The sequence below is a fragment of the Onychomys torridus genome, chromosome 22, assembly GCF_903995425.1.
Source record: "Onychomys torridus chromosome 22, mOncTor1.1, whole genome shotgun sequence".
NCBI lineage: Eukaryota > Metazoa > Chordata > Mammalia > Rodentia > Cricetidae > Onychomys > Onychomys torridus.
In genome coordinates, this window is record NC_050464.1 from 29663916 (window position 1) to 29725040 (window position 61125).

At 48.4% G+C, this 61125-nt stretch overlaps 2 protein-coding genes across 3 annotated transcripts; one reads left to right on the forward strand and one right to left on the reverse strand.

Annotated features, from left to right (window-relative positions):
• Positions 1-210: 210 nt before the first annotated feature.
• On the reverse strand, positions 211-23589 carry Psmd9 (proteasome 26S subunit, non-ATPase 9). 2 transcript variants are annotated; one of them, XR_004943491.1, is made up of 7 exons: positions 23318-23589; positions 16179-16281; positions 11424-11632; positions 9161-9262; positions 2850-2938; positions 2138-2222; positions 211-547 (listed from the first exon to the last, which is right to left on the reverse strand). XR_004943491.1 is itself a non-coding variant. In XM_036172007.1 (6 exons), the coding sequence occupies exons 1-6, from the start codon at positions 23453-23455 to the stop codon at positions 2195-2197; spliced, it is 669 nt and encodes a 222-aa protein (XP_036027900.1). In that variant the 5' UTR covers positions 23456-23588; the 3' UTR covers positions 1982-2194. The 2 variants fall into 2 exon arrangements, 1 of the variants encoding a protein (XP_036027900.1); XM_036172007.1 differs by lacking the exon at positions 211-547 and having other exon boundaries at positions 1982-2222; positions 23318-23588.
• A 22018-nt stretch (positions 23590-45607) lies between these two features.
• Positions 45608-56977, forward strand: Hpd (4-hydroxyphenylpyruvate dioxygenase). Its single transcript, XM_036172661.1, has 15 exons — positions 45608-45661; positions 45768-45794; positions 46258-46320; positions 46638-46742; positions 47220-47262; positions 47394-47476; positions 48664-48753; positions 50005-50108; positions 50718-50795; positions 51469-51631; positions 51734-51805; positions 53326-53448; positions 56466-56582; positions 56657-56805; positions 56846-56977. Exons 1-14 carry the CDS (start codon positions 45659-45661, stop codon positions 56765-56767), a joined length of 1182 nt encoding a protein of 393 aa, XP_036028554.1. The 5' UTR covers positions 45608-45658; the 3' UTR covers positions 56768-56805; positions 56846-56977.
• Positions 56978-61125: the final 4148 nt, after the last annotated feature.

Genomic DNA, 61125 nt, shown 5'->3' on the forward strand with positions numbered 1-61125 from the left:
CCCACCTTGGTGAACTCCTTCAGGGTGACTCCCAGACGAGCCCGAAGGTAGCTGGCCTGAGCTGTCCAGGGAGGGGCCTGCAGGAAACTGGCCAGTGGGCCTGGCTTAGAGCACTCTGTGTCACCACTCTAGAATAGGAAAGACTCTCCCAGCCAGTGCCCACCATGCCCCCGCCTGGTAATCCTATGCAGATCTTAAAAAGGGTGGGACTGGATGGTACAAGCTGTGTTTATTGTAGTGTGGGACTTAACATGAGGCTGGAAAATACTTGGAATTGTAGGCTACAATTCACACACCAAACACTGGTAAACACAGCACGTCTGGCTACAGGAGAGGAATACATGAGGCTGTCTGGCTCGAGCAGTTTGGGGAGGCTTTCAAGTTGAGTGTCAGTTCTCAAGGCAGGAGGCACACGCCAATACTGACTGCCGTCAGAGAACGCTGTCTGCCTCCATCCTGAGCAATCCAATCCAAGGACACCAGCTACCTCTCAGAACGTGCCAGACATCCATCCCAAACAGAAACTGGTAGCAACTGGGGAAAGGAACTGGGACACATGGAGAAAGGAAGAAAAACAGAGTCACTAAGAATCACCCACACCAATTTTATCATCTCAAAAGACAGAAAAGGAAGCAGCATCCGCAAACTCGTCCACCTTGGCAACTTCTAGCACACCTAACTTCCCAAGCTGCTGATCCCAGGGTGTGGCCAGGACTCAATTATAAAAGCCCCATCAGGAGCCACCTGCAGGGTCTTTTATTACAGAAGTAAAGGGAGCTTGTTCTCCAGTAGGTTACTGAGGAGGAAGCCAACATTATATTGGGTAACCTGTGAGGCCTCCTGACCTTGGTTAATCTCTTCATGGAACTATGGTGGATATACAGAGCCAACTTCGGAGGATGCACAGAACTCTAGTACTGCTCCAAGCAGAGACCGGCCTGCTGCTGACAGCTGCTGACATCAGGGTTCCCACGGTGAACACTTGCCCAGAGTATCAGCTCTAGGCTTCAGTTTCCAGCACAAGAATCTTCAGCACAAGAATCAACTTGACTTCAGCCCAGGAACTGGTTTGCTTTGCCCAACTTTCTTTCTGACTCCTTCTGAGCTTGATTTGAAGATTGCAGGAAATTCAGGTGGGATGGTACAATGGTCACCATTACCACTACAAAACCAGGGTGTTTTTTTGTTTGTTTGTTTGTTTTGTTTTGTTTTTTAAGAGAAAACCTATACAAGGAGCCAGGTTTGGTGGCATACACCGTAATGCCAGCCCTTAGGAGACTGAGGCAGGAAGATACCAAGTTGAAGGCCAGTCTGAATTCACAAAGAGACCCTGTCTCCAAACCCCACCCCCCCACAAGAGGAAACTGCCTAGGCAAGTGATATTATGCTTGGAAGTTGAGGTTGAAGGACCCCAAGTTCAAGATCATCCTCCGCTCCATGGCAAATCTGAGGCTGGGCTGGGCTACAGGAGAGCCTGGGCCACTCAAGTCCCTGTGGCTGTTCGAGGTGAGCACCCTGGTAGGTGGACCACACTCATCCAGCGGAAGACCCCACGTCCATAAGTATATGCGCAGCATGGATTGCACTCAGTAGCTTATTTACTTTTAAAAAGGGACATGAGGTTGGGAAGTGGATATGAGGGAGATCTGGGAGGAACTGAGGGCAAAGGAGGAGGGAAATATACTGTATGAAAGTCTCAAAACCTTCAGGAAAAATCACATATGTATAATACCTATCCCTCAGGGGCTAGCCAGCCATGGTGGTGCAAGCCTCTAATCCCAACACTCAGGAGGCAGAGGCAGGAGGATCCTCTGTCAGCTCAAGGCCAGACTGGTCTACACAGTGAGTTCCAGGAGAGCCAGAGCTATACAGGGAGACTCTGTCTCAAAAAGAAAATGAAGTCAGATCATTACCTGCTAGAATCATTCCAACTCAATGTAGAGAATCCCCAGGTAGGGCTACAGCCTAATTTGCACGAGACTTAGCTAGGCACAAATCACGTTTTTAATAATGCCTCAATGCAAAGAGAGTACACCAGGCGGCCAGAGCATTTCCTCCGCCCTCGATGTTCAGGCTTCGCCTGCTCTTTTCCAGATCCTTACACCTCAGAGACCGAAGAGAATGAGGAAATCCCTACCAGGCCCAAGGGCAGGGCCCGGCTGAAGGCAGCTTTCTTGCAGGTCCCTGGGGACAGTCACCTCTGGAGAGGAATAATGTTGCAGCTGTGGAAGGAAACAGAGACACGGTTCAAGCTTGATGGCTCCATCCTGCGGAACCGGTGGTCAAGCAGGGCTTTGCGTCAACACTTTTCTCTTTTTTAAAAATTGTATTTGTCTTTTTTTTTTTATGATTTATTTTATGTGCATCGGTGTTTTTGCCTGCATGCATGTCTGTGTGAGGGTGTCTGGTCCCCTGAAACTGGAGTTACAGACAGCTGTGAGCTGCCATGCAGGTGCTGGGAATTGAACCTGGGTCCTCGGGAAGAGCAGCCAGTGCTCTTAACTGCTGAGCCATCTCTCCAGCCCCAAACTGTATTTTTCAATGTATTCATTGTGTATAGAAGAGAGTTTGTGAGTGTGTGTACCATGAACAACTTGCGGGAGTCCGTGCTCTCCTTCCACCATGTGGACACTGGGGACCAAACTCAGGTCACAGGGTTCGTTCGGCAGGAAGCACCTTTCCCTGCTGAGCCATCTCACCAGCCTTTTCCCTTCTCTCAGAGGCGAAGCTCGGGTAAGAAAGGCAGCAGAGACTCGATGACTTGAGGGCTTGCTGCCTCTGGCCTGAGCCGCCTCATCTAAGAACACCCCCGGTACTGTGCTGGCCCGGATAAAGCAGAGGAGGCATACCCCAGCAGTCCTCTTCCCGCCCAGCGCATTGGAGTCAGTCTGAGCTGCTGCTTCTCTCCTCTGCGGATCACCATCACACTCAGGGGCTTCTGAAAGGCAAAGAGGGTCACTCTGGCCTCAGCTTCCTTAACACTCAAAATGGACTCAAGCAGAACGCTGAGATGCCGCTTCCTGACCGTGAAATTCTAGGGTGCTGGGCTCCGAGCTGGACAGGCTCCCGAAGCGGGTATTAAGGAGTTGTGTACAACTTCAAGGTGGTGGGAGACAAAATACAGTGGTGGGAAGCACAGCGATTTGAGCAAGAATGTCCCCCACAGGTTTATTCATGTATTTAACCACCTGGTCCCTATTTAGGACCCTATTCCGACACAGCCCCAGATGCTGGAAACTGACCCCCAAACCTGCTAACGAGCACCCGTGACATCTTAAGACAAGTTCTTCCCGCTCGTGAGGCACAGCAGCTCCCTCTGCTCCCCAGGAGAAGAAGGCGATTATCATGGTGAGGCACTCCAAGGCTGGTCACCTCCCAGCTCCACCTCCTGCCCTTCTCTATTCTCCCGGTTCTGAGCTCCACCCCTGCGACCTTCGAACCAGCCTGAAGGCTCTCCTCTGGTTGCCGCTCCACTCCATCAACTTCTATACACACCAAGGCTCAGTCCTGAGGAGCCTTCTCCTTCCCAGGAATGAAATCAGGACCCCACTGCTCTCCTCCGGCCCTCCTGCAGAGTCTCCTTTTGTAACCTTGTCAGGGTGTGAAACTGCACGCCTGGATTATGGGATCAATGTGTCGTTCCCTCCCCAAAGTGCTCTCACTGCGTCCCGACCCCAGTCCCCAGTCCAGAAGTGAGCACACACAGGGGAGGGGCTGAGCGGAGAGACACAGGGCCTTGATTTTTAAACGTTTCTGCACTGTGTGATTTTGTTCGTATGATAAATAGGCATTATACCTATTACTGAGACACAATCTGCATATAATAAAGTACACGGCTCAGTGGGTTTCCTGTATTCAGAGAGTTACGGGCCAGCACCACTGTCTAACTGCATCAGCAGCCAGTCCCTGTCCTTGTCCCTCCAGCCCTGGCAACCACCAATCTCCTCCCTATCCTTGTACTCCGCTAATTGCTTTTTAGACAATTTCACCGAGGGGAATCAGATGGCCTTGTGCAAGGTCTCTTTCACTTGAACCATGTTTTCAATATCCACACTGTAATGAAGAACTTATGACATTCCTATGGCTGAGTATGCATTGTTTTATAATAAAACGATGCACATATACATATTTATACTTAAAAAACAAACACACGGTTGTGGCGGTGGTGGCGCACGCCTTTAATACCATCACTCAGAGACAGGTAGATCTCTATGAATTTGAGGCCAGCCTGGTCTACACAGTGAGCTCCAGGACAGTCAGGGCTACACAGGGAAACCCTGTCTCAAAACAACAACACCCTCTCAAAAAACCCAAACCAAACCAAAAACAGTGTTGAAGATCAAATCCAGGACCTGGAACCTCCAAAGAGATCTACCACTGAGCCACACACCCCTAGTCCAAGACAGTAAATTTTTTCAATCAGGATCTCTTTTCCTTTGAAAATATGTGCTTTGACCCAAACACTGCACTTCTGGACGGAGATGTGATGGAACAGTTTGAGCTACAAGGGTGGAATCTCCATAAAACTGGAAACACCAAAATGTTACCAGCACAGCCGAGGAGTGCCCACGCTGACTAGCGCAGGGCTCTGAGGGTCGGCACCAAATGTGCGACCTTCACACTACCCTGCAGCTTGGCTCTTAGATAGCTGACTTGTTGGGAGTCTCCAAAACGTTCTTTTGAAAGAAAGCTTCTAAAAGGAGGATTTATAGTCCGAACAGTGAAGCTGAGACCTGGGGCTGGAAGGATGGTTGGCTCAGGAGCACTGGCTGCTCTTGCAGAGGACCTGGGTTCGATTCTCAGCACCCATAGGACGGCTCACAACTGTCTCCAGTCCCAGGGTGCTGCAAGCCACAGGAAAATATAATGGAATCCAGCTACTACCACAAAGCTACTACTTGGAAAGATCAAGGACTTTTCTGAAGGTCAAGCCATGGCTTAAGAAGTCTTGGTGATATTTTAGCTTTTGTATTAGCTATTATTATACTTATATTATTATATATTAATTACATGTAATATAATATTATAGGATTATATATTAGCCTATTCCTGCAAAGATTTTCTTGTATGCTATGCATGCTTCCAAGAACTCATAACAGTGTATTTTATCTGAAATACCTATCAAGCATCCAAGGCCAAAGGATCTCCTGAATTAATGTATATTAAGCTTAGACCTTTTTTTTTTTTTTTAAGATTTATTTATTTATTATGTATACAGTGGTGTTCTGCCTGCAGGCCAGAAGAGGGCGCCAGATCTCATTACAGATGGTTGTGAGCCACTATATGGTTGCTGGAAATTGAACTCGGGACCTCTGGGAGAACAGCCAGTGCTCTTAACCTCTGAGCCATCTCTCCACCCCAGACCTTCCTTTCTTATATAGCCTTAGTGCTATTATACAACCATTATAGACTCCTAACATTTACCTAACCACCTCTAGGAATGTAGTTTGAGCACATAAATTCCATTTTTCTGATATAAAATTCTGGTTCTCAGCTGACCTCCTCCTTTACCACTCCCCTTCTGGGTTGTAAAAGAAAGCCTGACTGACGGTCACTGCCTGAGGAAAACTCTTGTCTGCCTTTATGACCCTGTAGGAATTCAAGCCTGGTGACCTTGCTTTAGCTAGAGCACTGCTGTTGCATGGATATTATATATATCAGTACTGAGGAGGATCTTGACTGGAGAACTGGAAGAACGAGATGAAGATGAGGAAGAGCCAGGTGGGGAAGAACGAGATGAGAAAGGCCAAGAAGGGGCAGAATTAAGACAAGAGAATTAAGATAGAACTCAGAGGGAACAGCAGGTAAATGCAGAGAGAAATCAGGCAAGAACGGAGCTAGGCACGAGAGCAGAACTGAAGCTCTGTAGATAGGATGTCATCCCAGAGGAATAAAGCAGACGGACTAAGAGCTTGGTGTACTTAAGATTTGTTTCCCAAAAATAATTTGCGATGTTCGTAGCTTCTCTTCTGGCCCCCTGGGAAGAAGATTATTAAGACTGGACCTTAATAATTTTCACGACCAGGGGATCCAATGCCCTCTTCTGACCTCGGTGGGTACTAGGCATGCCTGTGGTATGCATATATAAATGCAGGCAAAACACATATAAAATAATAAGTAAATCTTAAAAAAAGAAGCTGAGACTACATTTATCTAGAAAAATACAGATTAAAATCAAACTGTCAATCATCACCCAAACTAGGAACCACCCAAGGGTCCCTCACTCCTAAGTGGATAAAGTGTGTGACACACATGAACGCACACGCCACCCAAGATCTACCAACCTGTTCTGGACAGTACAAGGAGCCACGCTCAAAAGGCAGTGCTGAGGCCGGGTTTAGTGGTGCACACCTTCAATCCCAGCACTCGGTGTACAGAGGCAGGAGGATTTCTGTGAGTTCAAGGGCAGGCTGCCTGATCTACATGGCAAGTTTGAGGCCAACAAGGGATATCTAGTGAGACCTTGTTGGGGAAAAACAAAACACAAAAAAGCCGAACTATGGTTATACTTCTGTTAACACTCTGGAAAATATAAACTTGTGACAGAGTACTGATCAGTGTTTGAGTGAAGGACTAGTTACCAAGGAAACCGAGTCACTTTGGGGTCCTCAGCTCTGCGTGTTTACTGCGGTGGTAGTGATGTGACTTATAGAGCGATCAATGCTCAATGTGTTGGTCTTGCTACAGGAAACTACACTCTAGAAACAGCCAACGGCACTCTGCTAGGAGATACACAGGCTTCCTGGAAGGTCCCAAGCTAGAAAATGGCCAGGACATTAACTTGGAGACTTTGGTTTTGTTTTGTGCTTTGGTTCTGTTTTCCACACGTATATACATCCTCTTCCAGAATCTAACAAGACATGTTTACAAGCACATCTGTAGCGGGCTTGGTGGCACACACCTTTGATCCCGGTACTCCAGAGGTAGAGCCAGGCGGATCTCTGTGAGTTCGAGGCCAGCCTGGACTACAGAGTGAGTTCCAGGACAGCCAGCGTGACACAGAGAAACTTGGTCTTGAAAAAACAAAAACAAAACAAAAAATAAGGCTAGGAGAAAAACGTGAGAACTGGAGGTGAGTGAAGCTGTTTCCCACTGTCACAGACCTCACAGAAATGACAGAACAGCAGCCTAGCAAGACAGCCACAAAGACAGACAAGGTGGGAAAGAGACAACAAAGATGAGAGCGACCGGTCAGCGGGGGCACGCGCCTTAGTCCCAGCACTTGGGAGGCAGAGCCAGGCGGATCTCTGTGAGTTCGAGGCCAGCCTGGGAGATCCAGGACAGGCGCAAAGCTACACAGAGAAACCCTGTCTCGAAAAACCAAAAAAAAAAAAAAAAAAAGAGGGATGGTAACAGAATAAATTTACGGAAACAGGACAAGGGGGCATGGGGAAGCAGAGAGGATACTTCTTGGCAGTGTAATAACATGCTCAATGCCTTCTCACATGTTTCCCTTCAAGAGGTCCGATTTCCTTCTCCCCATTTATGGGCCGGGCCCAGCAACACACTCCTGACAGGCAAGGAGACATGACTGTGTGTCCTCTGTGATTAGGTTAAAGGGAAAAAGTCTTGTGGCCTCCTCACGGCTCTCTGTCTGAGGTAAGAAGCCACAGGATCAGTATCTGAAGCCTCAGGCCAACCATGGGATGGAGCTGGATTTCCAGCCTCGAGGGAGACTTTGGGTGGCTATGGGCTCTGCTGACATCCTGGCAGGGTTAGGTGGGGATGGCTGACCTTCCATCCATCTAGACCAGCGGTTCTCAATATGTGGGTCTCGATCACTGGGGTGGGGGGGGGGTGGATGACCTTTTCACGGGGGTCATCTAAGACCACTGGGAAACACAGATGGTTACACTACAATTCATAACAGCAGCAAAGTTACGGTCACAAAGTAGCAACAAAAATAATGTTGTGGTTGGGAGTCACCACGACGACGAGGACTATATTAAAGGGTCACAGCGCTAGGACAGTTGAGAACCGCTGCTCTAGAGACACAGCAGTGTCTGTGGTTGTAGCCTGCCAACTTTCCAAACGGTTTTTCACTCACTCTACAGCAGGGTGTTAAAGGAGAGCTGACATGGACAGATGGACAAATAGAAGACTACACACACACAGAGATATCTGATAGCAACAGGGTGATGGTGTAAAGTAAGAGTAGTGAACGCTACTGGGTCAGCCACTATGCCCTTGGGAAAAAAGTGGACTGGCGATGTGTCACACTAATTACAAAAAAATTCCAGAAGAAGCCTATGTGCCAGAGAAGTAAGAACATATGTCCACGGGCTGGAGAGCTGGCTCAGGACTCCATAAAACCAGGCACAGTGGGGTACAGCTGGAATCCCTGTGCTGGGAGACAGAGGCTGTGGAGGGAATACAGTCAGAAGGTCATGCCAGGCTACACAGTAAGTTCCAGGCCAGCCCGGGATACACGGAGACTGTCTCACATAAAAACAGTCTTCGGTGGCACTCTAAGAGCCCGTGACCCTTCTTCATGATTCCCACCTGGAAAACCATGCACACCCACACACAGTCATGCTGCTGTGAAGCCGGAAACATCACAGTCTGGGGAAGGCAGTGTGGACAAGTGGGCCCGTGAGCAGTTGCAGGGGACGGAGCCCGTGGCGAGGTGAAGACACCTCCTCCCAGAAGAGGGACCGCAAACAGGCACTGGACACACAGGAGGGATTTAGACCAGGTGACCGGAAGAGGCACACCAAGGACTCAGCTGTGTAGAGACAAGTGTGGTAAAGGGGTGGAGAAGCTCCCATGCAGGGGTGCAACACAGACTACTTTCGGGAACTGCACTGTCAGCAGCGAAGAACCCACCAACATCTGGACCAAAAAATCCCAGGCAGATGCCCAGTGCTATGGGCTGAATGTTTCTTTCCCTCCAGAAAGCTCTTATGCTGAATCCTAACCCCCGGTGTGATGGCGTAGGAGGCTGGGCTTTAGTGGGGTGTCACTTAGGGGGTAGAGCCCTGGTGATGGAATTAGTGGTCCATCACCTGAGCAAGCTGTGCCATCTACGGACTAGGAAACATCCCTACCAGACTCCCAGTCTGCGGGTCCCTCCTCCTGGATTTCCATCCCACCCCCAACTGTGAGCAACAGGCCTCTGCGGTGTGTGAGGCACCCAGATGCCAGGGCACCCCTCACTCACCCCCTCGCTATGCTGCACCACGCTGCCGACATTCTGCAGCGACTGGAAGTTTTGGGTGTTCACAGAGCCGAACTCCACAATTTCATCATCCACTTGCAGGCCCTAAAGACAGGAGAAAATTAGAAACTGACGAAAAGGTTGAAAGCGTTTCTGGTCATTTTTGCTGCTCAACAGACAACTCAGTGCAAAGGTCAAGCTCTCATTTTCTACGGGGTTAGAATGGCCAACTCAGAGCAAAAAGGCCAAAGGTTAAGAGCCCCCCCCCATCCAGGAAGGGTCAGTGGGTCAGTGGGCCACCTCATCCTGGAGGTTCCCTCTAGGGCAGACCTAGCAAATGGTGTCCAGGTGTGCCCAACGGAGGCTTTGAGGACACAGAAAAGGCTCAAGCTGCCTTCCGGAGTTTCTGAGCCGGGTTCAAGGGCAAGAAGCAGCAGGCAAACATGGGAACTTTTTTGGACAAGACCAGCATTTGCCCTAGAAGTCCCTCAACAGCACTCACCGGCACGAGGCCAGCCAGAAGCAGCACGGCCCTTTACTTCAGATCCTAAGATACAGACACCCAACTTACTCATCCTCTTACAAACACCCGCCTCAGGCTGGCTGCGTGAGTGCTCGATGCTGCAGACCCAGCTGTGACCAGACTAGAGTTGACTGCACTCTCCAGTCTCGTGACTCATTCTGTTTATTTGTTTGTTTGTTTTAAATTATTTATTTATTATGTATACAGTGCACACATATCCCTGCAGGCCAGAAGAGGGCACCAGCTCTCATTACAGGTGGTTGTGAGCCACCGTGTGGGTGCTGGGAACTGAACACAGGTCCTTTGGAAGAGCAGTTAGTGCTCTTAACCTCTGAGCCATCTCTCCAGCCCCCTCATTTTGCTTTTTAAATTGTTTATAGCACTAGGAACCAACCTCGGCAAGAGCTCTTGCAAAGAGCTACATCCTCGGTCTTTCTTCACTTTGAGTTTCAAATAGGATTTTGCTAAGTTGTTCAAATTTGTGACGGGCCTGCCTCGGCCGCCTGAGTAGCTGGGATCATGAACACATGCCACCATGCCCAGCAGTGTTGTGACTTTTAAAGTTCTTTTATTTTTATTATTATTGTCATTATTATTATTATTTAATGAGTATGGGTGTTTTGCCTGCTTGTATGTCTGTCTGCCACTTGTGTGCCAGGTGCCCATGGAGGCCAGAAGAGGGCATTGGATCCCTTTGAACTAGAGTGACAGATGGTTGTGAACCTCCATGTGGGTGCTGGCAATCGAACCTGGGTCCTCTGGAAGAACAGCCTGTGCTCATAACCACTGAACCATCCCTCCAGCCCCCGGTCTTGAGGGTTTAATGGTCATAAGATGACTTGTAGGATCTGGATTCGAATCCAGCTCTGCTTCCCAGGAGCTATGGGTCCCGGCTCAGGTAGCTTCAAGTCTGTGTGGCTTTTCCTCATGGCTCAAATAGAGAGAAGAGCAGTACTACCCTGGAGGATGGCTGCAGTATTCCATGTAAACGCATGCCCACATACAAACTTCTACATGCATATTCACAGAAGCATTATTTGTAATAGCCCCAACGCAGAAGTGATCCAAACCTGCCCTAACTGACAAACAAAACACATTATCACACAATGGGACATTATCTGAGGCCCACATACATGACTAAGCCCTGAATAAACCCCGAAAACAGGACTGAGAGAAAGAAAGCAAACACCACCTATCACGTGGCTGCCTCCCCATGAAATGTACAGAACAGGCAGATCTGTGCTGACAAAGACTGGCGGTCGCCAAGTCCCGGGTGGCTTGTCGGGACCACGGGGCCTCTTTTTAGGTCTATGAAAATATTCGGAGAAAATATTGAAAACATTCAGAGTAGCTCTGACTACTCTGCATCCTGTGGTGAGCAGAAGTCCATCCCCGTGACGCTGCTGAGCTGTCGGCTCAGACTCTCTCCAGACAGACAGAATGCATCTCAGCTCTTCTCACCCTTCTTTCTTCAGTGTCCAGGGGAAAAACGGTCCCGAGAAGGGCACCTCCTTTCTTGAGACACATGTCGACTTCTGCACTGTGTCCCACAACAGCCCTCTCCTGAGTCCAGTGAGCTGACCCTATGGACACTAAGCTCTGGCCAGCGTGTGTTAACGGAATAAAGGAATTCAGAGCCAGAGAATGAGAGAACCAGTTTGACTTCCAGCAAGGATCCACAGCCCAGGGCTCCCTAACTCACAGCACTCCTAGGCGTGGGTTTGGGGGAACAGGCAGAATTACCGCAATACTGGCCGGGGATCCAGGGCTGATGCTGTTCACTTTGGCGAAGGCCTGGGGTAGGACGGGGCTGCTGGAGCCCAGCCTGCGGCTCAGGGCCTCTTCCTGCGCTTCAGCCATGTCCCGGGCCTGCTTCTCCTTGTCCCGAGCGTGGAGTTGGTGCAGGGCCTCCTCCACCTGCTTCATCACTGCCTTGTGATCGTTCTGTAGACCTGCGAAGAGAAAGGCATGTCAGAGGCAAGGGACGTTATCAGGACACCGATGCTCTATCTTGTCAACTTCATGAGACTGAGAATCGCCCAAGATAAGCCTCTGGAAGCATCTCTAAGGGCATTTCTGGAGAAGTTTAACTGAGGAAGGAGGACAGTCCACCCTGAATGTGGACAGCACATCCCATGAGACAGGGTCTCAGACTGAGGACCAGCATCCAACACTTGGCCTCCTGATGCAGGCACACCGTCCCTGGGTGCCTTCTCCACCACGATGGACTACAGCCTCAGACTGGGACCACAACGAACTCTTCCTTCTTAGGTTTTTATAGGCTATTTTGTCACGGCAACCAAAAAAGTAACAACAGGTGAGTTTAATGAGTGCTTATTAGACACTAGACACAGAGCCAGAGCCCATGGGGCAGACAAGCCCATGAACCGGACACAGGGCCGACCTCACGAGCGAGCTGTCTAGTGAGGAAGGCGGCTACATAACAGGCAAGGGCATCAAGAAGCCCCTCAAAAGCAGCACAGCCCCTGCTGAGACCCAGAAATCAGGTACGTCCAGCTGCAACCAGGCCATGACCTCATGTACAGACAGGGACAATTACAGACGTCATATAGGAAGGAGTGAGGTGGCCGGGCAGGATGCAGCATCTGCAATCCCAACACCTGGGGACAGAGGCAGGAGGATCAGGCCAGTGTAGGGTGCATGACACCCCGTCTCCAGGAAAACAAAACAAAAAACACTGAAGCAGAATGGCTGCTGGAAGGATTTCACAGGAGCTAGGGGTGTAGCTCTGATGGTAGAGTGTTTGTGGGCACCCCTGACACCCTGGGGTTCAAGCCCAGCACTGCATAGCCCAAGCGTGGTGGTGCATACCTATAACCCCAGCACTCAGGAAATCAGGAAGTAGAAGCTGAAGGATCACAAGTTCAAGGCCCTGCTCTGCTAAATATTGAGGTTAAGGCTAGTCTCAGGTACATACAAGCCTGTCTCAGATAAACAAAACACCTCTTTTTCTTCTTAAATTCTTTTTTTTTTTTTTTTTAAGATTTATGTACTTTATGTGTATGGGTGTTTTGTCTGTATGTACATTTACACATCAGAAGAGATCCTCGGATCCCATGTGACCACAGTTATAGATGGTTGCAACCTACCATGTGGGTGCTAGGAATTGAACTCAGGACCTCTTAACCACTGAGTCATCCCTTCAGTGCCTTCTCTGAAATTCTTGTATTTAAAAAAAAAAAAAAAAAAAGCCACAAGACCCTTATAACTCACATGTGAGGATACTCAGTGGGGAGCAGGCAACTCCTACTGAGCTCCTGTTTGAGAGACAAATCCAGGTTCTGCCAAACCTTTGATTTTTCTAGAGGGCTTAGGGTGGGGTGTGGGGGGCCTCTAATTTTTCAGTGCTAAAAGCTAATTCATAATGGTGAACCATGGCCTGGAGAGATGGACCAGCAGCTAAGAGTACTGGCTGCCCTTACAAAGGACCCAGGTCCAATCCCAGCAGCCACATAGCTGCTTACAACCTTCCGTAACTCTAGTCCCAGGGGATCTAACGTCCTCTTCTGGCCTTTGCAGGCACCTGGAACATTTGCAAGCACATGAATAGAACACACGCTGTACGCAGGTAAAACACCTATACACAAAAATAAAAATTAGAATTAAATGATGAACCGCCATGCCAGTCCATCAGGTCCTGTCTGGAGGCCAGTCCTGCATGTAGCTGGCATTTAATATCCTTTGTAAACCTAAAAAGTGATTTCCCTACTTCCCTGGATCTCCCTCCTTATTTCAATCCAGGTCACTCATGTAATTCATCTGTAGTCTCAAAGACAGCCTGGTTCTGTGACTCCATTTGCCAACCCACACCTGGCACCCATGGGCCACAGACTCTCCAATTGTGCCAGAGCCTTTGACTGGGGGCTGTTGGGACCTCTCACCTGGTTTGACATTCCTGACACTGTGGAGCAAAGATGAGGCCCTCGGGCATTACAGGACTCAGCCCACAGAGGCAGAGGTCAGAGGCGAGAAAAAACAAAAACTAGAGCCCAGATCAGGAAGGTTTAAAGCAGAGTCAATGTCATATCCGGTCACTATGACTAGAAAAGCCACCTGAATGGTGAGGCCCATATGGAGCCCCAGAACCTCCAGAAATATCTGCACAAACCACATTCACCACACAGCCATGGAGAGAGGAGGGAAAACTTGGCTCCTGATACATTTCAATTCCACATCGGAATTCAAAAGGTTTGCATCGCCTGGGTAAATGCTTCTGCAGCAATTATTTCAAAACCAACTTTAGCTGTCATAAATGTACCATGCTAACACTTGCTGGTTCCTAGAGGACACTGGGGACGAAGCAGATGAGACCTCTTTGCATTACTTCCCAATTTCAATATAAGCCCAGGACCGTTCCTTAAGCAAAGTCCCTGTTTAAGAATACAATAAACTTGTGGGAATACTTTTTTCAAAAGAATGCTAATAAGGGGGGATTGTTCAACCATATTCTTAACATAATAAAGTCACTCAGACGATATGAAATTAACACACAGAGTAGGACAGTATAAAAAGTCCAGAAACAGGCAAAGCTTAACCGAAAACCTACGCTGGAATAGGTATGTGGCTCAATGGTACAGTAAGTGCTCAAGCATGAGGCTCTAGGTCTCACACACACACACACACACACACACACACGCTGATGCATTTCAAATTAATGGGGAAAAAATGGTGTTGAAACATGAAGTTAATCATGTGAATAAAAACCAGCATTCCTCAAGGTCCCGCTAATACTGTGGAAGTGAGCGGGCCACATCCCTGGGGGCTTAGAGGTTTAGAGTAAAGCCTAGACTTGGCCTCACACCTGGCTGTCATGGCATGGTTATCCTTTTCTCAGCATCTCCTCAGCTGTTTCCATGTAAAACTGGAACTTTTTAAGACTAAGATATGCAGGGTAAAGAGGATGCTGTCATCACACTGTGGCTTTAAGGGACCTTACATCTTACTCTGCATCCTTGAGAAGCAGGCCTCATTACCAAAACACTCAGCAGTCAAAGCCAGAGTTGGGGCGCATTCAATGGGAACCATTAAGTGCAAATGGTGGGTGATTAATCGCCCAGTGTAACTGGGATGGAGGGCTGGTTATCTACCAGTGCCAAGTAAAAGATGCTCACATCCTCATCCCGGAAGCTGGTGCTCACGTGACCTCATGAAACAAGACAAACTGTGCAGCTCAGGTGTAATTAAGAATCTTGAGAGGAGGGAGGAGCCTGGATTTTCTAGGAGGGCCTGATATCATCAAAGGGTCTTAACAAGTTAAAGAGGGAGGCGGGAGGACCAGAGAAAAAGAGCCGATAACAGAATCAAAGTCTAGAAAGATGTGATCACTACTTCTAAAGACAAAGGATGGCCAAGGGCCAGGAGACACAGGTGGCCTCAGGAAAGATAAAGAATACACCCTTCCCCCAGCCTAGGGGGAGCCAGCCCTGCCAACACCTTGATTTTGTCAATGAGACCATCTGGACTTCTCACCTCAGAACAGTCAGAGATAACACCCATCTGCAGCTTGCCACGGCAGAAGCACAAACCTACTATCTTCTCCAGGCGCATGCTCTGCTAGTTACTTCAGAGGAACACCCAGAAGGTTCACTCAGGATAGTGATGGGCCTGCAGCAGACAGGCCTGCCCAGCTCTCCCAGCAGGCAGAGGGGCTGGGAGAGGACAATGTTAACTGATACAGTGAGCTGAGGGTAGGGTGGGTGTCAAGGCCTTTTCTCCTGTCACCAGCCTCCTGACTGGAACCCAGCCTGCGGGCCCTGAAGACAGACAGAGGCAGAGCCTGGTTTCTGCTGACCTTTGTACTGCACACTTCCAGGGCCCCTCCTGAGCGCCAGTCCAGGGCTTTTCTGTTTGAATAGAGGCAGTCAGGTCACTACCCTGAGACCCGAATCTACTTCATGGATTTGATGGGTAAGCTGGTAAGCGATACTGGTATGGGTTTCTACTGTTAATTCGATAAAGTTCCCAAAATGAAGTAAAGGTTTTGTTCCTTGCTTTTTACTTCCTAATACAGCCCAGACTGGCTCAAACACCTGATCATTATAGGTGTGTGCCACCATGCCCAGCTGGAAACCAAATGTTTTGTGTGTTTTTGTACTTTTGAGTTTGTTTGGGTTTTTTGGTTTGTTTGTTTGTTTGTTTGTTTGTTTTAGACAGGGTCTCTCTACAGGTGGTTGTCCTGGAACTTGCTCTGTAGACCAGGCTGGCCTCAAACTCACAGAGATCCATCCACCTGCTTCTGCTTCCTGAGTGCTGGGATTAAAGGTGTGTGCCACCCCACCTGACTTTGAAGAAAAGTACTTCAAATAGAAAAAGAAACCCCTCACCATGGAACTCTTCAGTCTCCCCCAGTCCTTTGGCTGTCTGTCCCACAGGGGTAACAAGATATTCTGTCAAAGCTTTGTAATGCTCAACTTTAATCATCCCCCTGTGTCTCCAGCACCCCCACCTCAGGCTAAGCCAGAGCAGAGGGTCACTCACAGATGATGTTGTGCCTTGCTGTTCGGACCTGGTACAGGTCCACATCGGCCCGGGGATAGCCCTCGCAGTCCACCAGAGGTTCATTCATCCCGATCCCTTTTTGCTGGAAGAAAGACATGTGGTTAAGACATCACGATGCAATTCCCTAAACCCTTGTCCTTCCAACTCACGGCAGAAGTGACAGTGAGGGCCACACGGTGATCTCTTTAGCACACACCAGGCTCTTTAACTGTGTCCTTACAGCCACCTTCCCCAGTGGGTACTAATGAAAACAATGTGGCCAGAAGGATGCATCAGTAAGATTAACAACCTGAGTTCAATTCCCGGGGTCCACATAAAGGCAGAAGAGGAACACAAAGTCCACAAAGTTGTCCTCTGACCTCCACACACACTCAGGGCACCAACACGCCCCTCCCCACACTGTACACACATTAATAAAATGAAGTCTTTTAAAAAAAATAATGCGAGCCAAGCATGAGATTAGTGCACACAAAGCCAAAGGTGCCAGGGCTGGACGGACTGTAGCTCAGTGGTGGAACATTCGATTAGTACATGCAAGACCTTGAATTTGATTCTCTGCAGCATTAAAAAACTTTAATACGAGGGATACAGGTTGCAGCTCAGTTGCTATAGTGCGTGCCTAGCATGCATTGAACCTTGGACTCCATCCCCAGCACTGCATTAGCCAGGTGTGGTGGTTAATGATGTGGAGGCAGGAGGATCAGAAGTTCGAGGTCATCCTTGGTTGCACAGTAAGTTCAATATCAGCCTGGGATACATGAGATCTTGTCTCCAAAACCAATTAATTAAAGCAACAACACACCACTCAAAGAGCTTCAGAGGTCCCCCCCAGTCCCACCCCTGACCTGACCCCTGCAACCCCTGCTTCCCAGCTGACACCTGGCTGAAGCCTTAAAGCTGGAGGGGGTAAACTCCAAAGAGAGCCAGCTGTGGCCAGGTTTTGGCTCTTCAAAAAATAAAAACTAAAAAGAGGTAAGAGGCCTACCAAGATCTTGTCATCACTCACTGGATGGTACTGGCTGCCTCCAGGGAAAGAGAGTAAGTGGCTGGGAATTAGGGAAAGGGAGAGCTTTTGCATTTGACAGCCATTAGCAGGTTCTGAATCTGGACATTGGGAATATATTCCCTATTCAAAACAATACATGCATTTTATCATTTTATCTTTAGCCTATGTTTACCCAGGCTGCTCTGAATTTCCCTGGAATTAAATAAGTCTCGTGCCTCCGCCTCCTGAGTCAATGGAACGTACTGCTCTAGGGCCTGTTTTAGCAAGTGTTTATTTTGAAGCAGATTCTCACACTATAGCTCAGTTTGACCTTGTACTCACGGCAATCCTCCTGCTTCCAGCCTACCACGTACTGAAATTACAGACCTAAACCACCACACCTGAAGTTTCCCTACATAAATCAGGGGACAATGCACAAAAGCAATGAGCGTGTGGCACTGTGGTGGGCAGGAGCTGCCCAGCTGCCTAGACTTTGATCTCAATTCTGCCGTACACAAGCCAGCAACAAGCTAAGACACGTTCCCAACCTCAGTGTCCTTGGCTGCACAATGGGAATACAACACGATACAATACAACTGGAAGACAAATACACAGACTTGAATGAACACTTAGTAGAGAGCCAGGCACATTCAGTATGGTGGACTGAAGAGGGGCTCCCAGATATGTCCACTTCCTACTCCCCAGAACCTCTAACTGTGACTTTGTGAGGAAGGATGGGATCGAGCAAAGGATCTCAAGGTAAGCTGAGACAGGGAGACTGTGTCAGTTCTCTAGTAGTCAAGGAGAATACTCCCATTTGGGGCTAGTTGTGACAACAAGCTTAGGTTCCAGGCTAATCTGGGACCCTCCATTTAAAACAGTTGAAATGCAGCAGAATTCATATACAGACAACTGCGCCACTCCAAGTATACGTACGATTCAATGGTTTGTTGTAAGTCCCAGAGTTAATCACCCATCACCACAATCAGTTTTAGGACATTGGCATCAACACCCCCTACAAAAAAACCTTTGAAAGCCCACTCTACAATCCCAGCATTCAGGAGGTTGAGGCAGGAGCATATGGAAATCAAAACCAGCCTGACTGCATCCCAAGACCTTGTCTCAAAAAAGAAAGGCGTTTTTTCTTTTCTTTCTTTCTTTTTTTTTTTTTAAAGATTTATTTATTTATTATGTATACAGCATGTATGACTGCAGGCCAGAAGAGGGCACCAGATCTCATTACAGATGGTTGTGAGCCACCATGTGGTTGCTGGGAATTGAACTCAGGACCTCTGGAAGAACAATCAGTGCTCTTACTTAACCTCTGAGCCATCTGTCAAGCCCCAAGACATTTTTTCTTTTCTTTTCTTTTTTTTTTTTTTTTGTGTGTGTGTGTAAAGATTTATTTATTTATTATGTATACAGAAGAGGACGCCAGATCTCATTGCAGATGGCTGTAAGCCACCCTGTGGTTGCTGGGAATTGAACTCAGGACCTCTGGAAGAACAATCAGTGCTCTTAACCTCTGAGCCATCTCTCCAGCCCCAAGACATTTTTTTTTTCTTAAAGACACAGGAGGGGGAATGCAGAGAAAGCCTGACCAACCTACCCTGGACCCATGAGTAAACACTCGCATGCTTCCATTCCCCAAACCTTTGGCAACCATTAGACAACTGTGCAGAGCTGCCTATCCTGGAGGTGTTCCAAAACTCCAAGAAAAAGTCTGAGTGTCATGACCAACATAGAGAGAAAAGGTTTATTTGGGTTCACGGTTTTGAAGTTTCAGTAGAGAACTGGACAGGCAGATTGTATGTATGTATGTATGTATGTATGTATGTATGTATGTATGTATTTTTGGAGACTTTGTTTTTAGCTTTGTGGAGAGGCAGAACATCCACATGGAAGGATATGGTGGAGGAAGCCACTTCCATCATGATCCTGAGAGCAAGAAAAAAAAAAGAAAAAAAGAAAAGGCCTGTGGCTCTACTACCTCTGTACTCCTCCAATAACCTATAGTAACTACCCCAGCAAGGACACACCTCCAATGATCAACAGGAACTACCCCAGCAAGGGCACACCTCCAGTGACCTATAGTAACTACCCCAGCAAGGGCATATACCTCCAGTGACCTATAGTAATTACCCCAGCAAGGGCACACCTCCAGTGACCTATAGTAACTACCCCAGCAAGGGCACACCTCCAGTAACCTATAGTAACTACCCCAGCAAGGGCATATACCTCCAGTAACCTATAGTAACTACCCCAGCAAGGGCATATACCTCCAGTGACCTATAGTAATTACCCCAGCAAGGGCACACCTCCAGTGACCTATAGTAACTACCCCAGCAAGGGCATATACCTCCAGTGACCTATAGTAATTACCCCAGTAAGGGCATATACCTCCAATGATCAACAGGAACTACCCCAGCAAGGGCACACCTCCAGTAACCTATAGTAACTACCCCAGCAAGGGCATATACCTCCAGTGACCTACAGTAACTACCCCCAGCAAGGGCATATACCTCCAGTGACCTATAGTAACTACCCCAGCAAGGGCATATACCTCCAGTGACCTATAGTAACTACCCCAGCAAGGGCATATACCTCCAATGATCAATAGTAACTACCCCAGCAAGGACACACCTCCAATGATCAACAGTAACTACCCCAGCAAGGGCATATACCTCCAATGATTAATAGTAACTACCCCAGCAAGGGCATATACCTCCAATGATCAACAGTAACTACCCCAGCAAGGGCATATACCTCCAATGATCAACAGTAACTACCCCAGCAAGGGCACACCTCCAATGACCTACAAGCTCCATCTCTTAAAGATTCCACCATGGCCCAAGACCATCACCCTGAAACTTCTAGCATTCAGGTCTTCAGGGAAGACTTTAGAGACTCATATTAGAACAGGACATTTCATGTACATGAAACCATGAAACACCAGGTACACTGACACACACTTTTTTTTTTTTTTTTCAGTTTTTCGGGACAGGGTTTCTCTGTGTAGCTTTGTGCCTTTCCTGGATCTCGCTCTGTAGACCAGGCTGGCCTGGAACTCACAAAGATCCACCTGACTCTGCCTCCTGAGTGCTGGAGACACACACTTATAATGCTAACATTTGGCAGGCCAAGACAGGAAAATCACAAATTTGAGGACAGAGTGAAGTTCAAGGCCAGATTGGATTTTTACTCAGCTGTATGTCAAAAAAACAAGGTAGGTGTAGGTGTTCATCTATAATCCCAGCACTCAGGAGGCTGAAGCAGGAGGATTGCCAAGAGTTCAAGGCTAGCCTAGGCTATAGAGTAAGTACAGGGAACCAGCCAGAGTACGTAGCAAGATAAGAGAGAGAAAGAGAGAATACAATACATACAATACATGGTGTGTTGTAAGTTCCTTATCACAATGTTTTCAAAGCTTATTTACATGATAGCATGAACTACTACTAATTATAGTGTGATTCATTCACTATTCCTTTTATTAATTATTCCAAATAATATCCCACCGTATGGTTAGACTATATTCTGTTACCTGAAGAATATTTGTGTCGTTTCCACTTCCTGGATATTTTAAACAATGTGTACAAGTTTTGGGGTGAATATGTATTTGCAACTATCATAATTATACATGAGAGGAATGGATTTTGTGGGTTATGTAACTTTAATTTTTTTGAGAAACTGCTAAACAGTTTTTGGACATCAGTTACACCATCTTACAGTTGTATGAGGTTTCCAATTTCCCTGTATTCTCCCTAAGATATTACCTACATTTTCCTTTTTTTTAAAGATTTATTGTGTATACAGTGAGTGTTCAGCCTGCAGGCCAGAAGAGGGCGCCAGATCTCATTACAGATGGTTGTGAGCCACCATTTGGTTGCTGGGAATTGAACTCAGGACCTCTGGAAGAGCAGCCGGTGCTCTTAACCTCTGAGCCATCTCTCCAGCCCCTACATTTTCATTATACCCTTCCTACTGAGTATAAAGTAGTATCTCACTATGATGTTAATTACCTTTTCCTAACAGCTATGACTGTCCAGCATGTTTAGTTTTAAGACTTATTTTGTGTATGAGTGTTTTGTCTCCATGTATATATGCGAACCGTGTACAAGAAGTGCCCACAAGGGTCGGAAGAGCCATCTCCCTGCCTCTGCCTCCTAAGTGCTGAGATTGCAAGTACACATCACCGCACCTGGCTAAATAGTAAACAGGAGGCCAATACCAAAAGAACAATAATACATAAAATGTTTGATTCTACTTGACCAACCCTGAGGTCTGAACACAACCCCACTTGTGACTTTAAGCAAGTGACTTTTCCTCTCATACACACACTCATACACACACACACACACACACACACACACACACACACACACACGTTTTTAAAAAGAGATTTGTATTTATTAATGTGTCTGTTTAAATGTGTCCACAAGGGTATGGAGTTACAGGTGTTTATGGGACATGTGGATTGGTACACAGTATCCAAACTCCAGTCCTCCTGATGGTACAGCCAGTGCTCTTAACCACTGAGCTATCTCTCCAGCCCCTGACTTGGCCTCTTTGAGCTTCAGGGGCGCACACCAGCTTGACAGTCCAGCTGTGAGAGTTTCCTGATGCAGCACACATACAAGCCAGCACCTTAGGCATCTGGCCAGCATGTGGTATGTGGTACTGTTGTGGAATACTAGTTTAAGATGTGTTTATATTTGTTTATGCTATGGAATATTTGTTTAATGATGCAAAGACGTGCTGCATTCTTTTATGTTGCATTTGTTTAACTCTGTGAAGCTGTGTGACTGTGCCTGTGTAAAACACCTGATTGGTCTAGTAAAGAGCTGAACAGCCAATAGCAAGGCAGGAGAGGGACAGGTGGGGCTGGCAGGCAGAGAGAACAAATAGGAGAAATCTGGGATGAGAAGACAGAACAAGAGAAGAAGGAGGGGGCCAGCTACACGGCAAGCCACAGAGTAAGATTTACAGAAGTAAGAGAACGGGAAAAGCCCAGAGGCAAAAGGTAAACGGGATAATTTAAGAAAAGTTGACAAGAAACAAGCCAAGCTAAGGCTGGGCATTTATAGTTAAGAATAAGCCTCCGTGTGTGATTTATTTGGGAGGTGGGTGGCAGGCCCCAAAAGAGAGTAAAAACAACCAACAACAGACTTGGCGGGGTTTTGTTTGTTTGTTTGTTTGTTTTATTATGTACACAGAAGAGGGCGCCAGATCCATTACAGATGGTTGTGAGCCACCATGTGGGTGCTGGGAATTAAACTCAGGTCCTCTGGAAGAACAGTAGGTGCTCTTAACCTCTAAGCCATCTCTCCAGCCCCCCAGACCTGACAGTTTTAACAAAAACAACAAACAAACAACCCCCCCCCCCCCAAAAAAAAAACCACGTCTGCTTTGGAGGCAGACAGATCACAGAACCTGACCCACCAACACCACTTCTTAATTTGGCAAGCATTTGCTCCACTCTGGGCCTCAGTTTCCCCCTTTTACAGTCAGGATAATGTCCTTTACCTGTCACTTAAAACAGTCTTTAGCAGCGCAGCTGGGAGTTTTCCAGAAATGCAGTGTCTGTTCCCCACCCCAAAGAGAATCTGCATCTTCTTTTATTTTCAGACAGAGTCCAATATAGCCCAGGCTGGCCTCGAGCTAACTATGTAGCCAAGAATAACCCTGAACTCCAGATCTTCCTGCCTCCACCTTCCAAGAGCCGGGATTAGGAGTGAGGATGCCTCTCCTGGCTACAGCCTGCATTTTAATTCTCGCCGATGACGTTGATGAAGTCCTAATGAGAAGCGGGATGGCAGGGCACGCCAAACCTGGTAATGTTACCCACAGAGGGTGACCGTGGTGATGACCACTATGCCTCAGCAAACATTCTGTCCTTGTGGCCAAGGCAGTTTAACTAATGCTTCAGGCCGGTCACTCCTGCACTCGGAAAGCTGAAGCAAGATCCCGAGTTCGAGGCCAGCTTGGGCTGCATTTTAAAAAAAAAACCCACGAAGTTAATGCTTCAGAAAATGAAAATAAACCCCACGTCAAGGGCTTCTAACGAATGGAACCCCCGGGCCTCGCATCCGCAGGCCTCCCGGTCCTCCCCGCCCGGGGCCCTGGCCACACTCACGCTCTCCAGGACGTCGTAATTAGCTTTAATCTGCGCCTCGATCTCCTCCTTGCGTCGCATCAGCTCCTGGATGTCGCTGACGGCGGCCGCACGGGCCTCGGAGGACTCTGCCCGGCGCCGGGCTTCCTCGCCAGACATCGCGGACCCCAACCTGCAGCGCTGGGCGCCGGGTTTCCCGGTTACGGACGCCGGCAGCGACGGCGGCTACGGGTCCCTCCGAGGGCCAAAACACCCAGCCAACGCTGGCGCCCCGGGGAGTTTGAAAGCGTAGGTCACCGGAAGCCCCAGCTGGGTAGACCACGTGGTTTTCGGATGACTAGGCGTCTCGTGCGCTCTCTCCCCCTCTTCCTCCCCCTCTCCCTCTCTCTCCCTCCTCTTCCGCCCTTTCTCTTTCCTTTCTTTCTTTCGAGACAAGGTTTCTCTGTGCAGCCCTGGCTGTCCTGGAACGCACGCTGTAGACCAGGCTGGCCTCGAACTCACAGAGATCCCCCTGCCTCTGCCTCCCGAGTGCTGGGAGCCACCATGTCCGGTTCACACTTTTATTTTTCATTCACCCAGCCTTTCCTAGGCATCAGCTATATGAATGTGCGAGGATTCTGCCCTGCTGTCCAAGTCAGTTCTTCACATCTACGAAGTTCTGGAGCATTTAAAAAAAAAAAAAGGCTTCTGGGCATTTTGGGTTTTTCAGACAAGGTCGCCTGTATCTCAGGCTAACCTCAAACTCATATAGATGAAGATGATCTTGGAACCTTTTCCAAGTTTTTTAGAATATTCTACAGTTTCATACCTGTATACAGTCATGTGCCTTGGTCACATCCACCGTCAGCACCCCCTCCCATTCCACCGGGGTCCCGTGCCCCACAACACTTCCTCTTCACGCCTTCAAGCCCTCATTTTAAAATCTTGGTTTTTTTCGAGACAGGATTTCTCTGTGTAGCCCTGGCTGTCCTGGATCTCACTCTGTAGACCAGGCTGGCCTCGAACTCACAGAGGTCCACCTGGCTCTGCCTCTCAAGTGCTGGGATGAAAGGCATGCCCGGCAAAATAAATAAATAAATAAATAAATTTTAATAACCTACTGAATCCAATGGCCTGTAGTTGTAATTTTTCTTTGGGTCCTCAACCAGCTCCCAAAAAGGAAACGGAGAAGTTTATTAATTATGAATGCTTCGCCTTGGCTTAGGCTTGTCCCACTAGCTCTTACAACTTAACCTGTTTCTCTTCATCTACATTGTTCCATCCGGGCTTTTTACCTTTCCTTCATTCTGTATGTTGTCCGGTGGCGTTTTCCTGTCCCTGGAGATGCCTCCAAATTACCACACAGAGACTTGTATTAATTTGAAATGCTCGGCCCATAGCTCAGGCTTGTTACTAACTAGCTCTTCCATTTTAAGCTAACCCATGTTCCTTGTTTACACTCTGCCACATGGTAGCACCTTTACTAGCATGGCACGTTCATCTCCTGCTCCCCCTGCATCTGGCTGGCGACTACCAACTCTGCCTTCCTCATCCCTTCATTCTCGGTGTGGCTTTCCTGCCTAACTTTATCCCGTTCAGCTACTGGCCAGTCAGTTTGTGTATTAAATCAATCATAGCGACATGTATTCACAAGGTGTACGGAAAGATTATTCCACAGCAGTATGTCCTACTTTCCTGCTTCCCCATGTGTCTGGCTGGCTGGCTGGCCCCTGGCATCTCTTTTTCTTTCTTCTCCTGAGCCTAAATTTCTCCTCCTCCTTACTCTCCCTGCCCTCAAGTCCCACCTATACCTCCTCGCTTGCAATTGGCAGATCTCTGTGAGTTCAAAGCCTGCCTGGTCCAGGACAGCCAGGACTACACAGAGAAACCTGTCTTGAAAAACCAAAAACAACAACAAGAAAAGAAAGGAAGGAAGGAAAAGAAAGAAAGGAAAGAAAGAAAAAACATTTCAATAACTGTGGGAGCCCGTTTTCAGGTTCCTTGTGGCTTTACCCAGCAGGTCTGCATAGAGGATGATTAGGACCATGGGCCTGAGTGCAGGTGTCTGAGATGGTCTGCACTTGGCTGTGCTGGGGGGAGGTCTTTTGGGCCACCCCTTGGCGTCTCTATAAATACCCTGGGGCAGAGACAGTCAGGGCCTGTTGGAAAAGGTTCCGGGCCCTCTCAAGGCTGTCCTTTATTTTTTATCTGTTTATCTCCACAATCTAAATTCTTCTAACATTTCCTGGTGCTCACACTCAAGAAAACTCTGGGGAACCGTGGGGTTGGTGGGTAAACGCCCCTCAAATAACTGACTTGTCTAGCTGGCAAAATGTGAAAAACCAAAATATCCACCCAGCTCAACCTAGAGATCAAACCCAACATCTTACATACTTAATGTTTTTTACTGAAGATATGTCAACCTACATAGTATTCATACATGTGTTGCCCTGAGTGTAATCATGGGGAAGCAAACAAATTGAGACACATCCTCCAAACAACTGGCCTGAAGTCTTCCAAAGGGTCAGTGTTGTGAAACATACACACTCACCTGAAGATGTAGATAGAAATTGTATAACATCAATGTTAAATTTCTGATTCAGCTCTTGCACCATGGTTATACAGGACAATGTCCTTAAGATGCACCCTGTAGCCAGGCAGTGGTGGCGCATGCCTTTAATCCCAGTGCTTGGGAGGAAGAGCCAGGCGGATCTCTGTGAGTTCGAGGCCAGCCTGGACTACAGAGCAAGATCCAGGACAGCTAGGACTGTTACACAGAGAAACTTGTCTCAAAAAAAAAAAAGATGCACCCTGTATTATTATATACAACAAAGTAGATGAATGTCGTTCAGAAGCTGGGCATGGTGGTGCACACCTGAAATCTTGGAGGCAGGAGGATCTCGAGTTTGAGGGCAGCCCTGGCTGTGTGTAGCATGACCCTGGGTTAATACACAAACTGACACAGATATTGAGCAAAAAGTAAGAGAGGAAGAAAGACACAATGACTAAATACATGATTCCTGCTTAGCTATCGGACGCTCTCAGGGTAAAGTAGCAGCAAAATGAGTTGGGGAGATGGCGCCATGGGTAAAATTATTTGCTGCCAAACCTGAGGACCCAGGTTCAATCCCCAGAACCCACATCAGGTGGAAGGAGAGAACAGACTCCTGCAAGTTGTCCTCTGATCTCACACATTGATAGACAGACAGACAGACAGACAGACCGACAAAAAGCAGTCGTATAGTTTGGGGTTTGGAGAGATGCTCAGCAGTTAAGAACAGTGGCTGCTCTTCCATAGGACCCAGGTTTGTATCCCAGCACCCACATGGTGGCTCACAACTTTCTATAACTCCAGTTCCAGAGGATCTGACTTCCTCTTTTGCCCCCCAAGGCCGCCAAGCACACTTGTGGTCTTACATACATACACACAGGCAAAATACTGGTGCACATAAAAGTAAATAAAATTCCTCTTTTTTTTTTTTTTTTTTTTTTGAGACAGGGTTTCTCTGTGTAGCTTTGGAGCCTGTCCTGGAACTAGCTCTGTAGCCCAGGCTATCCTGAATTCACAGAGATCCTCCTGCCTCTGCCTCCCAAGTGCTGGGATTAAATGAGTGCACCACCACTGACCGGCATTAAAATTCCTCTTTTCAAGTAGCAACTTAAAAGATGCTATTTCATTGCTGGGTGGTGGTGGCACACATCTTTATTCCCAGGACCTGAGAGGCAGAGGCAGGCAGATCTCTATAAATTCGAGGCCAGCCTGATCTACAGAGTGAGTTCCAGGACAGCCAGGGCTACACAGAGAAACCCTGTCTCAAAAAACAAAACATAAACAAACAAACAAACAAAACGATGTTATTTGGAGCCAAGCAAGGTGATACACACACACACACACACACACACACACACACACACACACACACACACACTATATATGTATATATATATATATATATATATATATATATATATATATATATATATAATATATATTGCTATGTAGTGTATATGTCATGGTATATATGATATATTGTTGTAATTATATAAGACAATTTCCTTACTGAAAAGCAATGTCCTAGTATTGAAGGGATCATGATTTCTGCAACCACTTTGCAAGTGGTATTGAGTTTTAAAAGCTACAGGGTGTGGGCTGGGAATTTAGCTCAGTGGTAGAATGTTGCCTAGCAAGCATAAGGCCCTGGGTTCGATCCTCAGCAATCTACAGGGTGGTATGAAGAAGCAAATGTAACAATATGTCAGGAGAAAGGTATGTAGATGTCTATGGAAATTGTCTGGCTAGTCTTCTGAGCTTTGAAATGTATCCAAATAACAAGGTCAAGGAGAAGAGTCCCACCAGAGCCGTGTAAAACCAAGTCTGTTGTCTAAGTGACTGTGTTAGGCTGTTACATCAGTGTGGTTGTGGTCAAGAAACCTATGAATGTCCCATCCCTTCTGGGTAGCTCTCAAACCCACCATTGCCTTCATCCCTACCCCTGTTCACAATCCTCATCTTCCCTGACTGCAGCCTATCGGCTGTCTTCTATTCATTCCCCGCAGCAGCCGGACTAACCTTTCTAAAGGGTACCATTGTCACGTGTTGCTTAAAAGCTTTCAAGGACTTTCTAGTGCTCTTCTTGTGGCCTTTCTGGCCTTTCTGGTCTCTGTTTACCTTCAGACTCTCAGCCTCCCTCCTCCCTTCCGACACACTACTTGAATTCTACTGCTACTGAGAACCTACCAGTCTCTAGCACTCAGGGTCTTATGCCTGCTCATCCCTTTCTCAGAACAGGCCCGGATGATCCCTCTCCCCCCAGAATCTCTGTGCCCAGTTCCCAACGCTGGGCTGTTCTCTGGCCTCTCCGATTGGTGCGGTATGTAAATGTTTGCCCCAAATGTACATGTTTGGCCTGGATTCTCAGAAACTGGACAGAGCCTTGTTCACATTTAGATGTTCGTTAGGTTAGCAGCATATGAGAGGTGGAGGGACCTATCTTTGTTCCTTCACCTGGCTGTTGGGGATACCACCTGCAGTGGCCACACACAGCTTCTTAGGAAGCTGCCAAGATCTGGAGGAGTCTGAATTGCTTGTCTCCTCTATGCAACATGTCTTTATCATGTTCACTTCAGAAGCCGAGAGGCCAGGAGATAGGGAACCAGAGACAGCGACAGAGCCACCCTATCAAGATCCGTGGGTCAGAACTGGCAGTCTGGTGTTATTTCTGTCTTTCACCTCAGCCCTGGTCCAAAAGTCCATCATCTCTTTTCCTGAGTTTCTTTCTTTCTTTCTTTCTTTCTTTCTTTCTTTCTTTCTTTTGTTTGTTGTTTTGTTTTGTTTTGTTTTTTGAGACAGGGTTTCTCTGTAGCTTTGGAGCCTGTCCTGGAATAGCTCTGTAGACCAGGCTGGCCTTGAACTCACAGAGATCCACCTGCCTCTGTCTCCGCCTCCCGAGTGCTGGGATTACAGGCGTGCGCCACCACCGCTCAGCCTCTTTTTTTTTTTTTTTTTTTTTCTGTCTGTTTTGGGTTTGTTTTTTTGTTTTTTGTTTTTTTTTTTTTTTCAAGACAGGTTCTCTTTGTCGCTTTGGAACCTGTCCTGGAACTCCCTCTAAAGACCAGACTGGCCTCAAATTCAGAGATCTGCCTGCCTCTGGCTCTGGAGTGCTTGGATTAAAGATGTGCACCACCACCGACTGGCTTTCCTAGGTTTTTTAACAATAAAAAAGTGAGATTTCAAGAGCCCAAAGGGTGGCAGATTTGTGCAAGTTGGTGCCCAAAGAGTTTTTAAGAAATTAGGAAAAAAAAAAATAAGAAAAAAGAGGACTAGGGAGAAACACATAAGTCTGAGGGCCTGAGCTTGGAGCCCAGGGCCCACGAAGAGCCAGGTGTGGAACATGTACTCATAACCTCAGTGCTGGGAAGGCAGAGGCCTGTGGAGCTCCTGAACTTGACGTCCTGCCAGTCTAACAAAAATCAATGTCCCTTAGGCTCACTGAGGAGATCCTGTCTCAAACAAATATGGTGGAAAGTGATGGAAAAGACAGTGGGTGTCACCCTTTGGCCTACACACACACACACACACACACACACACACACACACACACACACACACACACACACACACACACACATACACACACACACGCACATACACACACACATACACACACACACACACACACACGCACATACACACACACATACACACATACACACACACACACATACACACATACACACACACATACACACACACACACGCACACGCGCACACACACACACGCACACACACACACACACACACACACACACACACACACACACACACACACACTTTGAAAAGATCGGGCAATGGAATTCCTGTGACATGGAAAGATAAAAATAGATTACTCGGGGGAGACAAGCGAGAGTCAGGTAAGATGGGTAATGGGATGATTAAGAACAAAGCAAAACGGCCAAGTATGGTGCCACACGCCTTCCTTCCCAGCACTCAGGAAGCAGAGGCAGGTGGATCTCTGTGAGTTCGAGGCCAGCCTGGGCTACAGAGTGAGTTCCAGGACAGCCAGCGCCACACAGAGAAACCCTGTCTCAAAACAACCTGCCCCCTGGAGGAAAAAAACTGTATTGAAATTTAATTCCCGTTGTGAAGCCTCAGGAAATGTGAGCAGGGCTGGGGAGAGGAAGCAATAGTTAAGACACTTGTCCTGTAAACACGAAGACCAGAGTTGAGTCCCTGAACTCAGGTGAGCCTGGCAGCACACCTGTAATTCCAGCCCTGGAAGGCGGAGACAGGTGATCCCCAGAGCAGACTGTCTTATAAGACTGGCCGTGTTGGTCATCTCTGTGTTTGATTGGAGACCTTGCTGCGATGAAGAAAGGGGAAAACCTAGACTGATTTCCTGACATCAACCTGCGGCTTCTACATGCACACAGGTGTGGACTCTCACATATGTGTGCCCACACATGCAAACATATATACACAGACAGACAGACAGACAGACACACACACACACACACACACACACACACACACATGAAAATGCAGAGAAAAGAAATAAAAAGAGCCAGGAATGGCCCCTCCTGTTATCTAGGACTTTGGAAGTAGAGGCAGGAGGGGGGCTTGGTGCTTTAGGTAATCCTTGACTATACAGTGAGTATGGGCCCAGCCTGGGCTACATAAGTATCTATCTCAATAAACATAGAAGTATATATAAAAAATATATCAAGTAAAGTATAAAGTCTCTCTCTCTTTCTTTATATATACAGATATATTATTAAAAGACTGTAGATAAGACCAAAATGTCTTTCATTATTTATGGATAGAGAATAATAAAAGATTACCAATTTTTCAAACTTCCTTTTCCCCTTTTTTTACTCTTAATTATATATATTTCTTTCATCTCCTAAGTTAACTTTTATTATTTCTGTAATAAACAAACTTCATCTCTCAAAAGAAGAAAATCAACTTCTCTGTGTTGTGACAGTTTGTCTAAAACAGACACATGTGCACACACACACACACACACACACACACACACATGGGGACGTGCCAGAGAGCATGAAGGAGGAAAGGAGGGGAGAGGCACACATTTCCGAGCTGGTTAAGCAGGTATGTTCAGTTTGGGACAATTCAGGGCCACGTGCTAAGATGTGCTTTTCCATATCTAGTCAAAGTTCTGTAGAAAACACTATCCTATTTCCCAGTATTTAAAAATGCGAAGGCCGGGCTGATGCCATTAATCCCAGCACTCAGGAGGCAGAGGCAGGCGGATCTCTGTGAGCTGGAGGCCAGCCTGGTCTACTGGTCTATAGAGCGAGTTTCTGGACAGCCAGGGCTTTATAGTGAGACCCTGTCTCTAAAAAAAATTTAAAAAAAAAAAGAATGAAAGAATAAAGTAAGGAAGTAAGGGCCAGTATACTCACAATGTAGTGCAACCACTGCCTCTCTCTAATTCCAGAACATTTCTTCCCATCAGCCCAGAAGGAGACACTGTACTCCTGGATAAACTCCTCTCCTTAACATTTGGCCTAGGCTCCAGCGAACTGAGTCAGTGGATTTGTCTATCCAGATAGGTTTTTTGTTTTTTTTGTTTTTTGAATGAAGTGCATTAGCTACTTGTCTTGTTGATATGACAACATTCCTAACAGAAGCAGCGAAGCTGTAGTTCACGCTGTCTGTAGTCAGGAAGCAGAGGGCCATGAATGCGGCTGCTCAGCTTGCCTTCTCAGCCCGAGGACCTTCAGGGCAGGTCTTCCCACCTCAGCTAACCGAATCTAGGTAATCCCCCACAGATACACCAGAGGCCAGCATGGTCTAGACAATTCCCCACAGGCATGCCTGAGGCTTGTCTCCTAGGTGACCGTAGACCCTGTCTTATTGACAGCTGTATTGACCACTCCATGGCATTTTGCCAACAGTGTGACTTGTTTTAGCTTAGACAAAGTTTATGCAGCCCAGGGTGGCCTTGAACTCAAGATACTTCTTCCCCAAACTTCCCAAATTCTGGAATTACAGACAACTGCTACCGTGGCTGGATACAATGTAACTTTGTAACTTTTTGTTTTGTTTTTCCAGACAGGCTTTCTCTGTGTAGTTTTGGTGTCTGTCCTGGATCTCACTCTGTAGACCAGGCTGGCCTCAAACTCACAGAGATCCACCTGGCTCTGCCTCTGAGTGCTGGGATTAAAGTGTGTGCCACCCCCCCACCCCCCAGAACCCCCCAACCCCCCCACCTCTCACCCCCACCCCCGGCACAATGTAACTTTTTATCAACAGAGCTCACAGGAACATTCGGATTTCTAACTTCTCTTTGATCTCTGGAGCCAACCTTGGTCCATGTCCCCACAGTTTAGATCTGCTATCATCTTTTTTGGCAGCATGTGGGAAGCGGCTAACTCTTCACAGCCCCAAATGGCTCTGCCCTCTATGTCACCCATTTGGCCCTACAGGCGTTGGAGTTCAAGTGCAGGTTTACTGGCCTTCACATGCCTTTCTGTGTAAAAAGGCAAGAAGACCACCAGAAGGAGGAGAAAATAATATAGAGGGTGTTCTGGCTTTCTGCCAACCTGACACAAGCTAGTCATCAGAGAGGAAGGGCTGAGTTAGAGACAATGCCTTTGAGATCCAGCTCTAGAGCATTTTCATAATTAATGATCAATGGGGAAGGGCCCAGCCCATGCTGGGTGAGGCCATCCCCGGCCTGGTGGTCCTGGATTCTATGAGAAAGCAGGCTGAGCAAGCCATGAGGAACAAGCCAGTAAGCAGCACCCCTCCATGGCCTCTGCCTCAGCTCCTGCCTCCAGGTTCCTGCCCTACTGCCTTCAAAGATGCAGTGTTGCAAAGTGTAAGCCCAAAAAACCCTTCCCTCCTCAAGCTACTTCGGTCATGCAGTTTCGTCACAGCAATGGAGACCCTGACCAGGACAGAGGGTGGGGAGAGATGAGTCCCATCTCTCCCCGTTGGTATAAACCTCTCAGCTGCTGTGAGCCTGTTTCCTCATCTGCCAAACGGAGTTCGGTCTCCAGCACAGAATAAACTGGGTGTGGTTGGCACAGCCTGTAACCCTGACACTTGACAGGTGGGAGAGGGGGAACTTCAGAAGTCCCGGGCTATTCTCAGCCACATAGTGAGTCTGACGCCAGCCTGGGCTACACTCGCCCCTATCCCAGAACGATAATCCAAGGCTATGATGCTGGACGTAAATCACTAGACTCCTGTCCCTGTGGGTGACAGGGACTCCTATCAGCTCTCTTTAAATAATACAAAAGAAGGTTAAGGGAGGTTATGTGGTGTATTAAAATTAACTCAGCAATCAGAGGCCAACGGTGAACTCTCCCATTGCCCTTGACAGAATCAAGTCAGCATTCCAAATGGAACCACACGAGGTTTGTTTTGTTTTGTTTTTTTTTGCAAGCCTGGGGATGCTGGATGGCAGGCAGGGACATGGGTTTAGCCTGGAGGGGGATCAATGTTTGGCCTTGAGTAACTTCACCCTCAGCTTATGCAAGCCGTGGAGCTGCTGATGTCAGAGTAGTTTGGTTCACGTGGAGAGAAGGTTCCTTTGATGTGCCCCAGGCTGGATCAGCTCCCCAGCCAGTTTTCCTACACCTGGTCCCCAGGCACGGGGCTCCCCACCCCCTGAAACCAAAGCAGAGAGAGTTCACTGTTGATTTCTAAGCAAGTTTGTGCATCGATTTCTCAGGTCTTATCGCTTCAACTACTAAAATGGAAAGTCAGCATTTCAAAGGGAACCTTAGGAGATTGTTGTGAGCCTGGGGACCTTGGATGTCAAGGACAAGAGGGGCCAGCAAGGTGGCTCAGTGGGCTGAGTCACTGTCCACAGGCCTGTTCAATCCCCGAGCCCACAAGATAGAAGGAAGGAAGCCATTCCTACAGACTGTCTCCTGACATCCGTGTGCGCACTGTGACACACACATACACACACACACTGTAAAGAATAGAGATTCAGCCGGGCAGTGATGGTGCACACCTTTGATCCCAGCACTCAGGAGGCAGCTCCAGGTGGAGCTCTGTGAGTTCGAGGGCAGCCTGGTCTACAGAGTGAGATCCACTTGGTATGGCTCTCGTATGCCCTCTGTACCCGAGTGTCCTTGCACGTGTCCTTCCCCATCCCTAGTTCAATGACCTCCCACTGGCAGCTGGAAATGGGCCACAGGGAGTGATCACAACCCAGAAATCAGCGTCACAAACCGAGGTTGGGTCACTGTCTTCTTCGTTGTTTAGGCAAGAGTTAGCAAGGGATGTCACTGGTTCAAATCTGGACCCCTGTTTTTGTTTTGTAATTTTAAATTCGTGTACTTTTCCGTTTTTGTTTGGCATTTTCTCTTTGGATCAGGAGCTTGCTTTCAAGCCCAGGCTGGTCTTGAATCTGTGATGCTTCTGGCTCAGCAGCTCCAGTGCTGAGATTATGAGTGTGCGCCACCAGCGCCTTGACATTCTGAAGATGGGAACTAGTTTCACTGAGAGGGCTGAAACGTCGCCCCACCGAGTGTGGTGTGGATCTGAGTCCTGGCACAGAGTGTTATTTTTGTTTTGTTTTTAACTTTTTAAAAACTATGGTGTGAGCCAGGCAGTGGTGGCACACGCCTTTCATCCCAGTACTTGGGAGGCAGAACCAGGCGGATCTCTGTGAGTTCGAGGCCAGCCTGGTCTACAGAGCAAGATCCAGGACAGGCACCAAAACTACACAGAGAAACCCTGTCTCGAGAAAAAAACAAACAAACAAACAAAAAACACAACACACACACACACACACACACACACGCATGCATTCAAACTCCACAGCATGCATGTGGAGACTAGAGGGCAACTTGTAGATCTTCAGGCTTGGCAAAAAGCACCTCTACCTGCTGAACCATGTTGCCACCCACCCCCCTCCAGAGGTTTTGTTTGTCTATTTGGAATGGGATCTCACTAGGCCATCCAGACTCCCCTGTAGCCTCTTTAAGCTAGCTTTCTGAGTAGCTGGGGACCACACGGACAAACTGCCACATATGACCAGACTCAGCATTTTCTAACGGCCATGGACAGACCATTTGAGCATATGCTGTTCTTCCAGAGGACACAAGGGGCACAGTGTTCATCTGTGGCAGGCACACCAAGCAAGGTACTGGGAATTAAACCTGGGTCCTCTGGAAGAGCAGTCAGTGCTCTTACCCGCTGAACCATCTCTCCAGCCCCTCAAGGAAAAATATCTTACAAAATCTTATTAACATGAACTTCCAGGCCAATACTGTGGGAGGCAGAGGCTGGTGGATCTCTGTGAGTTCCAGGACAGCCAGAACTATGTAGAGAGACCATACCTCAAATAAATAAATAATAAAGCCAGATCCAGTGTCAGGCATGTATAATGCCAACTCTCCTACCAGAAATTCCAAGGTGGAAACAGAAAGTCTGGAAGTTCATGATCCAGCTAGTCTGGTGTACACAGTAGCTTACAGGAGACCCTGTCTCAATCAAGGCAGAGGGAAGAAATGAGGCCAGAGCTCTTCCCTAACCTTCATACACACACCATGCCATGAGTGTACCCCCAAAAATGTACACACACATGATTTTTTTTAATACAGAAAAAAGTAAGTAAAAATGCTAATGATATTTACGCTAACACATGAATATTAACAAAACCTGATAAATTCTGGTGGTTTTATCATTATGTGCCAGCAATTTTAAGCAAGCAATGTTGTTCATAAAATTTTATAAGGTATCTTTCCCAGGGCTGGAGGGATGGCTCAATGCTTTTAAGAACACTTGCTGATCTTTCAGAGGACCAGGGCTGTTCCCAGCATCTGCATCAGGTGGCACAAAACTGCCTTTAATTTCAGTTCTTGGAGATCTGAAGCCTTCTGACCTCCAAGAGCACCATGCACAAACACACAAATAAATACATAATCTGAGTGGTTGTGGTACACACCTTTAATCCTAGCTCTCATTAGGCAGAGGCAGGTAGATCTCCAAGTTTGAGGCTAGCCTAGTCTACAGAGCTAGTTCCAAGACAGCCAGGTCTGTTATACAAAGAAACCCTGTCTTGAAAACAAAACAAAACAAATTTTAAAAAAATAAAATAAAATAGCTGGGCGGTGGTGGTGCATGCCTGTAATCCCAGCACTTGGGAGGCAGAGGCCAGCCTGGTCTACAAAGCGAGTTCCAAGACAGCCTCCAAAGCTACAGAGAAACCCTGCCTCAGAATAAATAAATAAATAAATAGATAGATGGATGGATAGATAGATAGATAGATAGATACATAGATAGATACATAGATAAATACATAGATAAATAAATAAATAGATAGATAGATGAATGAATGAATGAATGAATAAAATCTAAAGGAAAAAAATATTTGTCCTTGCTAAATCAAGACTCCCTTTCCCACCCTAGGAAGGTGACGAAACACTTCATGATGCCGCTGTTCTCCTTGTGTTTGTCAGGGCTGTGTTGGGAATGCCAGAAACCCAGCTCAAACTTGAGCCAATGGGAGGACACTGGGTTCAGGGAGAAGCAGACTCGGAGCAAGATCCTAAGACCCTGGAACTCTACCAGCCCCTGCTCGAAACTCTGCTTTCTAAGTGTGGATCTTCCCCCTTGGATCTGGCCACTAGAGCACCATTTGATATGCACAGTGAACCCAGAATTCATTCAGCAACAGGCTTCCTCAAGCTCAGGGCAAATCCTCATCCATCCTGGATCCAGTCACAAGGATTCCCATAGGCGGGTTCTATCCCACGTGACCCATCATCGGACAGAGCTGGTAAAGGGGCTCTACAAAGGAAAAGTGAGAAACTGTTACAGAAATGGGCTGCAGGGGAGTGAGTGATATAGCCAGGGGATTCCTTAGTGTATCCAGCCACGCAGAGGAAAACCTTCAAGCCCGCTGGATTTCGGGGCTCCCTGCCTTATAAGTTAGGGATACTGAGACTCAGAGAGAGGCTGAGAACAGCTCACAGTGACAATCCACAGTGCCTAGAGCCCCTGTCTTCCATGTCACCAAAGGCTCCAGAGAGCCTCTGGACTCTCTAGGTGTTCAATGATGCCTGGAGACACAGTTGCCTGTCACCCCGAAGTTCGGGCTAAAGCACCATGTTCAAAAGGTAAAAAGCAGTTCCACCCAAATGGCCCTGCCCAGCTGTGCCAGCACTGATAACGGATGAGAATGAGTACCCTGACACACTCCACCTTCTCTCTCTCCAGCTGTGACCTTAGCCCTTGCTTGGGAGGACTGAATGGCCGGCCGGGGGAGAAAGACATTTTACATATGGGATTGCACCTCTGAAGCCTCACTGTTTCCATCTGCCACCATCTCCCTTTTGTTCCGTAAAATTTTAAATTCAGGGGCTGGGGCAGTGGTGGCACAGACCTTTTATCTCAGCACTCAGGAGGCAGGGGCAGGTGAATCTCTGAGTTCGAGGCCAGCCTGGGCTACTGAGTGAGTTCCAGGACAGCCAGGGCTACCCAGTGGAACCTTGTCTCTAGAAACAAAAGCAAAAACAAAATAATAATAATTCAGGGGCTGAAGAACAGGCTCAGTGGTTAAGAGCATTACGTATAAAGTTTGATTCCCAGCACCCATGTCGGAGACATGTAACTCCAGGTTGTCAGCTCTCCAAGGGTACCTGCACTCATGTGTGCAAACACACACACACACACACACACACACACACACACACACACACACACAAATAAATAAATAAATAAATAAGTTTTAAATTCATAGCTGGGCATACAGTTCAGTGGCAGAGTGCTTGCATAATGTGTCCCATCCTAATTTCAATACCCACTATGACAAAAATACCCACTATGAAAAAAAATAAGAGGACTTGGGGGCTGGAGAGATGGCTCAGTGGTTAAAGCACTGGCTGCTCTTCCAGAGGACCCGAGTTCAATTGCCAGCAACCACATGGCAGCTCACAACTGTCTGTAACTCCAGTTCCAGGTGCTCCAACAGTCTCTGGCTTCTGAGGATACTACACACATAAAGACATACACAGTCAAAATACAATTTATTCTATGCACTTAGAAGGACTTAAAAGATTTACACTCTATCAATGCATTCATCCACTGGCGAAGTGGAGCCTTCATGATCCAAGTATTTCCCATAACACCTCAGCTCTGAACAATGCTTGCTTCAGAGACCAAAGCCTTCAGTCTGTGAGCACACTGGGGAAATGTTTCATATCCAAACTGCAAATGTCATCACAGAAGCCCCAATGAAAGAGGCACCAGGACCATCTCCACTTTTCAGGCATGAAATGGAGCTCAGAGATGTTAAGTGACTGGCCTCGGGATGCTCAGCTGCTGAGAGAGGGGTGCAGGGACCCAGACAGGGCCGATGTGCACTCAGAAAGCTGGGAGAAGAATGTGAATTTGAGGCGAGCCTGGGTTACATACTAGAGCCTGTCTCAATACACAAACGAACAAATTTAAATAAAACAGACCAAAAGAGATTTCTTTTGGTTAAACTATAACGTCTACTCTGGAGGTACACAAACTTTCCATCAAGACCTTCCTTGAGTGAATTTTCCCATAGTGACCACATTTGTTTAATGATTCCCAGACCAAGGACATTCCCAAACCCAGTCTCTTCACTGTGACCTTGACAGTCTGTAGCTTAAAGACCACAGCCTCTTGGGAATGCACACTTGCACTCTTGATGTACCCACTGGTATTTTATTAAGGAGGGACCCTTGGACAGATAGCTGTTCTTCCTTCTCCTCCTCCTCCTCCTCCTCCTCCTCCTCCTCCTTCTCCTTCTTCTTTTTTGAGACAGGGTTTCTCTCTGTAGCTTTGGAGCCTGTCCTGGACTAGCTCTGTAGCCCAGGCTGGCCTCGAACTCACAGAGCTCCGCCTGCCTCTGCCTCCTGAGTGCTGGGACTACAGGCGTGCGCCACCACCGCCCAGTGGCTGTCATTCTTTTTGTTCATGTTTACCATGCAATCTGCTAGATGGATTTTGTTTTTAAATTTACTTTTTTTTTTTTTTCCTTTTTCTTTTTCCGAGCTGAGGACCAAACCCAGGGCCTTGCGCTTGCCAGGCTAAATCCCAACCCCTACTTTTATTATTTTTAATTATAGTGTATTTGGCGGGGGCGGGGGGGGGGGGTGTGCAGGTGTTTGAGGCCAGAGATGTTCCATATTCCTGGAGCTGGAGTTACACGTGGTTATGAACCAGGCGATGAGGGTGCTGGGAATTGAACCCAGGTCCTCTGGAAGATCAGTAAGTACTCTTAACCACTGAGCCATCTCTCCAGTCCCTTAGGTGGCTCTCCCCACCGCCGTTCCCTAAAATAGGGTTTCTCTGTGTGGCCCTGGCTGTCCTGAAACTCACTCTGTAAAGGGGACTGGCCTCAAACTCAGAGCTCCACCTGCCTCTGCTTCCTGAATGCTGCAATTAAAGGCGTGAGTCATCATACCCAGCCCCTTAGGTGGGTTTTGATTGATTCTCTTCATTGTTTCAAATCAAACTCTTTTCTTTTTTAAAGGTAAGTGTCTTAGTTAGGATTTCTATTGAGATGAAGAGACACCATGACCACAGGAACTCTTTTTTTTTTTTTTTTTTTGGTGTTTTCAAGACAGGGTTTCTCTGTGTGGTTTTTGTGTCTCTCCTGGATCTCATTCTGTAGACCAGGCTGGCCTCGAACTCACAGATTCACCTGTGCTGGGATTAAAGGTGTGCGCCACCATTGCCCAGTCAACCATGGGAACTCATAAAGGGAAAGATTTAATTTTGGGGTGGCTTACAGTTCAGAGGTTCAGTCCATTATCAGTATGGTGGGACATGTCAGCATGCAGGCAGACATGGTGTAGGAAAGGTAGCTGGGAGCTCTGTATCTTGTAGGCAGCAGGAAGTGAACTAACTCACTGGGCATGACTTGAGCATATATGAGACCTCAAATCCCGCCTCCCACAGTGACACACTTCCTCCAAGACCACACCTGCTCTAAGAAGGCTAAACCTCCTAATAGTGCCTCTCCTTTGGGGGGGGCTATTTTCTTTCAAAGCACTACAGTAAGATCTTGCTGTGTGGCCCCGATTGGCCTCAGATTCACACAGATCTTCCCACCTCAGCCTCCCAAGGGCTGGGATTGCAGACATGTACCACACATACAGACAAAACATTTCTGTTTCATGTCTTTAAAGAACATGCGATAATTACCCTGTCTTGTGGGGGATTAGGGGACAGAGTTCATGTGGCTGGAGATAACCTTTAACTCCTGACCCTCCAGTCTCAACCTCTGGATTTCTGGGATTACAGACATGCTCCATCACTGTGCAGCGCTGGGATTCAAACCAAAGGTTTTATGCAACCCTAAGCAAACCATCTACCAACTGAGCCACATGCCCAGTTCATAAAATGAAGGGGAAAAAAAATGTGGCTCACTGCTCTGTTGTCTACTGCTTTGATATTTTGTCTTATACCCAAGACCTGGTCTTTCTGGATGTCAATAGACTGAGTTCTAAAAAGGGAATCACACTGTTCACAAACCCTGGTTTGCTCACAATGAGATAGAGCTCAGCGAGAAAGTAATGATGGCTGGGGAGATGCATAAAACACTTTCTGAGCAGGTGTAAGACCTGAGCTTGGATCCTCAGGAGCCATAGCTCACCCCAGTGCTGGTACAGTGAGACAGGAGACTCCCTAGAAGCTCACAGACCAGCTAGTCAGGCTCACACAGCCTAGGAGAGATTATTTCTCAGAGAAGATGGACGGTAAGAGCAGACACTGGAAGTTATCCTCTGACCACATGGCAGGAGGAGTGTCACACACACACACACACACACACACACACACACACACACACATGGAAGGAGGGGGAAGGACAGAGAAAGAAGAAACATGATTTGGATTGAGGATATAGCTCAATGGTATAATTTCTTTTTCTTCCCCCACCCTCTTTGGTTTTTCAAGACAGGGTTTCTCTGTATAGCTCTGGCTATTCTAGAACTCGCTCTGAAGACCAGGCTGTCCTCAAACTCAGAGATCTGTCTGCCTCTGCTTCCTGAGTGCTGGGATTAAAGGCGTGTGCCGCCACCACTCAGCTTCATTTTTATTTTTTAGGCATACATACTTACGTTTGTTTACTTATTTATTTGGGGTGGGGTGGGGTGTGTGCTCATGTACCACAGCACGAGTGCAGAGGTCAGAGGACAACATGGGAGTGGGTGCTTTTCTTCCAAGGACTGAACTCAGGTCATCAGGCTTGTTGACAAGTGCCTTAACCCACTGAGCCATCTCATTACCCAGTGATGCCTATACTGCGGGAGAGTTTAGCAGTTGCTCAAACTGGAAAATCACTTGCCCAGAGTGCACCAAGCCCTGGTTCCAATCCCCACCACACTTTTTATGTGTCTGTGTGTCAGCCAGTGGGAGTTATGTGCACCATGTGCATGCAGGAGATCTCAGAGGCCACGGAGGGTGTCAGGTCCCCAGGAACTGGAATAAGAGACAGTTATGAGCTGCAAAGTAGATGGTAAGAACCAAACCCGGGTCCTCTGCAAGAGTAGCACACGCTCTTAACCACTGAGCCATCTCTCCAGTCCCGATCTCTTGCACTTAAAAACAACAACAAAACCAGTCTGCTAGGTTGGGGATTTAGCTCAGTGGTAGAGCGCTTGCCTAGCAAGCACAAGGCCCTGGGTTCGATCCTCAGCGCCACATACAAATAAATAAATAAATAAATAAATAAATAAATAAAATAAAAAAATACCATCAAGCCAGATGGTAGTGGCGCACGCCTTTAATCCCAGGACTCGGGAGGCAGAGCCAGGCCGATCTTTGTGAGTTCAAGGCCAGCCTGGTCTTCAGAGTGAGATCCAGGACAGGACCAAAGCTACACAGAGAAACCCTGTCTCGAAAAACCAAAATTAATTAATTAATTAATTAATTAATTAATTAAAAAAGAAAAAAAACATCAAGTGGCTCAGAGTCCTTGGCAAGTTTGGGTCAGTGTAAAATTCATATCAACTGCACAAACAAAATCAAAACCACCCATAAACAAGGATGTGATGGTTTTTGTTTGTTTGTTTTACATAAATGGTAACATGTTACATATACTGTTCTGTGCTTTAAAAAGAACAAGTTGGGGGGGGGTGGCGGTGGCGGCGGCGGTGGCAGCAGCAGGGGCGCTCGCCTTTAATCTCAGCACTCAGAGGCAGAGGCAGGTGGATCTTCAAGTTCAAGACCAGCCTGTTCTATAGAATAAGTTCCAGGATGGCCAGGGCTACTCAGAGAAACTCTGTCTTGAAAAACCAAAAAATAAATCAACAAAACGAAAACAGAAACAACATATATTCTGAAGTTCTTTCCCCACACAACATAGAAACTCATCAATTCTCTCTCTCTCTCTTTCTGACTTCCTCCCTATTTTCCTCTCCCTTCCACTCTCTCCCTTTCTTGCTGGTACCAGGGGTGGAGCCCATTCTCTACAACTGAGCTGCACCCCCAACTTCATACGGTATAAACCAAACTGTTTGGGCACAGTCAACCACTGTTTGTCATTTTTGAGGAAGATGGGAACTTTCCTGGAGCTCAGGATCCTGAAGACCAGCTGAAACTCCCTTGTATCCTAGGACTGCTGTGGAAGCTCTTTCTGTACTCTGGGGTGTAAAGCAGGATGAATCATAGAAGCCTGCCTGTCTGTCTGTCTGGTTGGTTGGTTGGTTGGTTAGTTGTTTTGAGACAGAGTTCTCATGTAGCCTAGGCTAGCCTTGAACTTCTCCTAAATACTAAGATAGCTGGCATAAGCCACAGCACCACTTTTAAAAGCTGGGTGGTGCTGGGAGGTGGTAGCGCACACCTTTAATCCCAGCACTCAGGAGGCAGAGCCATGTGAATCTTTGTGAGTTCGAGTCCAACCTGGTCTAGTAAGATCCTGGACAGGCACTCAAACTACACAGAGAAACCCTGTTTCAAAAGAAGAAAGAAAGAAAGAGAGAGAAAGAGAGAGAGAAAGAAAGAAACCCTGTATCTCTCTCTCTCTCTCTCTCTCTCTCTCTCTCTCTCTCTATATATATATATATATATATATATATATTTTTTTTTTTTTTTTTTTTTTTTTTTTTTTTTCTTGGACAATGCTTCTGGAATCTGTCCCTTAGCACAGGGTGGCTTCAAGAGCAGCAATGGTCACCTCCAACTACCACTAATCTGATGTCCAACAGAGCCCAGCTAGATGGCATGAGGAAGGAACCAGGAGGCCCCAGAGGCTAAGACCTGAGAGTTCCCTCCTTAGGCTCTGCCCAAAGGTGGACGAGCATCTGGTAGCCTGTCTAGAATATGACTGAGAGCCGCCGTGGCGTTTCTGGAAGTTAAAGCCAGAGGGGAGGAGAAGCACAGGCACCACCTGTGCCCAGCTAAGCCAGACACCTGCCACTCCAGCCTCCTGAACCCCAAGGCTGCTCATGACGTGCTTTCAGGATTCGGGAAAGGCTGGCCTTATGCCTAGGATAGAAGCCAGGCCAGGTTCCAGCAGCAGGGGGTTGAGCTGGCCACAGCAAACAAAGGACAAAATGTTCCTGCTGGCCAGGGCTGGATGGATGGCCTTCTCCCCGAGTGGAAGCTGGTCTGGGCGAGGGGAGGAGAGAGCCATCCAGGACGTGTAGGAATAAGGGAGCGAGACCACCTACCCTGCCTCCATAACTGCTCCCAATGCAGAGGTTTAACAATGGAAAGATGATATCTGGAGGGGTAGACGGGATTCAACTTCAGAATCAACTAGGCTGGAGTTTGGTTCTCTGTTCCCACCAGCTCAGCAACCTCTAAGGTGTGTTTACTCCATTTCCACATTTCCCTCTCTCTCTCTCCCTCTGTGTGTGTGTGTGTGTGTGTGTGTGATATGATGGTGTGTACATGAGCGTGTGCATGTGGTGTCAGAGGACAATCACAGGTGTTGTTCCTCAGGGACTGGTCACCCTGTTCCTGCTTTTTGAGTTGCAGTCCCTGATTGGCCTGGAACTCATCATGTTGATTAACTAGGCTGGCTGCCCAGGGAGCCTCCTGTCTCCATCTTCTCAGTGCTGAAATTAAAAGAGTACACAACCAAAAAAAAAAGAGTACACAACTACATACTGTGGGTTCACGGGCTCAGCTCAGGTCCGCATGCTTACTAAGCAAGTGCTTTGCCAACAGAGTTATCTGGCCCTGTCTCCCCATTTTACTGGCAGGGATAACAAAATACACCCCTTTTTTGGATGGGGAGGGGCTGAGACAGAGTCTTACTGTGTCAACTAAGCTCTCCTGGAATTCACTAGGGAGACCAGGCTGGCCTCAAACCCACAGAGATCCACCTGCCTCTGCCTCCCGAGGGCTGGGATGAACGGAGTGCGCCACCACCGCCCGGCATGACAACAGATTTTTGAAGTGCGGGCCCTGGACGTAGAGTGAGCTGACTCATTCTATCCCTTGTCAATTGCACGCTCTAAACCTTAGCCCTCAGCCAGACTCTCCACTGTCAACCAGCAAGAAGGGGTCTCAGGCCCTGGAGTGGAGCCAGAGTGAAGAGAGGGGGTGGGGGTGTTGTCCTCGGGTAAACACCAGCTGTGGTCACTTCATCTTCCTGGGAAGTAAGACCCAAAGATTTGGATGAAGCATCCTGGGCCTTCCTCCCCCGAGAACTAGCACTTCCGCTTTCCCAACATCCCGTGGTGCTAAGAGCCCAGGGCAGGAATAAAACCCTAACCTCCCCTCTAAGAAATACTCAGGTTATAGCAAGGCCAAGGCACCCCCTCAGTTCTCAAAGCTTTGTAACTAATTATAAACAGTACAGATAGAGCCATATGGCCGGACATGGTGGCGCACGCCTTTAATCCCAGCACTCGGGAGGCAGAGGCAGGAGGGTCTCTGTGAGTTCGAGGCCAGCCTGGGCTACAGAGCGAGTTCCAGTACAGGACTCTGTTACATAGAGAAATCCTGTCTCAAAAAAACCAAAAATAATAATCAAACAAACAAATTAATAGAGTCATACCATGTTCCAGGTCCCATTCCAAAGACTACGTGACATCCCATCGATTCCCTCCCATATTATCCATCACTACACAAACACACACACACACACACACACACACACACACACACACACACACCCAACCCCTTTTCTGTGACAAAGATCTCATTGTATACCCCTGACTTAGCTGGCCACACACTCACTATGTAGACCAGGCTGGATTTGAACTGTGGGAATCCTCGTGCCTGAGCTGTAGAACCTCAAATTATAGATATGTGTCCTCACACCTGGCTATTGTTCCCATTTTACAGATAAAGAAATGGAGGCCTGCAGGCTCTGGTGACTTTCCACAGCAGAGCCAGAATGCAAACCCCCTACACCGATGCCTCTAATGACCACAGAACACAACCCATTGCCCTCAATAGAATCTACTACGTGTTTGCTTTGCAAACTGGGTTTCAACCAAGCCCCAACAGCCTGGCTGATTCTCCCTGAATCAGATATCCCCTGCACTAAGCTGGCCTTGCTTTTGGAGCTTTCCATCTAGATGGCAAAGATCACAGTCCTACCCCGGGTCCTAGAGAGAATGTGCCCTTGGCTTCTCACCCTGCCTATGCTCTACTGGCCAGTGGACCATCACAGCATTGCTTTCCCTCTGAGGATGGCACCGCTGCTCTGTCCCTTTGAAGCCAGAACTGACTCAGAGGTTCCCAAGCCTAGGTACTCTCCGGGTGAGCTCAGCTCCCCACCCCCAGGAAGGCCACGGCAGGCCAGGGGCGGGCCCTGCCTTTGCCCCATATAAACACACTGTCCAGCACCTCCCCAGGCCAGGGGCGGGCCCTGCCTTTGCCAGGTGGTAAATACACTGGCCAGCACCTCCCCGGGCTTCTCGTCCCAGTCTTCCTGACCACGAGAACTGTGACCACTATCAGCCATGGTAAGTCTGTCTGGGCCATGGGGGTAGCCGCGAGTGCCGACCCATGGTGACTCTTGAAGAAGTCCTCTGTCAAAACCTCACGTTGTGTTTTTCCTTTCCTCCCTAGACATCCTACACCAACAAGGGACCTAAGGTAAGCTGGCGGAGAAATGTGGGGCCCTTGGGCTGAGAGGGGAACAAGGTTTGTCAAAGAAGAAGAATGCCAGAGGATGTGATATCCACCAGCACACTCAAGTTCATCCCCATCCCCTCCACTGACTGAGCTGGACTCAGTGTCGGCTTCCCGAGGAGCTCCCTTCCTAAATGCCTGCCTGTCTCTAAAACCTGTTCCAATTCTGTCTCCAGTCTACCTTACACCCATGCTGTTTCCACATCAGCTTATTTCCTTCTGTGAACCCTGGGCAGGCCTCCTGTCTAGGGTTCCCAGTTCTGAACTCTCAAGGAGCTCCAACCCTCTAGCAAGAAATGTCTTTGGAGGCTAGACAAAGATAGGGGTGGTGGGTGGCAGTCTCTAGGTTTGGGGGTTGAGGCTGGAGAGCGGTGGCAAGAGAACCCTATATCCGGGCATTCAACCTCCTCCCTCTTCCCTCCTGCAGCCTGAGAGAGGCCGGTTCCTCCATTTCCACTCCGTGACCTTCTGGGTTGGCAACGCCAAGCAGGTAGAAAGGCTGGAGGGGGCAGAGAACAGGCGGAGAGACCTCCTTAAGGGGGCCGGCCCCAGCTGGAAAGGGGATTGGCTACTGAGAGGGGAGGATCCGGGCCAGGCTAGAACTGGTACTTTGGATCCTCATTACACAATCAGAGCCACAGACCCCAGCAGGGACCTTTCAAAGGGAAAGGGGCGGGGGTAGCCTTTCTTCCTAGGAGGGTCCACAAATGAGGGACAAGAGGGCAGACAGTGGACTGGGGCTCCCTTCTAGGGATCTCCGGGTTGGTCCCCACACCCCTCTGAACCCCTTGCCTCTGTGCCATCCAGGCTGCCTCCTTCTACTGCAACAAGATGGGCTTCGAACCGCTGGCCTACAAGGGCCTGGAGACGGGCTCTCGGGAGGTGGTCAGCCACGTCATTAAGCAAGGCAAAGTGAGTCAACACCTAGGTGTCTTAGTGTTGAGGGCTCCAGTGTGTCCTGCATGGGGGACGCTATCATTTCAGGACCCACACCCAGCTGGTCCCAAGATGCGTGGCAAAGCTGCCCCTGACTCATGGCCCAGGCAATGGCATTTTCCTGGTTTTATGCCCTTCTCAACCTGGCCTAGCACAGGATCCACAGAGGCTCTAGGATGTGAGAGAAGGGTGTTTAAGCGGTCTCTGGTCCATGGGATTCCTAGAGTCCTATAAGCGCTGATCACTTAGGATTCAGTGCACGGCTACCCCAGGGGAAAGCTCCCAGCTCTGAAGACCAGTGGAAGAAGCTGAGGGGAAAGGAGCTGGAACACACGCTCCAGGCATCCTGTATGGTGGAGCCTTGTGTCCCACCAGGGGTGCCATAGGGAAGTGGGAGGGCACGCACGTCACCCTCTCCTGGCCACCAATTCCATCCCCTTGTCCACTTTTTAGATTGTGTTTGTTCTCTGTTCTGCTCTCAACCCCTGGAATAAAGGTGAGGGGCATCACAGGGGTGGCAGCGTGCCTCTGACAGTTGGAGCCAGGGCATGGGTTGGGGCAAGGGTGAGGCTGGGGCCGGGATGAGGCCCAGGAACTCCACTGCCTGTATTCTCCTGCTGGACACAGAGATGGGCGACCACTTGGTGAAGCATGGAGATGCGGTGAAGGATATTGCATTCGAGGTGGAAGACTGTGAGCACATTGTGCAGGTGAGAAGCACCTGGGGGGACAGAGCAAGCCTCTGCCGCTTGGACCCCACCAGTCAGGCTGGATGCTAGTGGGACCAGCAGTGACACAGCCCCCCCCATCCTTTCCTGTGTGCCTGCTCTCTTGTGTCTCTTGTCCATGGCTGCAAAAATGGGGATGATCACAGCCTCGCTGAAAGGTTGGAAAGAAAATGGATTGAAAGCCGGGCGGTGGTGGCGCACGCCTTTAATCCCAGCGCTTGGGAGGCAGAGGCAAGCGGATCTCTGTGAGTTCGAGGCCTGCCTGGTCTACAGAATGAGTTCCAGGACAGCCAGAGCCGTAACACAGAGAACCCTGTCTCGAAACAACAACAACAATAACTAAAAAGGATTGAAATGATCATGTCTGGAGCACGGAGTTCTCAAGAGGCAGTCTAGAGACAGCCATGGTGATACACACCCTGAGCCTCAGAGGGGAGATAGATAGAAGTTCGAAGTTATCCTCAGCTACATAGAGAGTTTGAGGCTAGCCTAAGCTACATGACACTCTCCTTGAAAAAAGAGTTTCCTTGTTTATAGGTTGGGCTTGGTGGTAGAGCACTTGCCTAATAAGCATCCCTAATAATGCACCAAACGAAAGAAAATGGGAGCTTGGAGGTTCAGTGAGCAGCTGTGTGATTTTGAGTATGTGACTTAATTTCTCCATCCTTGTTTCCTCGGCTACAGAATGGAGATGGCAATACCACCTCCGTATAGTGTTACCGTCAGAACTGGAGAGGTTAAGCCCTAGAACAGTGCCCGGCCTGTGATATGAGCATGTCGTGCAGCCAGTGAGCTCCTGCTAAGAAAATGTGCGAGCCTGGGTGTTCAGAGCGCTCGGCATAGGGTCTGACATACTAGGTGCTCAATTAACGGCAGTTCACGGCTTGCTATGTGGCCACTCCTCTTCTAGGAGGGGAAACTGAGGGCTGGAGAGAGGGCTGGTCCAAAGAGCCAGTTGGCAGTGGCAGGGCAGACAAGCGTGCTCACCCCGAGCCTGGACCTGTCTCTCTACCTGCCAGATGGGCATGAGGCATGGTTCCAGAGGATCCAGCTGACAGTAGCTAGCTAGGTGTCCTGCTCACGTCAGAACGATCCACAGCAGGAGCAGCACAAGATGTCTCTGGGAGACTCCAGCCCTCTCCATTCTCCCAACTTGGTCTCCCATACAGAAAGCCCGGGAACGGGGCGCCAAAATTGTGAGGGAGCCCTGGGTGGAGCAAGACAAGTTTGGGAAGGTGAAATTCGCGGTGCTACAGACGGTGAGTGAACTCTGATGTTCCATTCCCACTGTTACAGGGACCCACCGGGACACCAGAACCCCCCCCCCATGCGCCCCCAACTCACCCATTATACCACCCTATCCGCATGCCTCAGAGAACAGCCTTCCTCAAGACTGATCTCTGGCAATGTTTAGCCAATGTTCAGAGGCTGCTGGGAGCCGCCAGGCATCCTCCCCAGTGAGAAGAAACTGCTTGGATGGGGGGGGGAGGGTCTAAGCTTTAGCAGAGGTGGGGGCTTTAAACAAGAGGGGAGCCGTGGCATCTGAGGAAGCCATACTCCACACTAGCGTGGTGTCTCTGAGCAAACCTCCCCCTCTGGGGCATGGCTGAACTGAGCAAGAACTGGAGTCGGACCTCCCATGTGCCCTGGGCACATACCGAGCCTCTGAGCCTCTGTCTCTTCAGCTACAACCCCTCCTATGTCTGGAAAGTACCTGGGGGGGGGGGTCAATGTCCAGCCTACGGTACCCTTTCCACAAGGACGGCAAGCCTGTGCAGCGCTCCTGTTATCGGGAGACTGAGGCAGCCACGAGTCCCACTTCCTCAAAGTTATATTCAAGACTGCTAAAATTAGTCCTGTGAGGGAGGCCTGTGATCTCAGCATCTGGGAGGCTGAGGCAGGAGGATCACCAATTCCAGGCGCTTAGGCTCACATCCAGCCTGAGCAACTCAAAATCTAAGAAGTGAAAAGAGGTCTGGGGAGATGAGATGGCAGCGCTGTGGGTAAAGATCTTGCTGTGCAAACATGAGGATCTGGGGTCAGATCTCTAGCACCTACATAAAAAGCCAGGCACAGTGGAGGCTGGGGACATAGCTCAGTGGTAGAAGACTTGCCTAGCATATATAAGGACCTAGGTTCAATCCCCAGCACTGGGGGTAGGCGTGGGGAAAGGCGGGCACAGCAATGCATACCTGTCACCCCAGCATTTGGGGTTAGGGGACAGACACAGGAAAATCCCTGGAACTTAGTGATCAGTAAGCCTAGACTCAATCTAAAACATAAAGCCGTGAAGAAGAAAAGGGAATCCCCATGTCACAGTTTCTGGACCTACTGATGAAGACACTACCCAACATGGCAGGTAGCCATGCATTCCAGAAAGGATTGTCCACTGAGTCAGGGGCAGATTCATGGTGGAACTCAAGAGTTCAGCTTGTGCCTTGAAACCAGAACCTTGATAGGGTTGGGAGGGTAGGGGCTTCTCCCTGACTCCAGCTGCTCCCCACCCCCAGTATGGAGATACCACACACACCCTGGTGGAGAAGATCAATTACACTGGCCGTTTCTTACCTGGATTCGAGGCCCCCACGCACAAGGACACCCTACTTTCAAAACTGTGAGTGCCCTTTGGTGTGGGAGTGGTAGAAAGCTGGGTCCCCTCCCCATTCTGTGAAGTGGGCTTCTCTGGCAGGTTGGAACATCTGGAGGCATCTGCTGAGGAACTCTTGAAGGTGGGACAGGCACCGAGCAGTGGCATAGAAGAGGAAGACCGCTCCCCCACCCCACACCCCTGCACTCCAGACTGTCTGCGTTCACATCCCCAGCTCTAACATGTTCTAGTTAGCCGTTTAACCTCGTGCAAGAATTCTACTTCATGTCTATGTTTCTTCCTCATAAGATGGGAATGGAGAGCTGGGCGGTGGTGGCGCACACCTTTAATCCCAGCCCCCCAGAGGCAGAGTCAGGCAGATCTCTGGGAGTTCGAGGCCAGCCTAGTCTATAGAGCGAGATCCAGGACAAGCACCAAAACTACATGGAGAAACCCTGTCTCGAAAAACCAAAAAATTAAAATGGGGATGTTAACAGCTGTTGAGTTAACTGTGCCTAACACACAGCAGGAACAAAAATGTGGGCTACTAGTGTTATTGAAGGGTTTGTGGCAATGAAGAGGTTTGGGGGAGGGGGGGGCTAGTCTTCTCATCTTCCAACCCCTTTCCTCTTCTAGGCCCAGCTGCAACCTCGAGGTGATCGACCATATTGTAGGCAACCAACCTGACCAAGAAATGACGTCTGCCTCAGAGTGGTGAGACGCTGGCCTATCCCTCTTTATGGCAGGAGACAAGGCCTCTTGCCAAATCTATTTATTAGTTTTTACGTGTGCTTCATGTGTGGGGACACACACGTCCTACGGCACATGTGTGGAGGCCAGAGAACAATGGGTGAGAGTTGATTCTCCGCTTCCGTCCCCCAGGTCCCACGGGTGGAGCCCGTCAGCCTCGGTGGCAAACGCCTTTATCCACTGAGTGTTCTCACCAGCCCCCCACTTCCCCAGTTCTTTAACGCATAGGTTACAGATTCAGGCATTCACTGTGAAAGGCTCACCCTCATCAAGGAGTGCCGCCACCTACCTGAGTCTGGTTATATATTGTTATTTATTATTTTTGCATGTGAGGAAGATACCGCCAAATCCACTTACTTATATATGTACTCTTTGGTTCTTTAAGACAAGGTCTTTCTATATATCCATGGCTGCCCTGGAACTCACTCAGTAGACCAGGCTGGCCTTGAACTCACAGAGATCCGCCTGGCTCTGCCTCCTGAGTGCTGGGATTAAAGGCGTGCGCCACCACCGCCTGGCTGTGATGTCACTTTTTGTAGAGCCTGCTTAACGGACATATGCGCCATGGTGGAAATAAGAAGACAGTAAGTGAGTCCGGGCAGGCACTCAAGGGTTCTGTCTCCTGGCCACTCTGCAGGTACCTGAAAAATCTGCAGTTCCACCGTTTCTGGTCCGTGGATGACACTCAGGTGCACACGGAATACAGCTCTCTGCGCTCCATTGTGGTGGCCAACTATGAGGAGTCTATCAAGATGCCCATTAATGAGCCAGCTCCGGGCAAGAAGAAGTCCCAGATTCAGGTAGGGAGAGAACAGGGAGGGGGGTTTGAGGGCTCCTACAGGGCACAGGTCTGAGTGACGGGACAAACAGTTGTGGTCTCCTCCCCTTTTCCCCTCCCCTAGGAATATGTGGACTATAATGGGGGTGCTGGGGTCCAGCACATCGCTCTCAAGACAGAAGACATCATCACAACGGTTAGAACCCTGTTCCTGGTCCACGTGCCTTCTCTATCCACTGCTGGGACAGTCTCTGCCAAGTAGGAGGGGATGGTGGTGGCAGTCCCTCTGGAGGGATGACAGGGCTTTCCTTCCCCACACCTCCCCCAACACACACACACACACACACACACACACACACACACACACACACACACTATAATGGAAGGGTTCATTCTGCAGAAAAATCTAGTCCCAAGTATAAGGAAGCCTGGGCTCTAGTCCCAGCCCTACTGGCACTTTGCTGTGTGCCCCCAGGGGATTCAGTGCGCTCTCTGGGCTTCAATGTGCCTCACTCTAAAAATAAGACTATTAGACTATAAGACCACTTATGTCCTTTTAGCCAAATTAAACATGCTTTGCCTACGGATGCAGCCTTCGAGGAGGCCAGGTCCTATCCAGCCCTTAAGGAAGGACTAGTTCAGTCCTGGCCCAAAGGATGGACAGGATGTTGGAGCGGTGGGGAAAAAAAGCTGGGAAGTGGCGAGAGAGGGTGGAAGATAAGGCATGGCACATCTAAATAGGGTAATCAAGGAGGGTGTCCTACTGGGGGTCTCTATTGCTGTGACAGAACACCAGGACCAAAGCAACTTGGGAGGAAAGGGTATATTTGGTTTACACTTCCACACCACAGTTCTTCCTGAAGGAAGTCAGGACAGGAACTCAGGCAGGGCAGGAACCTGGAGGCAGGAGCTGATACAGAGGCCATGGAGGGGTGCTGCTTACTGGCTTGTTCCCCATGGCTTTCTCAGCCTGCTTTCTTATAGAACTCAGGACCACCAGCCAAGGGGATGGCGCCACCCACCACGGGCTGGGCCCTCCTCCATCCATCACTAATTAGGAAAATGTCCTACAGGCTTGCCTCCAGCCTGATCTTGTGGAAGGCATTTCTCAGTTGAGGCCTCCTCCTCTCTGATGACTCCAGGCCATGTCAAGTTGACATAAGACTAGCCGGGACAGAGGGCCACATGGAGGAGGGGGCATTTGAGAAGTGTCATCTACAGAAATGGGGAGAGGACCCCAGACAGGAAGGACTACCAAAACAAAGATGAGAAAGCCAGGAAGGTTGCAGAAGCAGCGAGGAGAAGTGTGTGGCTAGGGCAGAATGAGGGGAGGGAGTCAGGAAGAAGGGGTGGTGGGGGTAGGGGGGGTAAAGGCCATGGAGGGGACCTTGAATTGTGACTCTGACCTGGGGCATCATCGTGGGTTAAGATGAAGCAACATGCTTGGTTTCCATCTACCTAAATCATCCAGCTGCTGTGCTGAGACAGACACAGATCGCTTCTGCCTCAGTTTCCCTAGCAACGCATAGAAAGCCAGATACAGAGTGCATATTCTGTGAGAGCAATCACTGCTGTTCTGTGGAGCTCAGACATAGGGAGAAGGTCACACGGCATCCTGACAGAGGACCCTGCTGCCTCCTGCCTTATCAGGTCCCCCTGGTCATAGTAGTTGAGCTTAGACACAAACAGGCTGACCTGGACCCTGCTCCGTGACAGATCCGCCACTTGAGGGAGCGAGGCATGGAGTTCTTGGCTGTCCCGTCTTCCTACTACAAGCTGCTGCGGGGGAATCTCAAGACAGCCAAGATCCAGGTGAAGGAGAGCATGGACGTGCTGGAGGTGAGGCCCGGCCCATGCTCAGCTAGAAGAACATGAATCCTGAGCTCCCTGGGCCACACACACACACACACACACACACACACACACACACACACACAGAGTGAAAACCCAGACCAGATCCTGCCCAGCATGGGAGTTGCATACTGGGGTGAGGGAATGGGGGTGTCAGGGACAAGCGACAGAGTTGGCACCAGGCAGAAAATGAAAACGGACCACTTGAAGCTGCTTTGCCTCAAGAGAGTAGCTGGGAAAGGCTTTTCCAAATTGGCGACTTTAATTGAAATCTATATGAGAAGGTTCTGGCCACGTGAAGGGCTGGGCAAAGAGCAGTCTTGGCAGAGAGAGCAATACACGCCAAGGTCCTGAAGCAGGCACAGGCAACAAGTGTGTGAGGAACAGAAAGAAGGCTACATTTGAATTAGGATGGAGGCCAGGCAGGTTAGCAGGGGACAGTTCTTATGGCTATTTATGATATGGGGGTTTTTCTCTTCTTTGGTTAGAAACTATTGGGAGGTTTTGTCATTTTGCCTTTATTTTTGTTTTGTTTTTTGTTTGTTTGTTTGTTTTGTTTTGTTTCTGTGTAGCCCTGGCTGTCCTGGATCTTGCTCTGTAGCCCAGGCTGGCGTCAAACTCACAGAGATCCACCTGCCTCTGCCTCCCTAGTGATAGGATTAAAGGCGTGAGCCACCACTGCCCAGATTGTATTTATTTATTTATTTATTTGTTTGTTTGTTTGTTTGTTTATTGGTTTTTGAGACAGAGTTTCTCTGTGTAGCTTTGCGCCTTTCCTGGAACTCACTCTGTAGCCCAGGCTGATCTCGAACTCACAGAGATCCACCTGGCTCTGCCTCCCGAGTGCTGGGATTAAAGGTGTGCGCTACCACAGCCCAGCTTGCTTTTATTTTTATAACTTTAAAATGTTTAATTTCTCTCCACCCCCCCCCCCCCCCACCCCCGTGTGTGTGGTATGTACATGTATGTGCATGCTTGCCTGTATGAGCCATACATGTGAGTGTGGGTTCATGTGGAGGCCTGAGGTTGCTGTTGGAAATCATCCTCATCGCTCTTCTACCTTATTCACTGAGGCAGGGTCTCTCAATCAAACCCAGAGCTTACTGATGTGACTTGTCTGCTTTCTTTCTTTTTTCTTTTTTTAAGATTTGTGCTGGCGGGGGGTGGGGAGGGTAGGGGGGGGAGTGTTGTTTGTTTTTGTTTTGTTTCCTGAGACAGGTTTTTCTCTGTGTAATAGTTCTGCCTGTCCTGGAACTTGCTCTGTAGACCAGGCATGTGCCACCAACTTAGGGCCTGGAGAGATGGCTCAGAAGTTAAGAGCATTATCAGCTCTTCCTGAGGTCCTGAGTTCAATTCCCAGCAACCGCATGGTGGCTCACAGGCATCTATAATGAGATCTGATGTCCTCTTTTTGGGTATAAGTGTACATCCAGATAGAGCACCATATATATATATATATATATATATATATATATATATATATATATATATATATATATATATATACACATAAAATAAATAAATCTTTAAAAAATTATTAAAAGGATGGGATTGCGGATTTAGCTTAGTGGTAGAGTGCTTGCCTAGCAAGTGCAGGGCCCTGGGTTCGGTCCTCAGCTCTGAAAAAAAAAATTATTAAAAGGGCTGGAGAGATGGCTCTGTGGTTAAGAGCACTGGCTGCTCTTCCAGAGGACCCAGGTTCAATTCTCAGCAACCACATGACAGCTCACAACTGTCTATAACTCCAGTGCCAGAGGATCTGACACCCTCATATAGACATACATGCAGGCAAAACACCAATGAACATGAAATGAATCTTTAAAAAAAAGTTATTTTAAAAAAGTGTCAAACAGCTGGCTCACACCTTTAATCCCAGCACTCAGAAGACAGAGACAGGCGGATCTCTGTGAGTTTGAGGCCAGCCTGGTCTACAGAGCAAGTTCTAGGACAGGCTCCAAAGCTACACAGAGAAACCCTGTCTCGAAAAAACAAAACAAAACAAAAAAACTCAGAAAACAAAACAACCCTCCCAGAGCCAAAAAAAAGACAAAAACAAACAAACAGAAAAGATTTGTTTGTTTGTTTTTAATGTGTGGGTGTGTGTTTGCATATGAGTGTTTGCACATGAAGGTGGCCACAGAGGCCACAGAGGTCAGAGGCATGGGATTCCCTGGAGTTGGAATTACAGGCGGTTGTAAATTGCCTGATACCAGTGTTGGGAACTGAGCTTGAGTTCCCCAGAAGAGCAACATGTGTTCTTAACTGCTGGGCCTTCTCTCCAGCCCCCTAGCCCAGGCCTACCCAGCATTTGATCCTTTTCACGACTGAATAACATCCCATTGCATTGTGTGGGTAAATCACACTTTGGTTATCCCTGCATCAGTTGGTGGCTGTGAGTTGGGTCTATTTTTTTGGTTTTCAGGGCTAATGCTTCTGTGGACTTTGGTGTACAAGGTTCTGCATGGACATCCCCTCTCAAGTCTCTAGTGTATACAGGAGTCTAACGATCCGGCACCTGCGAATGTGTTTAAGAAATTCTCTTTGCGTTTATTTGTTGTGCGCGTGGGCATGCATGGCACAAATGTGGGAGTCAGCTCTCTCCTTCCACCATGTGGATTCCTGGGACCCGCCGATCGATCTCAGGTGGTCAGGCTCGGTAGCAAGTGTTCTTACCCACTGAGCCATTTCTGGGGCAGAAGACACGGTTAACGTTCCGAGAAACTCCCAGGTTCTTTTTCCAAAGTGGATGCAGCATTTTACATTCGCATCAGCAACACGGAAGAGAGTTCCAGTGACATCTGATGGGGGCTATGAGAGAATGGGGTGAAAGGAAGCCGGACCCCAAGCAGGAGTTAGCACCAGGGTGGCTCAGGCGGCTGAAACTGGGGCCAGCGGTCTTTCATTGGCTTTGGTGGTGCGGGAACCTTCAAGGTTTCTGACGATCCCACAAGGATCCTACAAGAGCGGGTGGGCCTCCCTCTAACGGAGTCTGCTCTTCCTCCCAGGAGCTGAAAATCCTGGTAGACTATGATGAGAAAGGCTACCTCCTGCAGATCTTCACCAAGCCCATGCAGGACCGGCCCACACTCTTCCTGGAAGTCATCCAGCGCCACAACCACCAAGTAAGGCCACACCCAATGGGTAGCACCCGATACTTGCTAGGTCCCCACCTCATTCTTGCCTTCCATCGCCACAGGGCTTCGGAGCGGGCAACTTCAACTCCCTGTTCAAGGCTTTCGAGGAAGAGCAAGCCCTACGAGGCAACCTCACCGACCTGGAGACCAACGGGGTGAGGTCTGGAATGTAGGTCCCGCTCACACCCAGACCACGCATGGAGCCGGGTACATCAATTATCTTCAGGGTACATCAATTATCTTCAGGGTACATCAATTATCTCCAGCCGGCTGAGGGACAACCCGGGGGTTCCACCCACATCGTGGCCACGCCCCCTCAAATTGCAGGGGTCCCTCCTGGCCTGCTCCCTCCCTGCTGAGTAAAGCCACCCTCCAAGATCCAAAGCAGTGTCTTGTGTTTGTGCCTAGCATGGAGTAGTGGCATCATGTCGCCGCCAGGGGGAGACCAAGACCGCTGAGCGGCCTGAGGCCTCTGTGTGGGGAGCCGCAGGTGCAGGGTGCAAAAACTTAAGGGGGACCCTAGTGGTATAGGACGAACTTGTGGAACTAGCAACAAGGAACATACATTCTAGAGGCAAAGGGATAATACCGTTTCAAAGATAAATTCCAAGAGATAATAACGTTTCAAAGATAAATGCCACTAAGACAATAAGGCGGGTGGTGGAGGCCAGTGAACATCTGATCCACAAAAAGTCCCAGAAAGGAAACAGACAAGGTCCCGAGGGCTTTAAAACCTTTAAAGACGCCACCGGGGCATTGGTGGTGCACGCCTTTAATCCCAGCACTCGGGAGGCAGAGGCAGGTGGATCTCTGTGAGTTCGAGGCCAGCCTGGGCTACCAGTGAGTTCCAGGACAGGCGCAAAGCTACACAGGGAAACCCTGTCTCGAAAAACCAAAACAAAAAACAAAAAACCTTTAAGATGAGCCCTCCTTAATGTCCTCACTCGGTAAACATGAAGGGGATCAAGGGACTTTGGGGGATGGGGGATCCTTCCTCAGCAATCGAAGGACATGCATGGTTCCTGGTCTGTAATGGAGTTCAGACCGAAGGATCTGCACCTCTTAGCTCCTGCCCTGCACCCTGGGCGTGGCAGTCACCAGTGCCCCAAGCCTCAAGGCAGCTGCATTTCCTCAACACTGTGAAACGATGAGGCAATTGATCCAAAAGCTAGGGATCATTATTTCTTCAAAACCCCAGGGGTGCAGCTCAGAGGCAGAGCATACCCTATCGCTCAAGAGTTTCTATCCCCAGCGCTGGAGAACAAACAAAACACAGAGTGGGGTGGACTTTGGGTTCCTTTCGCTTTATTCTGATAACCTTCTTGAGTACAAATAAACTTAAAGTTAGGCTCACTTTATTATATTATTATTATTACTATTATTTTTTTTCTCAAGACAAGGTTTCTCTGTGTAGTTTTGGTGCCTGTCCTGGAACTCGCTCTGTAGCCCCAGGCTGGCCTTGAACTCCCAGAGATCCACCTGGCTCTGCCTCCCCAGTGCTGGGATTAAAGGCATGAGCCACCACGGCCCTGTGGTTCACTTTATTTTGAAATAGGGGGTGGTGACTCGCTATGTAGCCCAAGCTGACCTGGACCTTGCTATGTAGACCAGGCTAGCCTCTGCCTCCACCTCCCAAAGGATTGGGAACCAAACGTGTGTGTGGCACCACAGTCATGACAAAACTAGAAACACAGGCTGGAGAGATGGCTCATAGGTTAAGAGCACCGGCTGTTCTTCCAGAGGTCCTGAGTTCAATTCCCAGCAACCACATGGTGGCTCACAACCATCTGTAATGAGATCTGGTGCCCTCTTCTGTATACATAATAAATTAATAAATCTTAAAACACACACACACACACACACACACACACACAAACCCAGAAACACTTTGATCTGTATAAGGGAAAAAAAAACCTAAGATCGTATTGGTGTCATGGGGTAGAGTTTCGATAACTTCTATCTATAATTTTGGTTTTTGCTTTTTCCAATGAGAGGAAAAATTAAGATCATGAACTAAGAAGTGGAAAGACTAAGTAGGTTGTGGTGGCATACACTTGTAAATCCCGGCACTCCAGAGACGGAGGCAGGAGGACCAGAAGTTCAAGGGCAGTCTCCGTGATACACTGAGACTCCCAAAGCAAAACAAGAACAAAAGACCAGGAGAAAATGAAGAGGAGCAAGGCTGCAGCCAATGCAAAAATTCTCCCTATTTCCATGGCTCATGCAAAAAAAGAAATTCTCTAGCCTGGAAGGCTGCAAAGCTACAGCTTGTGGGCCACATTTGGGCGTATTTTGATTATGTGACTTCAAACAAGTCAACTTTTTTGTTTGTTTTTCGAGACAGGGTTTCTCTGTGTAGCTTTGGAGCCTGTCCTGGATCTCGCTCTGTACACCAGGCTGGCCTTGAACTCACAGAGATTTGCCTGGCTCTGCCTCCTGAATGCTGGGATTAAAGGTGTGCATCGCCGCTGCCCGGCCAAGTCAATATTTTGTTGTTGTTGTTTTGGATTGGTTTATCTTTTGTTGTTTTGAGACGGTTGTGTAACTGGTTACCCAGGAACTCTCTGTGTAGACCAGGCTGCTCTGCAATTGAGAAATTCAGCTGCTTTTGGCCTCTCGGATGCTGGAATTAGATGTACCACCATGCCCTCCTTGAGTCAACATTTTAGAAAGCTGGGCCACTTCATGCACATACTTGGGGGTTCTGGCTTGTCTCACCACAGACACCCTTGTCTTTGGTCTTGCCTTGGTACTAAGTCATAGGCACCTCCATATCCTAACACCCCTCAGTAGGCTCGGGCTGCCAGGGTCACATCCCACATCAGCCACTTGCTACCTAGATGACCTTGGGCAAGCTACTTACTTCTTAGTGCCTGTTTCCTCATCTAGTGAATGGAGAAACTACTTATGTCCTACCACTGCTGTGGCTTTTACATCAAATATATTTAGAACAATGGCCAGCACAGTGGCATGGGCATGGGTGTTTTGTTTTTTGTTTTCAGACAGGGTCTTAGAATGTAGTCCAGGCTGACTGACCTTGAACTCAAAAATCTCCCTGCCTCCCCAGTGCTGGGATTACAGACATGAATCACCTTGCTTGGCTTTACACCCAGGTTTGTTTTGGCTTTTTAATTCTTATTATCGTATGTGCCATGCATGGGTGAGTGTAGGCCTGCACATGCCACTGCGCATGTGCAATCAGAGGACTGCTCTCAGGAGCCAGCTCTCTCTTTCCACTATAGGTTCTGAGAGCCGCACTCAAATTATATCACGCTTAGGTGTCCTGACAGCCTGAGCCGTCTCGCTAGCATTGTTTTGTGTGCAGCTGGCCTAGAACTCTTGACCATCCCTCTGCCTGTGTCCCAAGTGTGTGTTGCCGCTATGCCCGGCCTCGTTCAGGGCTTGAGTATTTCCTTCTCAGAACCACCTGGAGACTCACCCCAAGACCAGCCAGCCACCAGAACAGGCCACACATGTCGGTTAGAGGACAATCTCACCTATCCGTTCTTTCCTCCCACCTTGTGAGTTGTAGGGAATCAAGGTCAAGTCACCAGGTTTGGCAGCAAGCCCCTTTAACTGCTGAGCCCTCTTGCCAACCTCCCAGCCCCTTTTTATACCTGTTTATCTCGAGGCAGGGTCTCACTACGTTGCCTAGGCTGGGCTTGAACTCACTCCATAGCCCAGGCCTCGAGCTTCTGATCCTCCTGCCTCAGCCTCTGGAGAAACTGGTATGACAAGCCTATGGCATTGATTTTTGCTTAATTATAGATCATTAGCAATACCTAAGTAAGGTCTTAAGAAAAATAGCTAGGGAAAAAAATATCCTCACCAGGCGGTGGTGGCACACGCCTTTAATGCCAGCACTTGGGAGGCAGAGCCAGGTGGAGGCCAGCCTGGGCTACAGAGTGAGTTCCAGGAAAAGGAAGGTTAGCTTGAACACAGGCAGACCAGTTCAGAACCCACTGACAGGCTCAGAACTTAGAACCAATCACTGAACCTGAGCCTTAAGATGAAGTGGAGGGTTGGGGATTTAGCTCAGTGGCAGAGCGCTTGCCTAGCAAGTGCAAGGCCCTGGGTTCGATCCTCAGCTTAAAAAAGAAAAAAAAAAAGATGAAGTGGAGAACAAACATGGACAGCCTGACCTAGTAGCTCCCGATTACCAGCCCAGCATTTCAGGAGGCTGAGGCTGGAGGACAGCTATAAATTCTTGGCCCAGCCTGGGCCAGAGTAAAACAATCTCAAATGCAAACAAACCCACCACACCCTCCAGGTACCTGGGCCTGGCCAACCCTCCCTCTTTGTGAACAGGGCACACTTTCAACGGGGAGAAAAAAGGGTGTGTGTGTGTGGGGGGGAGAGCAAGAGAGACGGCGAATCTGTAAGAAAAGTCAGTATATTTATGGTTTGCTTTATAAAAGTTACTATAATACAATGGTACATAGTATTGAATTCACAAAAATATGAACAAATATTTACAGCAAGACACACCCACAACGAAAACACTTCTCTTCAAAAACAAGTTACATACGGA

Bases quoted from the DNA above. Each gene is read 5' to 3' on its own strand.
- Hpd (XM_036172661.1), top strand. The intron at 45,795-46,257 runs GTAAGCTGGCGG...TCCCTCCTGCAG, and splicing joins ACACCAACAAGGGACCTAAG to CCTGAGAGAGGCCGGTTCCT. The intron at 56,583-56,656 runs GTAAGGCCACAC...CCATCGCCACAG, and splicing joins TCCAGCGCCACAACCACCAA to GGCTTCGGAGCGGGCAACTT.
- Psmd9 (XM_036172007.1), bottom strand. From the start codon at position 23,455: ATGTCTGGCGAGGAAGCCCGGCGCCGGGCAGAGTCCTCCGAGGCCCGT. The intron at 16,282-23,317 runs GTGAGTGTGGCC...TCTTTCTTCCAG, and splicing joins ATTACGACGTCCTGGAGAGC to CAAAAAGGGATCGGGATGAA. The intron at 11,633-16,178 runs GTGAGTGACCCT...TTCTCTTCGCAG, and splicing joins AGCAAGGCACAACATCATCT to GTCTACAGAACGATCACAAG.